Here is a 72,089-nt window from a genome sequence, read left to right as displayed (position 1 = left end):
CTCGCCTGAGCACTTGACGCACCGCGCCACGTTGCGACAATACTTCGCCACATGGCCCTTGCCCTGGCACCTGAAGCACTAGGGCTGGGGGTCCATGGCGGTCGGGAGAGCTTCTGTCGTAACCGGGAAGCCCAGCAACTTCTGCAAGTCGAAGATGTCGCTCCCGCCGTCGACCGTTTGCACGGTCACGGCATAGAGCGGCGCCCTCTTCCTGTTGATCCGGTTGTGCAACCTTGCGGTTGCATTACCAAACCCGACTCGCATTACCAAACCCGGACCGCTGCCTCATCACAGCACCAAGATCCCTGAGGAGTGCCTCGGTCGTCTTCATCCTTCCTACGGAAGGTGCCTTCTCACGCGCCGGCGGCGCGTCGACGATGTGGTCGGCCACTGCGACCTCGATCGCCCTGTGGTCGGCAACGTTTGCAGCTCGAACGCAGATCAACGAGTCTGTATCGACAGATTCGTAGACCACCTCGTTTCTAGCGCAATTCGTCATGGTGTCGAACAGCGCTGTCCACCCGCCTTTGCACTTGACGTACAAAGGGGGGACAGGCCGCGACTCATCTTCTCGGGAATTCCTTGCATGGCCGGCAGACTCAGTGAGTTGCACAACCGAAGGACCCTTCGTAGCGGCAGGTTTCCTCTGCGCGCCCTTCTTTCCCATGCTGCGAGGCGCGGAACACGACAATCTGCAGGCGTTGTAAAAACTACACACGACAATTTGCTTTCCGCGGCGCCCACAGCACAGAAACCTCTTCACGAGCTCCCAACGGCCGAGTAAGCGTAGCGCGCAACGGCAGCGATGCGCTCGCCTCGCTAGCTCAGGCCGCTTCTGTGCCGAGATTCACTCAATCACTCACTCACTACATTGACGGGCCTGCCTTGGTCCGAGGTAACGGAGTTTAAGCTGTCTGAGCTGTTCCTCCTGAAATCCTCTCTGTTGGGAATGTTTTTCTTCGCGTGTTGGATTGGCCTATGGTTTCTGTGGATGCAGAAATTTATCTGCCAGCTGATTCCGGTGGCTTCTTGTTCTTCTTCTTCTTACTGCTCCCTGGTTGCCCGAATTCTATTTTCTTCAGGCGGGAGAAGTCCACTGGCGACGTCTGTGCCTGGATGTACATGACTGCTTGGTCAGCCGTGTCGTCCGCGTAGAGGGCCAGCTCTACTCTGTCCACTCGCGGTGCGTCAGCCGTAAAAAGAGAGTAAAGCAGGGGGCCAAGTACGGACCTGTGCGGTACTCCGGCACGGATAGGCCTGTCTGTGGACGTTCCCTGGTCCGCCCGGACGTGGAAGGTCCTGCCAGAGAGGTAAGAACTCATAAGGACTCCGTGCGACGTCGTACCCCGAGTACAAACAATTTGTAAACGAGGCCGTCATGCCACACGGAGTCGAAGACGCGGGAGACGTCCAGGGATACCGCCCCAAGGTATTCCCTCGTCTCCAGCGCCCTCATCGCGGGTTCTACGAGATGGAGCAGCTGGTGGGTGGTGGAATGACCTCCACAGAAACCAAACTGCTTGTCTGGCAGTACTTGTTCTTGGTCCACGTGCCAGAGAAGTCGCCTCACGTAAAGCCTTTCAAAGACCTTCGAGAGGCAAGGGCCTGTAGCTGGACGGGAGCCGGGGGTCCTTATCCTGCTTCGGGATGGCCACCACCTCGGCATGCTTCCACACTGAGGGGTAAACACCCGAAGCAAGTATCTTGTTAAAGATGGAGGCTAGGTATGGGTGGTAGTCCTGGAGGAGACGCTGTAGGAGTACGTTAAGAATGCAGTCGTTGCCGCTTGCCCTCTTGGCGTTTAGTGAACGGAGTTGCAGAGCGACTTCTTCGGCAATGGTGTTATCTATGACATCCTCCTCATCTCGCGCGGTGAGGAATGCAGGAAGATGTTGTTCCACAAGCTGGACGTGGGCCTCGTCGATGTCTGCTACAGGCCGGTAGTTAGCCTCGAAGGCATCAGCCAGAACGCTTGCTTTGGCGTCAGGTTCACATACGTGATCCTGGCCAATCTGCAGAGGGGGAATGCTCTGTCTGCAGCGCAGGAAACCTCTCACGACACGCCATGCACTGCCGTCGGCCGGGTCAAGGGACTGACGAGGTCAGCCCATACTTTATTGCGGTGTTCACGGACGGCAGCAGTGATGACACGACGCATGCTGCTCACGCGGCGTTTAGTCACTGGATGCCTTGTTAGTTGCCACTCGCGAAAAAGATTGTTTTTTGCCACGATGAGATCGCGTATTTCTTGCAGGAAGCGACGCGACCTGTCTTGTGGCTGTCGAGGGCGACCAGGAGTGGCCGCCTCTGCAGCACGCAGGAGCGCCTGATTTAGGGAGGTGATGGCGGCTTCCGCCCCCACCTCTTCTGGGTCAGGAGCATTTGTGAGGTACGCCCGTGCCTCGTCTTAGAAGTGCTCGACATTGACCTTCCTGAAGGACGGACGGCCGGCAAGCGATCTGATGACAAAGCCGTCCTAGTCTCGGCGGTCGTAAACCGATCGACCCCCCTCAGTATGGCGATGTCGAGCACGTCAGGTTGTCCTCGCGCTGGGTGGAAGGTAGGGTCGTAGGGTCCTAGGATGATGGCGCCGTGTCTTAGGGTAGCGCGTTCGACTCGACGCCCACTGACATTGGTGAGGTGGGAGTTCCAGCGGGCAGACTTAGCATTGAAGTCCCCACCGATGAACAGCCACCCCCCCTCCCCCCATGGCCAGTAGGGAGTCTAAGTCGGCCTCCTGCAAAACATCCCGCGGCGGCCGGTAGGCCGCCACGAAAGTGATTTTGCCGATAGACGTGTGGACGACCACACCAGTGGCTTCGAGGGTGTCGAGCTGCGGTAATTGCACAGGATAGTGCCCCAGGGACGACCTGATGTAAGCCGCCGTACCACCACCGTGGGTCAGGTGGTCGGTGCAGTAGCTGTTCTAATTCGCGACCCTGACGTGCACTCCGGGTTTTAGGAATGTTTCACAGACGAGACAGATCCACTGCCTCGCTGTGGAGAAATTCCCTAAACTCACCCTGCTGTGGAGCTAGGCTGTTTGCTTTGAAGACTCAAACAGTCAGGGCATGTGTGTGGTTGTTATCCATGCCTGGAGGGCTGGGCGATGGCCTGGAGGGCCGTCGCAGCTGCGGAGACTAGCGTGGAAATCTGTGACATGATTGTGTTTAGCGTCTGTAGAAGAGTATGCAGATCGCCGGCGATAGCGCCCGCGGCCGCGGGAGCGGGGGGCGCAGGGGTACGACCAGGCTGGCCCTATTCTCCGATGAGACTCTGAGCAATGGGGGCTGGCTGTTCGTCTTCGGTGCGAGCTGAAGGAGGAGGTGGTGGTGGCCCAGCGGCAGTGATTTCCGGTTTTGTGGTGGCTGTGGGTTGTGGGTGGGTTGGCGGCGGACGCCACGAAGTGGGGGTCGCTGTTCGGTAGTTTGCCTCCCGGCAACAGAGGCAAAACTAACGCCAGGCTGCATTTTCTTTGCAGCCTTGCGCCGGTTGCGCGCCTTGAACGCGTTGCAGCCCCTGTAGCTGGCAACATGCGGTTCACTGCAGTTGCAGCATTTGGGCTGCTCTTCGCGCTTTATGGCGCAGTCGCGGCTTTTTTGCGGGACTGCGCACTTAACACATCGTGCTGGCATTGTACAGTTGTACACCACGTGATCGAGGCCCTGACTAGAGTAGCATTGTGCTCTCTTGCCCTTGACCCGGAGCGGTTCGACTGTGACGTCGACGTCCGTGATGTTTTCCAACTGGAAAATCTTTTGGTTGGCCTCGTTGTCCACCAGGACAACGAGGAACAGCAGCATCTTCTTATGGGTCCGGGGGGGACGTCATAAGTTCTACAGTGCGGGCGGCGTAGCCCTGTTCGGAGAGTTCCTGTTTTAGGTGGTTAGGATCCATCTTAAGAGGAAGATGGCGTATAACCACTTTCAGGAGTTTTAGGGACTCTGTGTTATGCTTATAACAGTGGAGTCCCTGCGCCCTAACAAACTCCATAAGCTTTTTGTGTTCGTCTAGGGTCGCTGGGAAGAACTTGTACAGGTCGTTCCCTGTGACCTTGAACGACTTGACCTCTATGACGTCTTTAATTTTGTTGCGGAAGTTCATGTAGTAGTCCTCTCACTTCATGACTACCGGTGGAGGGCGCGTCTGTTTACGGATCAGGGGGGGGGGGGGTGGCTGGTTCTGCTTCCATGACCTCTTCCATTGCCACTGCGAATCGGTTTGAAGTGGTTGGAGGTGGGGGAAGCACATGCTCAAGCCTCTTGGGCTTGGTGGTGTGCCGCCGATTCGGTGCAGTGAAACCGTCTTCATCGGCTGCTGGGGGCGCCATGGGGGCGTCTGTTGTTGCAGCCTTCTTCTTCGTTTGTCGCCTATCAGGCGCAGTTGTTGCGGACTGTTCGTCTGAGTCGGAGGTGGCCGGTCGTTTTCTCAATGCCTGTTGCACTTCCATTGGCATTTCTGCCGATAGAAGTGTCTCCAGGTTGGCCTATGGTATTTCCAGAGAATCTGGAGTAGTTGTAGGTCGTGTGGGGACGGGGTGATCGCAGTCAGTCTGTCCTTGCGCGACGATAACTGGCGCACTAGCGGCTTCTTGACTGGGATCGTCCGTTTGGGCGACCAGCGGCGCACTGGATTCTTGGGTAGCCAGGTCCGGTGGCGCAACACCAATCGGGGCCGCCTCCGCCGGGGCAGCAACATCTTGAGTTGCTGCGCCCGGCAGGGCTCCCGGCGGAGCAATCTCCTCTTCTGTGGCCGAGCGCGGCAGTTCACTCGGCAACATGGACGTCTCGCTTTGCAGCTGTTGCGCCTTTACGGCGACAAGTTCGTAGCGCACGAACATTTCGTACGCTTTTTCTGCTGCCTCTCTTTCTGGAGCTGTGGTGGCTTTTGCCATGCGATTCATAATCGCGAACAGTTCGATCCCAGAGAGGGGGCGATAGCCTGGGGGGGGGGGGGGGGAGGCGGCAGTAGAAGCGCCGACCATGGACATGGTGACGCTAGAATCGGGTGGAGCGGAAGTTGCCGCCGCCAGAGCGTGCTCTGTCGGGGCAGAATCCTCCATGGCGGTTAGGTCGCAACTCGGGTCCATGGGCAGCTTATGGATCTTGGGGAGTCCATAGAGGCGTGGTATCGCTGGAGCTGTGGGGTACAGACGCTTCTTCATTTGCTCTGGTAAGTCCGATTTCTTCAGCAGAGCATTGTTTGTTCTTTATCAAAATCTATGCCTATCAGTAGTTAGTGCCTTCAGTAGTTAGAATCTTTTACTTAGCTGGCAGTATTGGCGCTCGCTGTATTGCAGTAGTTCGAGTAACGAAGATTTTTGTGAGGTAAGTGATTCATAAAAGCTACAGGTTATTGCTAGTCAGGGCCTATCTTTTTTGGGAATTATTGAAAGTCAGATTGCGTTGCGCTAAAAATATTGAGTGTCAGTTTAGTGATGATCTGAATAAGTAAAGAGAGAAATGTCTCAATACGTTCAGTTTCACTCAACAGTTTGAAAAACAAATAACGTAAGAGGTTTACCAACACAGTAATATATAATTTTCTAAGGGGACGTTTCATAACATCAATGTAGGCCTGTACTGTAATAGTGCCACTCAAAACAACAAGGGGTGCAAGCTCCCTCCATGAAGAACATGATCACATCATAACACCATCGCCTCTGAATTTCACTGTTGGCACTACGCACGCTGGCAGATGACGTTCATTGGGCATTTACCATATCCACATTGTGTACCGTGATTCGTCACTCCACACAACGTTTTTCCACCGTTCAATCGTCCAATGTATATTCTCCTTGCACCAACCGAGGCATCGTTTGTCATTTACTGGCATGATGTGTGGCTTATGAGCAGCCGCTCGACCATGAAATCCAAATTTTCTCATCTCCCACCTAACTATCATAGTACTTGCAATAGGTCCTGATGCAGTTTGGAGTTCTTGATTTTTTTATATGTCAAAAGATAAAGGTACTTACTTGATTGTCGATACAAACAGTAGGCTAAAGGATAGGGTATACTGAACTATTATGAGAATAAGAGTTTGCTCGAGAACAAGCGGCTCCTACTCTCTGTGACTGACGGTAATAACTGCCGCGCGGGATTAGCGGCTAGTCCCCGCGGAGGTTCGAGTCCTCCCTCGGGCATGGGTGTGTGTGTTTGTCCTTAGGATAATTTAGGTTAAGTAGTGTGTAAGCTTAGCGACTGATGACCTTAGCAGTTAAGTCCCATAAGATTTCACACACATTAGAACTTTTTTTTTTTTGGTAATAACTGGAGGTCCTAATGAATCAAATATTACTCCACCGACTATAATGTAGTTTCGCGATTAGTAGCTCAAATCGGAACACATGGAGAAACAAAAAAGTGGACTTGTAGCAATGTGAGCGCGAGTTAGTGCTTAAGACTTCAGTATAAAAATGATAGGTCCTATAATGCCAGAGCCGCAAAATACTTTACCAGTCCTGAAACCTGCAGCAAGTCATCGTGATGATGTAGGCGCCGACTCCTGCTGCGCAGCAACTCTATTTCAACCTGCGGCCTCGAATGCTATCCGAGAGTTCTAAGTTCTCCTCACGTGGCCGAACCAGAGAAACTCCTGGATGCACAAGAATTTAACTCCAGGAAGAGACACAGCAAAACTGCCTAAACTCGCCCTGTCGCTTCAGGCACGAAAACGCAGAGTAAGAATCTGGGTCTTAAGTAGCAGAATGAATCTGGAATATGACCGAAGTCATAGTTGGGGGCACTAAACTTGCTGTTTGACCGGTTAGATAACTGCATTCCAAGGCCACAGGCCATCTGGCGCCAGACAGTCGCACCAAGCAGGGCATCGTCCACAAGAATTCTCAGAATCATGAAGACAATACAGTCACTTGGTGCCAACAGTCTCCATTCCAGACGCACCGGAACGGTAAACACGTAAACAGTGGCGACACTCAGACGGCTCGTAGATCGTTTCGCCTCTCTTACAGTAGGCGAAACTCGACCGAGGTCACTCGACTCACCAGGCGCAGATGCGCATTGTGTACAACCCTCTCCGTGTTTGTGGAAATGCAGACCCCCCCCACGGAAACACAGTGTGTCGCGTTCTCCGATGCTCGCCTCACAAGCCATACAGGGAAGTAACAGAGAAAACTAAAAGCAAGACCACATACAACTCCCAACATGCATAGCAACCAAGTGAAAAGTAATTTGACTATGCAAAATGTTTAATTGAGAAATTAACAAACGACGGAGCTGATCCTCCTTGGTACACAAAACGGGTTAGAACACTGTTGCAGAAACAACTAAACAAACATGCCAAATTTAAACAGACGCAAAATCTCCAAGGTTGCGAGGCTATCCTTTACAGAAGCTCGAAATTTAGCGCGGACTTCAATGCTACATGCCTATAACAGTTTCCACAACGAAACTTTGTCTCGAAACCTGGCAGAAAATACGAAGAGATGCTGCTCGTATGTGAAGTATGTTAGCGGCAAGAAACAATAAATGCCTTCTCTGCGCGATAGCGATGGAGATACTATCGAAGACAGTGCTGCCAAAGCAGAGTTACTAAACACAGCCTTCCGAAGTGCCTTCACAAAAGAAGACGAAGTAAATATTCCAGAATTCGAATCGAGAACAGCTGCCAACACGAGTAATGTAGAAGAAAATATCCTCGCAGTAGTGAAGCAACTTAAATTGCTTAATAAAAGCAAGTCTTCTGGTCCAGACTGTATACCAATTAGGTTCCTTTCGGAGTATGCTGATGCATTAGCTCCAAACTTAACAATCATCCACAACCGTTCGCTCAACGAAAGATCCGTACCCAAAGACTGGAAAGTTGCACAGGTCACACCAATATTCAAGAAAGATAGTAGGAGTAATACACTAAATTACAGGCCCATATCGTTAATGACATTATGCAGCAGGATTTTAGAACATATATTGACACACAGTCGCCGGCCTGGGTGGCCGAGCGGTTCTAGGCGCTACAGTCTGGCACCGCGCGACCGCTACGGTCGCAGGTTCGAACCTTATCTCTGGCATGGATGTTAGTTAAGTTTAAGTAGTTCTAAGTTCTAGGGGACTGATGACCTCAGAAGTTAAGTCCCATAGTGCTCAGAGCCATTTGACACACAGTCAACATGGGTTTAGAAAACATTGTTCTTGTGAAACACAACTAGCTCTTTACTCACATGAAGTGCTGAGTGCTATTGACAAGGGATTTCATATCGGTTCCGTATTTCTGGATTTCCGGAAGGCTTTTTGACACTTACCACACAAACGGCTCGTAGTGAAATTGCGTGCTTATTGAATATCGTCTCAGTTATGTGACTGGACCTGTGATTTCCTGTCAGAGAGGTCACAGTTCGTAGTAATTGACGGAAAGTCATCGAGTAAAACAGAAGTGATTTCTGGCGCTCCCCAAGGTTGTGTTATAGGCCCTTTGCTGTTCCTTATCTATATAAACGATACGGGAGACAATCTGAGCAGCCGTCTTCGGTTGTTTGCAGATGATGCTGTCGTTTATCGACTAATAAAATCGTCAGAAGATCAAAACAGACTGCAAAACGATTTAGAAGAAATATCGGAATGGTGCGAAATGTGGCAGTTGGCCTTAAATAACGAAAATTGTGAGGTCATCCACATGAGTGCTAAAAGGAGCTCGTTAAATTTCGGTTACACGATAAATCAGTCCAATCTAAAAGCCGTAAATTCAACTAAATACCTAAGTATTACAATTACGAACAAATTAAATTGGAAGGAGCACATAAAAAATGTTGTGGGGAAGGCTAACCAAAGACTGCGTTTTATTGGCAGGACGCTTAGAATATGTAACAGACCTACTAAGGAGACTGCCTACACTACGTGCTTGTCCGTCCTCTTTTAGAATACTGCTGTGCGATGTGGGATCCTTACCAGGTAGGACTGATGGAGTACATCGAAAAACTTCAAAGAAAGGTAGCACGTTTTCTATTATCACGAAATATGGGAGAGAGTGTTACAGAAATCATACAGGATTTGGGATGGACATCATTAAAAGAAAGGCGTTTTTCGTTGCGACGGAATCTTCTCACGAAATTCCAATCACCAACTTTCTCCTCCGAATGCAAAAATATTTTGTTGACAGCGACTTACATAGGGAGCTCGATGAAATAAGGGAAATCAGAGCTCGTACGAAAAGATATAGGTGTTCATTCTTTCCGTGTGCTATAAGAGATTGGAATAATGGCACTTAAATGTGATTTGCAGAGTATCCATATAGATGTAGATGTAGATTGTCACCCGATATTCATGTGTACCGATTACGTCGCCATCTATCATCAAATGAAAGAAATGTTTCATTCAAAAGTTACACATTTTTGCACGGAGAATCCAAAACCACAATAAAAATAGAGTTTTTCAGTTAAGATTTCAAAATCATTCCCGCCCTCCCGCCACCACGGGTGGTGCATTTTGTTAATAGGTGTCCGTCTTCGAGGTGAACATTGTTTATTATCACTTTTTTTTTAATTCGATGTGTATTTCGCCGAATATTCCGGCAAGTAGTTTTAAACGCCTCACCCTGTATAATCAATCTGAAACCTTCCAGTGTCTCCAGGCCTCTCCCACATATACAACCTTCTTTCATGATTCTTAAACCAAGTGTTAGTTATGATTAAATTATGCTCTGTTCAAAATTCTACCAGGCGGCTTCCTCTTTCATTCCTTATCCCAGTCCGTATTCACCTACTACTTTTCCTTCTCTTCCTTTTCCTACAATCGAATCAACTTCCCCATGACTATTAAATTTTCGTCCCTCTTAACTATCTGAAGAACTTCTTTTATCACAACATACATTTCTTCAATCTCTTCATTATCTGCGGAATTAGATGGCATATAAAGTTGTACTACTGTGGTAGGTGTGGGCTTCGTGTCTATCTAGCCTACAATAATGCATACGCTATGCTGTTTTTAGTAGCTTCCTATTTTTTTTATTCATGATTAAATCTTCTCCTGCAATACCATTACTTGATTTTGTATTTATAACCTTGTATTCACCTAACTATAAGTCTTTTTCCCCCTGCCATCGAACTACACTAATTCCCAATGCATCTAACTTTAACCTATGCATTTCCCTTTTAAATTTTCTAACCTACATGCACAGTTAAAGGCTCTGTTAGTCCACGATCCGATCTGTAGAACGCCAGTTTTGTTTCTCCTGACGATGATGTTCTCCTGAGTATTTCCCACCTGTAGATTCAAACGGGGGAACTATTTTAGCTCTAGAATATTTTACCCAAGAGGACGCTATTATCGTTTAACCATATAGTAAAGCAGCATGCCATCAGAAAAAATTCTAGCTGTAGTTTCCCCTCGCTTTCAGCTGTTTGAAGTACCAGCACAGCAAGGTCGTTTTGGTTAATATTACAAGGCCAGATCAGTCAGTCATCCAGACTGTTGCCCCTGCAACTACTGAAAACTCTGCTGCTCCTCTTCAGGAACCACATATTTGTCTTTCCCCTCAATAGATCCCATCCATTGCGGTTGCACCTCTTGTATGGCTATCTATTTCTGAGGCATGCAAGCCTGCCCATCAATGACAAGGTCCATGGTTCATGGGGGTGTTTGAGTTATTAATGCTTAAAACCTCCAAAATTATGCTAATTTTGTTACTTTTAAAACCTTAAAATCACTATTCTCAACAACTATTTGACTTACAGTCCTAAAATTTGTACCATTTCAGTCAGTTTCTTATAAGCTTTCAAAGGATATGCTAATTGGCAAGATTCATAATGGTGCTAAATTTTACCAGATCAAATAATTTTTAATTTTGGAAATTCCAAAGTGGTTTTTTTTGTTTCGAAATAATGTATATAAGTCCTACATTATTTGTTAATGTGTGTGCTAAATTTCATGATGATGTTTCAGAGGAAACATATTAACATTAATTTTATTTTACTGGTAAGTGCTTTGGGCTTGTGCTAGATTTGTTACTGGCAGGTTTGAAAAGCACACACTTCTTACAGCCACACATCAGGAACTCAAACGGGAATCGCTGGATGGAAGGCGGCATTCTTTTCAAGGAACAATATTGAGAAAATTTAGAGAATCATCATTTGAAGCTGACAGCAGATTAATTATTTTGCCTCCAACATACATTGAACTTAAGGACCATGATACGAGAAATTAGGGCCCATATGGAGGCATATAGACAGTCGTTTTTCCCTCTCTCTATTTGTGAGGGGAACAGGAAAGGAAATGACTATTAGTGGTGTAATGGTAAGGGGTACCCTCTGCCACATGCTGTACAATGGATTGCAGAGTATCGTGTAGATGTAGATGTAATATCTAAAAAAAAAAAAATGAGGCTGTCAAATCATTATTTGTTATTTAGTGACAATTTATTACATTATTAGAATTATACACTTAAATTTAAATTCACATTAGGTTTTTCCACATCAGCTGCAAAGATCCTTTAACAAACACCATGGCAACACATTCCCAAAAAGGAATATGAAAAATTTATTTATACCTTTAGTTCAAAAATACGTTAATATTAATCATTATTATCATTTAAACAATGATGTACCTCTGTATACCATAGTATTTCAACCATTCAAGTTTTTTTGCAATAGTTTTATTATCATGGGTGGCAACAAATAAGCATCTGCCTGCTAACAGAAGCGATACAGGTGGCAGACGACATCTTAAAGTAAGCATATGCCATATAGTTGCAATAGCAAAAAACCAACTTAGTGTAGGTAGCAGCTCCTCAAACAGGCCCTGAAGAGTGCTATCACCAAGTGAGTAACCGTACAGTGTAAACTGATATGCATATTTGTGAATGATACTGTTTAAGTAATTGTTTTGTATCGTTTTATAGATTTCCTTAGGGAGATTATGTTATCTGAAATGTTAGTTGGGTTGGGTTGGGGTTGTTTGGGGGAAGACACCAAACAGTGAGGTCATTAGTCTCATCAGATTAGGGAAGGATGGGAAAGGAAGTCGGCCATGCCCTTTCAAAGGAACCATCCCAGCATTTGCCTGGAGCAATTTAGGGAAAACACGGAAAATCTAAATCAAGATGGCTGGACGTGGGATTGAACTGTCGTCCTCCCAAATGAGAGTCCAGTGTGCTAACCACTGTGCCACCTCACTCAGTGAAATGTTAGTGTACATGGTCATGGCTTTAGTATTAAGTCAGAATCATTAGGCAGATCCCCCCAAGATGGGTTTAGGTGGCGAAGTTACCACGCTTTTCATATCATGTGGAGGTTCTAGAAGAAGTCTCTTACTCAGTCTTCTGAGGGGGGGGGGGGGGGGGGGGAGTTGGGTTGTTTGGAGAAGAAGACCAGACAGCAAGGTCATCGGTCTCATTGGATTAGGGAAGGACGGGGAAGGAAGCCGGCCATGCCCTTTCAAAGGAACCATCCTGGCGTTTGCCTGGAGCGATTTAGGGAAATCACGGAAAACCTAAATCAGGATGGCCGGACGCGGGATTGAACCGTCGTCCTCCCAAATACGAGTCCAGTGTGCTAGCCACCGCGCCACTCATCCTTCTGAACTTAGTGTAGTAGCGTGTGGTGGAATTCGGAGCTTATTGGCAAGAATAGCATCAGATGGACGAGACATAAATGCTACTTGTATATCCACAGACTATTTATGCAGAGATAATCCAAAGAAGAAGATATAATTAATTGCCAGTTCCAAGCTAGTGTGTCTGGGTAACCTTACGCACTACACTAAATCAAGGTACATTATATAAGCTACGAAATACTACTGAAGTAACGATGTTACTTCAAGCCACAAAAGTAGGCTGCTGATTCTTCATCTTTTGGCATTTCTCGCTAGAGGCTTGAAGATAGGTCACCATCAGTGCAAAAGACGGAAGTATATTATTTATTTGTGCAGTCAGTATAATGTGAACTTTACAACAGGAAGACTTATTCTTCTGTAAAAGGCATGTTCTAACTGCTGTGTAAAAGTTAAGTAATATATGTGTGACTATTGGTTAAAACAAAAATTTTATTTCATTGAGTTTATTTGCGTATTTAGTAGTAATTCGTTTTTCGTGCTAAACGTATATTACAAACCTTGTAATTTTCAGTGGTTATAAAGCTGGTATAGTATTTTGTAATATAAAGCATTGCAATTATGTACATGAAGACAAGTTTGTGCAACCAACCATAAATATTTACTGTCTAAATTCTTTAAAAAAATGTAATGTGTAACAGATACTGGACGCCAGGAGATGACGACGAAAGGTATTGTGACTTTATATTTTTCCTAGTAGAAAATACCTCGCTGGATTACAGTCTACACAGTTTCGTGAATTATGTGACAAACGTAATTTTCTGTTCACTTAAAGTAAAGGATAAAGTGATATTTTACTTTGAAAGTGTAACTTTTCAAAAAGTGGCTTGTCATTCAGAAAGTCCAACATCTGCTTTAATATTCACATGTGCTGTAAATGCAACTAGTCTTTTACTTGAAAGAAACACAAATTTAATGTTTACAGATACACATTCAGGAAGCGACCATGACAGTAGCTAAGCATCCTGAATCTCTGCAGGTGCTATTACTTTAATATTTCACTATACATTTTTGTAGATGTTTAAGCTCCTGAGAGATATTTTGCGTGGATATAAATACCAATATCCCCACAAGGCAACCTTGTGTCTATATATTGTCCATGTTAGTCCATAAAGTTACATAATTGTCACCTCATAGTACCAACTACAACACCTTCCTAAGTAACGATATGCCAACGCTATTGACTGGCTTAAATATTTCTCAGAATATGACAGAATATGTGCAGCGGGTTAACAAGTGCTAGTGATTCTATTACTCATAATAATACGTACAATGTGCATGTAATAATCAGCATAGTACATTCGGAATGGACCATTCTTTTGTTGAAAGCAGAAACGAATGCAACAAAATGACAAATAAAGATAAACTTAACGATTATGATTTTACATAAATGTAAAGGTCTAATCATAAGTTTCCAAAGTTTACAGCATCTAGTAATGTACTATCATGCTCAAAAGTATCCAAACGACCTGAATTGCGTTCTTCCTGATTTGCATGTGGCCTGCAGATCCGCTAATCTCGTTTTGGTACAGTTGCTTGACTATGCAAAATGTTTACTACAAGTAACCACTAGAAAGAAATGCTCTGTATGGCAATAACTCCAGACGTAAAGTAATACCACGATGCTACAAATATCAGGGAACACCCGAGACAGTCCTTAGCACTTATAAACTCAAATTTATTAGAAAAAACGTCATTTCTAACGTGTTTGCGGTCTTATTAGTAACGGACACAAATAATGACCAAACTCTAACACATCAATCATACTTGCATTCTCACTATCTAAAGGATTTTCCAACCATCTGTTAATCATTGTTCGCTTGGCGAATGCATTTTCATAAACTGATTAATGAACTAACTAATTGGGAATACCATGATTAACAGCATGAAATGATCTATTGAGACATCACCATCAACAATGTATCACAAATAATTTCAGAGTATTCATGATAGCAAATTCATCTATGTGCTGTTCGAAAACCACCCACTGTACTTGTTATCTAACACAAAATGACATTAAAAATGAAAGTTAATGATGAGCAGCCAGTTGTGCACATGTCTGTGACATGATGTGACATGATCGATTCTTTTGTTCCAGATATGGATCGAAACCGAATAGTAACTAAGCAAACAATTCGTACCTGACGACACTCGATCACATCTCTGACTGTCACTCCTGACTAACCATAAGGAGATGTGGTACTAACCTCGATATATCTAATCTCGATGTATCGGAGACGTGTCGATATTGAATTTTCGCTTCATTCCCTTCCTCTGAAAGCCCAAAACCTTAACATTTCGAAGAAAACCCGCCGTTATATCGAAGTTTTTGGAAGGCACAAGAAGGGTAGATTTTACGTATGTAAGCCGAAGTTCAGTGGACGAAAACTCTTCATATCGAAGTCACCTCTTTATATCGAAGTCTTTCATATGATACCTCTGTATATCGAAGTGGGCGTGAACAGAGAAATCCCAATCCTTTACCTTCCTGTATCGATGCGTCAGTGAGATCGGCACTGCTTTGCAGTTCCCACGCCCTCCGTGCAGGTGCAGTTTGAAGCAGTGTTTATTTTTATTGACTGTGAGCCGTAAGTGGCAGCCATGGGTTCTAAGCATGATTATTATACCATGATTACTACGTCTCCTGTAATAAAAATGACATGACTATAAAGTAACAGAGGAATTAGAAGTATGGCAACAGAGAGAGGTGAGTAAGATGGCGGATTCACCACCTTAGCCTCTGCATAATTCGCCATCTTAACTGCAGTCGACATTTTGGATACAGACTTAAACTGGCAAAGAACAATGTCATTAAACCGTTATGAGAACAACATTAAATCTAGAAGGAAGTACTACTTACATGATACTTATTTAAACAGTAGGCAAAACTACTACAAAACCAGTGTTCGCTTTGAAGCCTCTGTTCTCAACAAAACAAAACGACCAAGTGAGTCTAGTTCAACAGACACGTCAACAGGACATGCTAATGACATAATGCCATAGTACATGTATCATCATCTGTAGAGTTATCAGAGAAATTCAAAATTCGTCATCCTCATCAACTTACCCTACCTTCTCCTAATCTGCCTTTTATACAGTATCTCATTGAAGTTTCGTCTATATCGCCCCTCATTCAGTTTCTTCGTTTTATTAATAATCATAAATCCATACTGCGAGATATTCCATCAATCCTTGCATATGGTTACGAATTCATTGAATAACATGTCACTTTCTACATGAGTTTGGTAAATATGCTTTAAATTCGGACTTTCCAGCTTGAAATCTATAATAAGCTTGCATTTTCCTGGATCAACTGCTTTGGGATCCTTGAGTATGTCTGGTTCAAATAAAATACACTGTTCAGGAAGAACATTATGACCACCGACCTACTATGACATAAACCCATCCAGGCGATAGCAGTGTCACCTGTTGAAGAATGACTGCTAGTCAGACACACGCACAGTGTATGTAATACCAGTGAGTATACTGTCCATGTGTAGGATGCGGAAGGCACACGGTCTATCTGAGTTTGACCAAGGTCAGATTGTTATGGCCTGGAAATGGCACGATTTTGCAGGTGTTTGAGGAGGGCTGTGGTTAGTGTCTTCAACACATGGTGAAATCAAGGTGAAACCACGTTGTGGGGTTGGGCAGGCAACCCCTCAGTACAGGTGTCGGACATCATATGCTGGGCAGACTGGTAAAACATGACAGGTGGCAAAATTGTGTCGGAACTGACATCAGACTTTAATGTTGACCAAAGTACAAGCTTGTCTGAACACACAGTGCGCCAAACATAACTAACAATGGGCCCCCACAGCCAACAACCTTGTAAATGTAAATGTTAATACCATGACATCGGCAACTATGACTGAAATGAGCATGTAACCATCGGCATTGGTCATTGATGCAGTGACAGAACATTGTATCGTCTGATGAATCCTGATACTTTCTTCATCATGCCAACAGGAGGGCGCAAATCTGTCATCTTCCACGAGAACAGCTCCATGACACCTGTACTGTGGGATGGAGACAAGCTGGCAGCAGCTCCATTAGGCCTATGCTGTAGGGAACATTCATGTGGGCATCCATGGGTACAGTGGAGCGTGTGTAAGGCACACTGGTTGGAGACCATGTACAACCCTTCATGACGGTCATGTTTCCTGACAGCAGTGGCGTTTTTTTAACAAGATAATACGCCATGTCATAACGCAAGGAGTGTGATGAAGTGGTTTGAGGAACACAGTGATGAGTTATAATTGATGTGCTCACCCCCCCAGCTCTCCAGATCTGATCCCGATCGAACACATCTGGGATGTGATTGAACATAGAGTCAGAGCTCATCGCACCCCTATCCAGAATTATTGAAATTAGGTGACGTGTGTGCTGATGTGGTGCCAACTCCCTCCAGCGATCTACCAAGGCCATATTGCTTCCTTGCCATGAGGCAGCCCCACTGTCATCCATGCAAAAGGTGGACATAGCGACTATTAGGTTGGTGGTCAAATCATACTAGCTGATTAGTGTATATCGACTTGCATATGACGACCAAAGCAGAAATATTTTCTAATCTCATCCAGGTTTTCCATTGTGACATCGTCAAGTATGAACACACTGTTTGGCTTTGCTTTCTCGGATGGTGGAATATCTCTATTTTCGCTTAATGTCTGTTACATCACCCCTTCCATGGCGTGCAAAATCTCCTGCAATAGCTAATGTTTCGGCTGAAGTAGGGTTTCTGAAAAAATGTATATGTGATCGAAGCAGACACCTTCAGGATGTGTTAACAATGCTAGAACTAAATTAGTTTCTCCACAGCCTGAAGACTCCACAATTAAATCGCAAATGTAATCGCAAAGTAATGACCCTTTCTTCTTCTTCCTCCTCCAGTTTCCAGTGTCATCACTAACAGTCCAGTCGGTTACCACAAAACTGTTGTGAAGGGGCTACTTCGTCCACTCCGCCATAACAACAGCCATCCACTCCGCCATAACAACAGGTAGATGTTCACATTGACATACAGGGCGCTTTATAGGGGACCACACAGTAAACTTATAAACACTAACATTTTGCAGAGTATATGAACAGACTTAAGTAAGAGAGCAGTTTTTTGCCTACATGTGGGACTCTTGGCTCATACATTTGCCACCACCAGTCCAAAGCAACCTGTATCATACAATTGAGCGACGGTTTCTTCTGATGGATGCAGAGTTCAGCGAGCAGACTCCAAAAGCTTATTGCACATTGTCTCCCTAGAACTAGTGAACATGCAATTGTCACCTTAGTCAACAGTCTACACCATACTATGACTTGTGTACATTAGATTTTCAATCATCTTTTCCTGCAGATGGAAACACTATCTGCCGTTAAATACTGTAACGGTTCCAGGGAAGTCACCTACTGTGTCAATATGATCCCCCAGCATTATTGATGGCGAATGAACGTTGCTGTGCAACAGTGCTGAAGTTGCATGGATGTATCACGTAGTCAGTACCACTTATCAACAGATAATATACCTTTAATCTCATGAAATCGTGGATATGCAATAAGTCCAACGGATAAAACTCTCAGTCAGATATCATATCAACATTGGTGCATTTACAGCCTGCATTGTTTAAACTGTTGCTACTGTTAGGCAACATAATTATCACATCATGTGGTCTCTTCAACTCACCTGCTGCTGCTGCTATATGCCTTGACTTCTTAGTACTTTGCTGGTTCTCTCACAACTGAATGAGCTATTTATCGATCACTGTTTATACACATTTTTGCAACAGTGTGAGCAACTTTAAAAAAACTATAAATAATTGTTATTCTGGCCACTACGACCAGTTCATCCCCAGAATTAACAAGGTGATGATCATTTGTGAAGTGACTGTGCTTGTTGTTAACTTAAGTGAAGGCAGTGAGTGTATACTGGAAGACAGACTCACTGATGTGTCGACCATTACATCTCTATTTAGTGACTGCAGAACTTCAGTGTACTCATTATGACTGCTTAACCTACACATTCTGGACTTCCTGAATATGTTACATTGATTCAGCTGAAGGATTATGGGTTCTAAGAGGATGATAAGTGGCTTACTACAGTATATTCCACCTTTAAGTGGCTGAAATCACGAAATATTTGTGGAGCGCTTATGGACATTTATAGGAAACTTACTGAAACATGTAACAGATTAAAATAATTAAATGCAGTGGGTTGTTTCCTCTTTCTTACACAGCTTATAACTTAGCTGTGTGAAATTTCACATAGATTTAAGTTACTACCTCAAGTGTTTAAAAGGGATGAACTTCTTTCTCTGTACATTATGATGTAAATGCTTGATGCCAGTTCGATGGTCTCCAGCTATTAAACTGCATTATGTTGGTAGTAAAATGGAAAACAATAAATGATTTTTTCCTGTTCAGTGTGTGTATTTATTTTGTAGATGTTTACCAATGAGAGACGCTGGACGTTGCTCAGTCACTCTGACTATTGCAGGGTGCCTTATGAGATGCTCACAAAGTGTGGGCTGTTTATCAGGGAGCTGATAACCACCTGCCTGTGGCTGTCTCAATGTGCACTTCTTGTATAACATTCATTCAATTCTCATTGACTTGCTGACAGCATCCTGGTTGGCATTACTTACATCTCCAGGGAGGTGGTACTAACGTCTCCAGGGAGGTAGTACTAACACCCCAAGGATATGGGTAGCAGTGAGCCGGGGGCGGCGGCTATAGCAGCTGCAGTAGCCTAGCAGTGGCCTGGGGATGGCACACTGAGCCCTGGTATGGGGAAGCTATACATTCTTCCATTCAGTGGTCAGATAGGACATGTGTGTGCGGGAGTAGAAGGGGGGGGGACTGAAAGAACAACAACTCTTTATGCACAGAAATCGTTCTTTATTGACTTTTAGGTACAATGCATAGTGGCTGCACAGAATTTGAAAAATAACAGCCGTCTGTAGGACTTAAACTCAGCCTGAATGGCATACAAGCCGACAGGTGGCATTACCCACATAGGAATTCCATCTGTGAATTCACCCTCGACAGTCTTTACAGGTCTTAAAGATACACACTTTGGCACAGGGGGTATACAGCAATTTATTTGTTGCTCCACTTGGTTTATTGTAACATTATTTTTTATCAAATATTCTACTAACTCATACTGTAGGTATTAGATGCGGTTGCCAATGACACCATCTTTCTGTGGCATTCGTTATTGCACAGTACTTATCACCTAATTTCACAACTCTCTAATATTTTAAATATATTAATTCTAACATCACCTCACGTAAATATCAGCTATTGTGACTTCATGGCCTAGTACTTGAATGTCAGTAAAAATATGGGAAGCATCATACTCGTCCTACATCTTATTCTTTATATAACCGACCATACTGCTCATATTTTCCCACTCGAATCATGACTATTGAACTTTAGAACCAACACGTTGCGCGTTTTCAATTTTAATAACCACAGCACAGTCTTCATCAGGATCCAGACCCTCATTTAGACGTTTAGATCCACATGCAGTAATGTTGTTTGTGCTTGTGAGCTATAGTACTGTTTATGGAGATCATTCCTGCAGTTCTGTGAGCTGCAGTGGTGATGGTCGCTGCTGCTGCTGATGCAGCACAGGATACTTGAATGAAGATGGCTGCACAGTATTGCTGAAAGATACCAAGTCCAATATATCAGGAACACCATCTGCAGCTGTTGCTGCTGTGGCATTATGACCAATAGTATGTGGTTGTCCTAATCCAGTAGCTCTGCTACCACAGGTTCAGGTGTGCACTGTGTTGAAGAAACAATAACAAATCATAAGTATATATTCTAATTTATATTTGTTAGTAACGATAGTAATAATTAGTATTTGATACTTACTTGCAGTCTCATTCCTCATGGCAGAGGGTGCTGGCTGGCCACTGTTGCTGGCACTGGCAATTCACCATCTTCTCAAAATGGAGTTCAGACATGGGGCTTGGAATACTGGATTCATAATATAACAGAGGGAGGGGAGATGAGAGCTAATTTCCTATTGGTCCATTGGCATTTCCGACAGTTTATTATGCTTCCATTGGCTGAGAGGTGTTTTCCGTCATTTTTATGTCAGATGATGACTATCGAATTTTGTCATGCCCTTGGATGAAAATTACACAGTTGCTGGGTGATTCCCCTGGGTGACCTTGAACAATTCTCAGTGTTTCCACAAAGGGTGAGGGAGATGGGGTAGCCTTGGATGTAAGTCGGCCAAGTGTTTACTCTGACACCATACACACAGTGCTATCCTACTATTGTAAACCAAAATTTAACATATCAAGCAAATACACATAAACAAAGTAGAACTCCTCATAAAATAAATACTTGTGAATAACACAAAACACTTATTCCACTTGTGCCATCCACTCCCCAAATTCTCATTCCTGTGGTATTTCAGACAACATCTAAGAAACCCAAATTCTCTCTACACTATCGCTTTCATAGCCGTCAAGCATACGATAATGTGTATGTAGCTTTCATGGATGTGATCTGTCTTTACCTCCTCTTACTGTCCCCACATGCTGGTAACGGCAGCAGTGAATTTGGCATGCCCCGGAAAATATGTACATTTCTGATATGTATGCCTTTGTTTGTGTCATAAGCTGTACCTTAATGCTCACTGGAAAGACACTTCAATTACTTGGTATAGATCTTGATACCGAGTGACGAATTGCTTCATTTTTCCCCTTTGGAGTGTATGGACTCATTTACATCACCATTTGCCATACCTAATACTCCAGTAGTTTTCAGCTGCACAGTCCCATTTGCTCCTGACATTAGATAGTCTTTCCATTGGGTTTCCATGCATACTTCCACACTTTTCATAACGCCCTTGCAAAATTTCACACTGGTTATCCATTCTTTGCTACTCTATGTTTGATAATCACAAATAATAAACACCATTTTCCGACCATACACTACTGATATGGTGACAGGCCTGTACTTTCATGGATGTTAGAATTACAGGCAATGACAACATATGGCAACAGAATAGTCAAATCATTGTACTGGATATTTACATAGCGACTTAGTATTTTTCCTACTCCAATGCACCCTCTGTTGTGCCATTTGCCTGAGGATGTAATGGGTTTTCCTCGTGTTATGAATACACAATAGATGAAACAATTACTTCGTCAGTTCCGATATGAAAATTGTGTGCTGATCTATGGTTAACGTTTATAGAACACCAAACTTCAGTAACCCATTATTATCCATTTCCTGTGCTAGGATAAAACGTAAATGTCGTGTGACTGGAGCCTCCCATTGGGTAGACGGTTCGCTGGGTGCAAATCTTTCGATTTGACGCCACTTCGGCGACTTGTGCTTCGATGGGAATGAAATGATGATTATTAGGATAACACAACACCAAGTCCCTGAGCGGAGAAAATCTCCGACCCAGCCAGGAATCGAACCTGGGCCCTTAGGATTGACATTATGTTACGCTGACCACTCAGCTACTGGGGGCAGACTGTGATAGTATGATGGCTTGTTGATCAGGATAGCTACCATTACTATTTTTCGTGAAAAGTGATCTATTATAGCCAGAATACAATAGTACTCCAATGGCATTTGTCCAGAAGGTCATAAAATGTCCATACCAATCATTTCAGAAATCTTACTAGCTTCTGGTAACCTTCACAGTGGAATATGCTGATAACTCAGCCTGCTATGCACATAGTTCACAGATCTTAACGTACTGTTCCACGCTTTGTATATGCCTATGTCACTAGGAATATTCAGCTCTTCTGTGGTTCTACAGCCCCCATGACCAGATAATATGTGATCATGTCCCTGCTTTAACACTTCTTCCTGCAATGTGAGTGGAACCACAACATGTGGTCGAACCTTTGTCATCTTACATGATACACCATATCCTCATCAGCAGTCTGTACTTATTGCCACTCTGCAAGGGAGTGACCTACTCTCCTTTTATTCATTTGTTTATTTTATTTTACATGTCTAGCTCCATAGGCCCTACTTGAGTAGCAAATCTCCATGGTCATGGAATTTGTCAGTACATGAAATTGCGACAGAAGTGTAATAATAAATAAAATTAAATAAAATGTTTATTAATCCTAAAAAGATGACAAGCCAAAAAGTTTAGATAAACACAATCAACAATATAATACAGGAATCAGCTTAACTCTTCAAGGATCTCCTCAGCGGAATAGATGGAGTGGCTCATGAGGAAACACTTCAGTTTCTATTTAAGAGCCTGCGGATCACTAATAAGATTTTAGAATTTTTGTGATAGCTTATTGAAAATGGATCCAGCAGAATACTGCACGCACTTTCTACACAAGTGTCAAGGAAGTGCAATCCAAATGCAGATTGAATTTCTGCCCAGTATTAACTGAAAGAAAGCTGCTAGTTCTTGAAAATAAGCTAATATTGTTAAACAACTTTAAAGAATATACGTATTCAGAGGTCAAAGTCAAAATACCCAGACTAATGAACAGGAGTCAACAAGAGGTTTGTAAACTTACACCACTCATTTTTTGTATGTTCATCCTTCTCACTAGAGGTTTGAGGGACTTTGGCCACTCACTCATGTAATAAAATGAAACACCTACAGCTGTTCTTTCGATGTTATTTGTTATATGGCTACCAGTTTCAGTGCTTCAGTGCACTGACGCTGAGGGGGTTAACTCCAATCGTATACATGATTCCATCTGTGGCCAACAGCTAAGAACTGGTTTCCACAGACTACCTGTAATAATGATGTCGTGTCACCAAACATCAACTACCAACTAGTACTGGAGCAGTATTTATACTGACTCCTCTAGGTTCTCTTATGACAATGTGCCACTTCTGAGCATGTAGAGGGATCAAAACAGCGCAGCATGAGGTAACCTAGGAATCCACTGTGCCAGGGTGGTGGTGTGCCTCATGTCGCCTCACTTCTCCAGCACGTACATAAGAATCATGCAGGCAGCAGGTTGGCCCATCTGCCTGTGGGTTGAGAAGTCCACTCTAGAAAGGCATTGCGGCAACAAGCATATTTCATTAACATATGCAAAGTACGTTGTTTAATATTATTCATAGGAACATGAATGACATTTTCTTAACCCAACAGTTTGAAATTACGTCCTTCTTAAAATAAAATGTAAATAATGGTATCCAATGAGTAGTTTACAAAAAAGGAAAGATTGTGTGTGTGTGTGTGTGTGTGTGTGTGTAAGTATAATCTAACTTCTGCACCATTTCAGTGCAGTAATGTGTTTATTGTAAATAAATATTACAGTAGTTGTAATACATGTTTATTACCTTATAAATAAATAAAAAACTTTTTTATTTTTAATTCAGTGCATTAGTATTTGTAAAATGACTCTTAATGTTCATTAAAAAAAATGACGATCATTCCACTTGGGACCTGTGGAATGGTACATTAGCTTATTTGTTTTAGTTGTAAATATTTGTCATGTATTGTTGTTCTTCTGACATGTTCCACATCCTGGAGGACCTCCTCACTACGGATCAATTGGAATGAAAGTAAATCTAATCTAATCTAATCTAATACCAATAAGATTGACACCTAAAGTTAAGAACCTGAAACAGAAAAAAGAAATACTAATGATTGGGGAAATCGTGTGGGATATAAACAAAAATAACCTTCAAAAATAATATATTAATACTTCTTGAAGGGGAGAAACAAGGAATGAAGTTTGGAAAATACATATTCACCTGTGCTTTGTTTCATAGATGTAGGCCTATAGAACTATAGTACATACAAGCAGTATGGCATGGTTCTGTTCTTCAGTATAGTACAGTAACTCTTCTGCATAAAACTATATGTAGACTCAGCAAATCTCCACTGATAATATGTCTCAACATGGAAAAGCGCTGTCATGATTAAGTTGTGCTGCAGGAGAAGGAAACTTCATTGTAAATATTAGTGCTGGATGTCAGGTGGGACTATTACAGTCAAGATTATGATCTACATCTACATATAAACTCCATAAGCCACCATATGGTGTGTGGTGGAAGGTAGCCTATAACACTACTAGCCACTTCCTTTCCTGTTTCACGTGCAAACATCACAAGAGAAAAAAGACTATATGCTCCATTATGAGCTCTGATTTCTCTTATCTTTGTGGTTCTTATTGTTATGTACATGCCAGCTCCCTAAATTTTCTCAATAGTGTTCCTCAAGAATGCGATCTTTACTCCAGGGATTCCTATTTGTGTTTGCAAAGCATCTCCATAACACTTGCATGTTGTTTCAAGGTTGAAACAGTAAAAAATTCAGCAGCCCACTTCCAAATTGCTTCAATGTCTTCCTTTAATCTGACCTGATACAGATCCTAAACACTCAAGTAATACTCAAGAACGATCGCAATAGTGTCCTATAAGTGAGCTTCTTAACAGATGAACCACATTTTCCTGAAATTCTCCCAATAATTCGAAGTCCATCATTCTCCTTCCTTAATACAATCTTTTCATGCTCATTCCATTTTATGCTGCTTTGAAATGTTACCACTAGATATTTAAACGATGTGACTCTGTCAAGCAGCACACTATTAATGCTGTATTTGAACATTATAGATTTGATTTTCCTACTCATCTGCATTAAATTACATGGTTCTACATTTAAAGCTAGCTGCCATTCATCACACAACTAGAAATTTTGTCTAAGTCATCTTGTAGCCTCCTAAAGTAACTCAGTGATGACACCCATCTCTACACCACAGCATCATCAGCAGTCAGCCACCGATTGCAGCTCACCCTGTTTGTTAGATCATTCATGTATATAAAAATTAACAGCAGTCCTGTCAGAGTTCCCTGGGGCATTCCTGACGATACTCTTGCCTCTGACGAACGCTCGCCATCGAGGACAACATACTGGATTCTGTTACTTAAGAAGTCTCCAAGCTTCTCACGAATTTGAGAACCTATTCCATATGCTCATACCTTCGTTAACATTCTACAATGGGGCACTGTGTCAAATGCTTTTCGAGAATCTAGAAATATGGACTCTTTCTGGTGGCTTTCATTTATAGTTCTGTGTGAGAAAATGGCACGAATTTGGCACGAGCGATGCTATCTATAGTCATGCCGATTCATGGACAGAAGCTTTACTATTTCAAGGAAATTTATTATATTCGAACCCAGCATATGTTCTAGAATTCTGCAGCAAAGAGATGTTGAGGATATTGGCTGTAATTTTGTGGGTCCGTTCTTTAACCCTTCATATATGCAGGAGTCAACTGCGCTTTTTTGCAGTCGCTTGGCAGTTTGCACTGGGTGACAGATTCGCGATAAATGCAAGTAATGGACCAGTGCCATAGAGTACTCTTTGTAAAACAGAATTGGGATTCCATCGAGATCTGGGGATTTATTTGTTTTCATTTCTTTCAGTTGTTTTTCTGTGCCAGGGATGCCTATTACTACGTCCTTTATATGTGAGTCTGTGTGTTGGTCAAATGATGATATGTTTGTATGATTCTCCTGCATGAATGATTTCTTAAACGCGAAATTTAAAACTTTGGCTTTTCTTTTGCTATCTTCTACTGCAACAGCAGACTGGTCAATGAGCGACTGGAGAGACGCCTTAGACTCACTTAGCGAATTTACGTAGGACCAGAATTTTCTCGGGTTGTAGGCAAGACCTTTTGCGAAGGTATGGCCATGGTAGTTGTAGGCTCTGCGCATCAGTCATTTTACTGATCTCTAGTAACTTTCGTCTGTCGTCATTTTCATGTTCTCTTTTAAAAAGAGTGTGCAGCGGCCTTTGATTCTTCAGCATTTTGCGAATTCCGTTGTTAAGTCACGGTGGCTCTTTTCCGCCCTTAATCCCCTTACTCAGGACATACTTCTCCAGAGTACGATATACAATCCGTTTAAACTTTGCCCATAATTCTTCTGTGTTCATCATACTGGAACTGAACGATGTCGTTTCATTGTTTAATTGGCATGCTTCATCCTCTTTCTAGCAGAAATACTCTCCCAGTCTTCATCACTGATTTATCAAATTCAGTAACCATAGTCACTATGACGACGTTATTATCACTACCACTGTCTCTATCCGTACTGATGCTGTCGGTAAAGTCAGTTCTGTTTGTAGCTAGAAGATCTAAAATATATCCACTGCATGTGGGCCATCGAACTAGCTGCTCAAGGCAGTTTTCGGAAAATGTGTTCAAAAGTACTTCAAAAGACTGTCTGCCTGTACACCTTGCAGTGAATCCATAGACGTTCTAGTCTACACGCGGTAGGTTAAAGTTGCCTCCAACTAATATTGCATGATCTAGATATTTGTCCGTCACTGACCGTACACTTTCTTTGAATGACTTTAAAACTGTCATGGCGGAAACGGGTGGTCGGTAAAAACATCGTACAATTAACTTCACTGGGAATCGTCGCCGCAATGAGCACTCCAGGGCGATGGTACCGACCGGAGATATAATTTGTGTAATTCGTTTTCTGAAATGGCTACCGCCAGGGTGACTATTTCTGCTGGTGCTAGATGCCTGTGGCGGTCGCAGACAACGAACGCATGCTGTTTAGTCAGATGAATCTCTGACGAGCGTGTTTGTTAATTTTTTGTTGGCAGTTGAATGGTACAGCTGACAGGAGGTATGGCTACTGCACGAGTTAACCATAGAAAATATAAATGGGCCTTGGACACTGGTTCCAGGTAATTTTCACAGTTGTTTGTAATTTCTTATTGCAACTATTGTCTTAAGGTGTGATTTTGCTTGGCAACTCTTTTGTAAGGTTTATAGTGCAAGAAGTCATTTGTTTACGGAACATAGCCGTAAAAGTTATGTTAAATGGGGTTAATGGTGGAAAAAAAGTTTTAATGCAACCTATATAAGAAGGAAAAAGGAAAATTTATCTAGGCTCTGGACTGCAATATACTGAACACAATTGAGAAATTCGTTTTTATCGGTGATTTATTTTTATGACTAACAGTATAAGTACTGTTGCATAAATAGCAAATTCATGTGACACGTTTGAAAAATTAGCCCTGCAGGAATCTAAATACAGTAAGTAGATACACAAAAAAATCTGGGGAAGATAACTTATGCTTTGTAGAGACCGTGAAGAATTGTTAGGTCGCTGAGGTAATAAACAACACAGTTGACTTACCTGTAATAGTGCATGTGCTGCATTAATGAGAACAACGTTCGTTCCACAACATTTACAACGTCGTTAGCTGTCATATTTAGTCCTGTTGCTATTACAGCTCACGAAGCATCCTTGTATTGTAGTCTTTGTTTACAACACTACACCATGCCAATTCGTAATGGAATCTAGGGACTATGTCAGTTTTCTCTACCCAAAGCACTACTTTGGTTGGTTTTGTTACTTTGTCGCACAGGTAATTGTGTTTAGTTATAAACTTTCTTTAGAACGTTAAAGGTGTTATTGTTATTAAGAATTGTGTTAAACAGTTAACTTAAAGACCTTTTCTACTGTAGTACAGGGTGTTGCATATGTTAATGCTCACATTTTGAAGTACTACAAATCACTTTATTTGAAAAGTGATGAAGAATAAGATTCACACATTTGTTATGAATACAAATTATTGTTACGGCTTTCCTAACAGTAATATGGGTCAAGTGTTAGTCTGTTCTGGTATTCCAACGATTATGTGATATTTATATATGGTGACATAAGTTGCCACATAAGTTCATCTTATTCATTCTAAAGTTATTTTTCTTCCTCTTATAGAATTTAAAAATTAACTACACAATTTTGCAGTGAAGTTATTGGACATTTAAAGGAACTGATAATACAAGAATTTGTTACTGTTAATCTTGTTAAAATGTTTATAGTTAGATCATTTTGTTGATGGCTCCTCAAACATCTTGAAAATTGCTGTGACTTGGATGGTTATCTTTGAAAACAACTCCTGTTTGTAGTTTGCTCGCTCAGGAACAGAAAATTGTTTCTGCTGCACTCTCTAAAATAGCAAACCGGAAATTGTGAATTAAATTGAGGGAAAAAGTCAAGGGACTGAGATTTCACCTACTGTCGTAGAGATATTGCAGTGTCACTGTTTTCCATTCTATGAGTGCTGATTTGTGACATATATAATTGTATATGGAAGCTATACTTTTTAATTTCTGTGGGTGGCAACAATTAGGAATTAACAAACATTTTATGAAAATTTAAATCCATTTATTGAAATTTTCATAGTTTACTAATTATTTGAGGTTGCTCACAATTCTAAGAGGCCCTTCACAAGATACGAGGATTCAGCATTCAGCTTCATTATGTTAGTAATAGTTGTAGAAGTTGCAACACAGGAAAATTGTTTTTGATCAGTATAGATAAAGGTTTCTGTAATGTTTTCAGTTAGCCTGTGTGAGGAGGCGAGTCTGAAGGTGGATAAAGTAATGTAGTTTTAATTTTATACCCATCCCTGAGAGTATTGACCAAGCAGTCTCACATGCAGCTTCAATTTCCATCTTGTCTACTTCAACATTTCTCATGAGCCTATAATTTTGGTACTTGCTTAAATTTTCCCCAAAAATGTAACTTATCAGCTTCAGGTTTTAACCAGCTTCCATGTACCTAGTATTGTCAGCTTCACTTCTTTTTAGGAGCACCTGAAACTCCAACACTATGTTTCGAATGCTTCGCAGATAACTACTAAAAGTTTAATACTTTTAACTTGGGGGGAGGAGGAGGAGGCATTTCTTTTTAACTTACACTGATACTTCTGGGCCTCACCCAGCTGTCATCTGGACTGGATGGAGAGTTATCTAGTCTTACCAATAGCATAGTCAATCATTCTTTGAAGCTCAAGTCACTTAATATACTATTCTCATGTTTGTTTCAAACTCGTTTGAAAGTTGCTGGGTCTGCTGCAGTAGAAGATTGCATTAAGGATTACTTTGGTGAGGAATGACTTTGCATTGTCCTATTGCTCTCTGCAAAGATAAATGCAGTTGTAGTTACTCTGCACATGACACCTTGGTTTGAAGGGGCCATTAGAAAAATGTTGTAACCCTCAATTTAACATAGATTAGTCTTCTCTTATTACCTGTTGTGTTTCTGAGTGCATCACATCCTAGCACCTAGTAATTTTCTATGTGCCATTAGAAAGCATTGTCGTCATCATCATCAGGATTTCCTCCCAGCGAGCCGGGTAGTAACTTTGTGAAAGATATGCCTCCATTGGTTTCTGTCCTGATATAGCTTTTTCCTCTCCACTACATCCCATTTTACTCCTCTCCTCTTGAGATTTTCCTTAACCTGGTCTGTCCATCTCTTTCTAGGCTGTCCAATTGGTCTTCTTCCTGGCACATCCATCTCCAGGTACTGGCATGGAGTTAGTTGGGTGCATTTGCTTCACATGACCGAACCACTTGAATCTCAAAGCACTCGCCCTCTCCTCTGCAGTCAATGTCACTTAAGTCTCTCGTTACATAATCATTCCTGACTCTCTCTCTGTCTTCTAGTTTTTGTGTGGAGCTGACGCAATGAACTCCATTTCAAGTGCTTGTATTTGACTCTCTTCTATCTTATTTATGACACAGGCCTGTAGACAATAGGCTTACATCATGATTGGCAGGAGAGAAATTGTATACATGGTCTCTTTGGCTCTGTGAGGGACTTCCTTGTCCCAGATTAGATTTCATATTTGGTGGAAGACGCTAGATCCTTTTGTTATTCTGTTTAAGACTTCTAGTTTGGAACTTTTGTCCCATTATGTGATGCTACTCGGATAATTGAAGCTTTTCACACATTCAACTTTCTCCCCCTCCAGCATGATGTGACAAGGTGTGGGTGTCCTGCTTATCTTCATTGCCACTGTCTTGTTCCTACTCATAGTTAACTTGAATTTTTTAAATTTTGTGTTCCATTAAGCTAGTCTCCTCTGAACCTCCATTTCTGTCTCTCCCCAAGTGGTGATGTCATCAGCAAAAACAAAAGCGTTAAGATCTTAAGTTTCTTCTTCCTTGATTTCTTTGACGATGGTGTCCATAAGTGTAATGAATAGTAAAGGGAGAGCGAACTGCCTTGCTGAACACCCCTCTTTGTCTTAAACCATTTTGATCTTCCACCATTTTGATCTTCCCTCTCACAACCATCATACAGCATCTGGACTTTTTAAATTAATGAATCAGGATCATTGTTTTCTCAAGCATTCCCATATGTTATCCCTTGGTACACTGTAATATGCTTTTTCCAAATCCACGAATACTACTATCAAGTCCTTTCTTTTTCCCCAATATTTCTCCATTAACTGATGGAGGGAGAAAATGAGATCTATTGTTCCCCTATTACTTCTGAACCCATGCTGTTGTTCGTCTAATTGGTGTTCTAGAATTTTCCACAATCTTTTTTTCTGTGACCTTTTCCATTATCTTGTGGCAGTGTGATAAGTGTGACTCCTCGGTACTTGGTGCATTTCTTTCTATTACCTTTCTTTAACAATGGTATTATAATTTCTTTTTTTCTATTTGTCTGGCACTTTTTCTTTCCATATCACTCCCAGCACCCAGTGTAACCATTGTATTCCATGGATTCCTGCAATTTTAACCATATCCACTGTGAGCTCATCTACATTTACCCCAGCTGCCTTCCCACTTTCTATCTGTTTCAGGGAATTCTCAGTTTCTAACCGAGAGATTGGATCCTGCTCTTCCTCTAATTCAATGACTTCGGTGTCACTTTCTTGTGCACTTCCCCATTCAGTAAGATTCAAAATAATTCATCTCTTTTCTGATACCGTCCATGTCTCTGATTGTATCCACATCCTCTGTTTCAATGGCTTTTATGTCTTCTCTATCAGATCTTTTACTTTTCAATAACCCATATAGCAGTTTTTGGGACCCTTTGCTATCCTGCTCCAGCTTCTGGCTGAATATTTCCCAGCTCTTCTCCTTTTCTTCTTTCACAATTCTCTTTGCTTGGAGTTTCTTCTGTCGGTATTCCTTCCGCAGTGTTGTCACTTTTTCATCTTCTGGTACCAGTCCCTGGTTCTGATTTCTTTTTTCAAAGTCCATGTTTTTCTTTATCATATTAAGTTTTTTAATTGCATCTTTTACTCTATCATTCCACCTGCTGGTTTCTTTGTCTTTCACTTTACCCTTTATTTTGCCACATATATGCACAGCACAGTTAAATACTGGTATTTTAAATAGGCTCCACTCCTCTACACTACCCCTTTCAGTTTTTGGCAATTTTTGTGCTACTAGATTTTGGAAACTTGTCTTGTTTTCTTTTTCTTTCTACTTCCACTTCTTAATTTTTGGCATTCTTTGTACAGCGTTCAAACTTTACATATAATTTAGATCAGCTACTAGTAACCTGTGGTCGCTATCAAAGTGCTCACTTGGTATGACTTTAGTGTCCCTTACTTTTCCTCCAATTAATTTGTTCATTAATATATTGTCTATAACAACCAAAATCTTATGGCTATCGTGTTTCTTGAAAAATGATTCTTCACTAAAAGATGGTTCCTTATGCACCTTCTTCACCCTCAACATTTCGTCTTCCGTATTCAAAAGGGCCCAGTACCTCCTCATATCCATTTCTAGCCATGCCGATCTGAACATTCAGATTGGCAATTATCATAATGTTATCTTCTCTTACTTAGTCTTCCAGTTATTCAAGGAATTTCATTTTTCCTTCCTCACTGCACCCTTGCTGAGGTGCATACACTTGGGAGTATAGTAAAACTGTTCTTTCCCAAGTTCACTCTTGCTCTAATTATCCTTTCATTTACAAAGCTCACATCTGTAACTGGGTCAATGTCTTTGTGAAACACAAATCTCACTCCATTTTTTTGCCACTTTATTGTGACCCTGCCAGTATAATTCGTACCCACCTCTCAGCAATTTAGAGTTTTTTTTCGCTTCCACTTGGTCTCACTCAATCCAAGGATATGAATCTTTCTCCTCTCCATGTCTACAATTTCTTCAGTCTTTCCTGTCAAAGTGATTACATATAATGTTCCCACTTTCAACTGGTTTTCGTCTTTTTGTTGGGTTCTAGTTCTCTGTTCTTGTTTAGTGTATCTTCTTGCATTCCTTGATTTTTCTTAAGGCTGTGAAGAGCTGTCATTTGTTCCAGGGGAACAAGAAGGGCTGTCTACATTAGGTATTTTTAACCCGAGGCTCGTTCTTTGATTGAGAGCAATGACAACTTTTTCTCATCTGATGGCCTGCTAAGCCTAATTTTCTTTCAGGGTTTATTCCCTCGGCCTTTGAAGATCCCTGTTCGCCACGGCAGTGGTTCCACTCCTCATTTGCCCTTAGGAGGGATAGGGTGCCTCCTCCGCCAGCTGCGTCGTACAAACAAAATTCTTCTCTGCCATGGCTGCCGTTAAGGACTTCGCCATATCCCTGGCAAGGGTTTGATAATGGTAAGGAAAAAGGAGAGGTTTAGGATAGGTCATTGTGGGACACACTTCGTCTGGCTCCTCCCCTTTGGTCTGTCCGGCATGGATAACCCTGCTGTGAGCTAAGCTACCGCTGGCATAGTCCTCCGGATCCAGAGCACGCAAACCACCTCACCCACCTTAAGGCGGTGTCCCCTGAGGAGGAGAAATCATTGTCTACTATATAAATTATTTTGTCTTATTGTATTTATGTTCTTGCCTTTGAATTTAACCAAACATATAAAAAGCAATAACTCAAAATAAATTTTTGTGGGTTAGCATTACTTGTCCATTGTGCCTTGCATCTTACTGATTACTAAATAGAGAAACTTTTAGTAATATCTCATTATCCAATATAGGTCTATAAACCTTGTAAAATATTAAATACAATCAACATGTTGTGGACCTCACTTTTTAATGTTTGCAAGTCTTTGTCTATTTCTGAGCCTCAGGTGTTAAAAAAAATTGTTGAAATTCATAAGAAGCATTCTTCCACCATTAATCCATTGTCCTCTTGTTGAATTATGAGTGCTGATCAATGGAAAGCCTTTGGTTTGACACTCAAGCTGACTTCCCTGTCTCTTGTGTTTTGGACTCCAAGAATGTTGCTCTGCAATCAAGAGTTGAATTTACTTTGAAAGGAACTCTGGAACTTTTGGGTTTGTGATAGCTATTTGTCATATTATTTAAAAGATCAAAAAGACAGTTTTAATTTAATAGTAAAAATTTCTATAATACTTGCTATAAATGTTCTTGTAAAATTAACTACACAATGTAAATACATAGTAATGTTAATTTATTTTCACCTAACACAAAAAATGTGTACAGCTTTGGGACATTGATATAATAGCTTTTTATATGCTATTTTAGGTTGTCAGTGAGGTGATTTGTTTTTCTCTATACACTCCCAGCATTTTGAAGAGCGTTCATAGTTTTCTTTAGAATTTCCCTTGAATTTGAATCATTGTTTGTATAGCTTATTTTTTTCCTTCAGTTGCATGAGGGCGGTTGCTGTTGGCCCTGCACTTAAATACTCTGTAAGAAGTAATTGAAAGATACTAAATTTGATGAGCTGGGAGGCCATACCACCTCACAGTTACTTGATGTTACATTCCCTGAGAACATTTCTCATACTAACACAATGAAAGGTTTCAAGGCCAGTGTCTAAATCCTTTTGGTATTACGGATGTTAACGCCCTGGCCTCGGGTAGGTTTCATTGATGTTCATACCATGTGGCGTGTCACATTGTCTTTTTGAAATCTTACTAAGTGAATGTAATTACAACATGAATGGAATTCTGGGAGATGATTGAGCATTTTCAATTATTGCTCAAAATTTGCTGTAATTGCATGCCAATTATTGTCTTCAAACAAAATTAATCTCCCAAAAGGCCAAAGGAACCAGATGTGCTCCATATTGTAAACCTCGCTATGTAACTGGTGCAGTAAATGAGTTTTCTTCTACAAAGAATTTTGTTTGTGACATAAGCTGTGAGATGAAGCTGATTTCAGGTTTGGAAAAAATTGCAGTAGTTAATAATTTCCAGTAATATGTTCCTCTTACTTTGCAGTAATTTGTTATTCGATTTTTGTGCCGAAGGAATGAGAGTAAATGCACGGGTAACATTCTTGTAACATTCTGCTTGAAATTCATAATGTGAGGAATTGCTGTCTGCAAGAGCATTCGTAATTACTGTAGGGCTGTTCTTTACCTTTTCACATTTTTGTGGGGATGCGGCAATCGTAGATTAGCAGGATTCTTCTTCGACAAGGCTGTAGCTGTCAACCTTGTTGTAATGTATTCTAAATTTATGCTGCATCTTGGCAGTCAAATGATAATTTTAAAAGAAACACACTATAGCAAGCACATTAGGTTCACTTAATTGATGGTCTGCCATGATCATTTGACTTTGAACTGCACTACATAAAGCTGGCAATTTGAAATCGTGGGGTCAATTGTGCTATGCCGTTTATTACAGGAAATCGTCCGGGTCCATCCCCATCCCTAATCTACTGAAAATTGGTTTCTTTGGAAAACACAAGACATTCGAGGCAGTGGCAGAACAATTAGCAGAAATTGCCTTCACTGCCAGTTGAATTGAACTGTTCAGTATCACTGTAAGGTAATGGAAGACAGACCTTCTGCTAGGCAACCATACATGGTGCTCTGTATATGAGAACTGGCTATTGCTTATTACGCAGCTAGTGGACCATCCTATCATAACAAACAAACATGCCAACATCTTGCAAGGAAACACGGGAAATTCATTTAGAAATCTTAGTTACTTGTGTATTTTGTGTGTCTAGGACATGAATTTATTACATTACTCTTAGAGCATTAATAACATGAAGAGATTAATTACATACAAAGTATCCATTTCAGAGATAATTCAGTAAAGTTAGAAAGTAATGACAATATATAAAATTATAATGATTGATATATACAAAACGAATTTACGAAATACAGACAGGAAGATAAAGAAACCCAGTATTTAGTGGCTTTGACTGCTGGTTTGTTAACTGCAGCAAGATCACCAGTAGTGTAGATGTCTGGCAGGTTCCTGGAGACTAGTTGATGTTGTTGGTCCTGCAGGTCACCACACTGGCAAATTTCATCATGACTACAGAACTCCCATTTCCTGAGGTTGACTTTGTACTGTTACACCCCAGTTCTCAGTCCGTTCAGCATCTTCTATCTGCCATAAGGCAGGTCTGAGCCTCTGGCTGGTCCACTCTGACACTGACTCAGTGTGCTTCAGGCAAAGAATCTCGCCAGAGTTCCGGGAGATGAAGGAATTGCTGTAGTTTCCTGCATGAAGCTCTCTTGATTGGAGTCGTGGTCATTGGGGCTTGTGTCCAAACAGGATATGTCTGGGATCAGTTTCTTGTTTCTTTTCCACTTGTGCATCTGCTTTCATGCGAATTCCTTGGGGGGGGGGGGGGGGTTGCTATACCCATAATTTGGTACAGTTTACTGACAGGACTTGTTAGTAGACAGCCTGTCAAAATGTGCCCAGTCTTGCTCAGACGTGTATCAGCCGGTTTGGCGTGTGTAGAATTTTGCCAGACTTGTGCAGCACATTCTGCTGTGGTGAAACATAGTGCCAGGGAAGATCTTTGAACCAATTTCGGTTGAGTGGGCAAGGTGGTGTCTGTAAGTTTATGTATGATATTGTTCCATGCAGGTACTCTGAGGTTTACTTCTTTGCAGTAGACTTTGAATGTAAGGGAATGGTCCATCTATACTCCAGGGTATTTAGGAATGTCGTAGTGGAATAGCTGTTCTCCCCACCAAGTGATGTTCAGTTTTCTTTCAGTTTGCCTGTTTCCTAGATTGAATACAGAAACTTGTTTCTCCAGGATTTGCCTTCAAATGGCTAGCATTGTAGTACGTGGCCAGCTCTTTGAGAGCTATTGTCAGCTCTGTCTTCAACTCCTCAAAGATTTGGCCTTGGGTAGCAATTGCCGTAACGTCAGCAGAAATAAATGCTCTAGCTTTATGGCTAATTGGGTGGTCATTAGTGTAGATGTTATACAAGACTAGGGGCAAGACACTTCCCTGAGGGACTCAATTTTTCTGAATCCTCCACTGACTTTTCTTATATTGCCGTGTTACAAAGTAGTCTCCAATTTTGCAACAGACATTGGATAAACTGTCTGCAGCGTGACAAAGTAATCTCCTGTTTTGCAAGAGACATTGGATAAAATATGTTAAGCGGTAATCCTTTGTAACTGAATACTCTTCTCCAACCAGCTTTTTGTGGCTGACATAGCATAGGCTGCTATGGTGTCAGTGAAAGCCACAAGTATGACCTGACCTCTTTCACAACTGTCTTCAATGTATTGGACCAAATTAAGGATATGTCAACAGCAAGAACTTCGTGCAAAAGCCTCACTGCCCTTTTATGAGGCTTTTCTCAACATATCTTAATATTATTATCAAAAGGAAAGTTGCTACTCACTATATAGTGGCAATGCTGAGTCGCAGATAGGCACAACAAAAAGACTGTCACAAATAAAGTTTTTGGCTATTAAGGCCTTCGTCAAAACACACACACACACACACACACACACACACACACACACACACACACACACTCGCGCAAATGCAACTTACACACACAAAACTGCAATCACACAGCGAGCAGCAGCACCAGTGCTTGGTGGGAACGGCAACTGAGTCAGAGTAAGGAGGAGGAGGCAGGGAGGGGGACGGATACTATGGTGGGGGAGGCAGACAGTGAATTGCTGCAGGTTAGATGGAGGGCTAGGGGAGAGGTGGGGAGGGAAGTAGTGGAATAGAAGAGAAATAAAAAGACTGTGTGTGGTGGAGGAATGATGGCTGTGTAGTGCTGGAATGGGAACAGGGAAGGGGCTGAATGGGTGAGGACAATGGCTATAAAAGTTTGAGGCCAGGGGGGTTATGGGAACGTAGGATGTATTGCAGGGAAAGTTTCCACCAGCACATTTCAGAAAAGCTGGTGGTGGCGGGAAGGATCCATATGGCACAGGGTGTGAAGCAGTCATTAAAATGAAGGATGTCATGTTTGGCAGTGTGTTCAGCAACAGTGTGGTCCACTTGTTTCTTGCCCACAGTCTGTTGGTGGCCATTCATGCAGACAGACAGCTTGTGGGTTGTCGTGCCCCATAGAATGCAGCACAGTGGTTGCAGCTTAGGTTGTAGGTCACGTGGCTGGTTTCACAGTTATCCCTTCCTTTTATAGGATAGGTGATGTTTGTGACCGGACTGGAGTAGGTGGTGGTGGTGGTGGTGGTGGTGGTATGAGGATGTATGGGACAGGTCTTACATCTAGGTTTAGAAAGGGATATGAGCAATGAGGTAAAGGGTTGGGAGCAGGCATTGTGCAGGGATGGATTAGTATATTGTGTAGGTTTGGTGGATGGCAGAATACCACTGGGAGGGGTGGGAAGGACAGTGGGCAGGACATTTCTCATTTCAGGGTACAACAATAGGTAGTCAAAACCAGTTGCTCCAGTACAGAGTCACAGAGGGGAATGCTCTTCTGTGGCCAGACAGTGGGACTTTGGGGGGTTGGTGGTGGTGGTGGTGGTGGTGGTGGTGGGAGACTGGAAAGATAAGGCAAAGGAGATTTGTTTTGTACAATGTTGGGAGGACAATTACCGTCTCTGAACGCTTCAGTGAGACCCACAGTATATTTCGAGAGGGACCACTCATCAATGCAGATGCAATGACCATGGGTGACTAGGCTGTACGGAAGGGACTTCTTGGTATGGAATGGGTGGCAGCTGTCAAAGTGTAGGTATTGCTGGTGGTTAATAGGTTTGATATGGATGGAGGTACTGATGCAGGCCATCTCAGGTGGAGGTCAACATCTAGGAAGGCGGCTTGTTGGGTTGAGTAGGACCAGGTGAAGTAAATGGGGGAGAAGTTGTTGAGGTTCTGGAGGAATGTGGGTAGGGTGTCCTCACTCTCAATCCTGATGGCAAAGATGTCATCAGTGAATCTGAACAAGGTTAGGGGTTTAGGATTCTGGTTTTTTAGGAAGGATTCCTCTAGGTGGCCCATGAATAGGATGGTGCCATCTGGATGCCCGTAGCTGTACCTTGGGTCTGTTTGTTTCCTTTTCATAATATTGTTACATTCCATTCGGGATTTTCCATTGTTTTGATCATATCATAATATTCAATTTAGAATCTGTCTTTCCTGTACCTCTTACAAATGGCAGAGATGTACAACTGGACAAAAGTTTCTTGCTTCTTTTGGCTCTTTCTCAGGCTTTAGAAGTGCTAATACTTTGTCTTTGCTCCAGATCTTAGGAACTCACAGTTTTGAAACACAAGTGTTCATAAGATGTAATGCCCACTGTATTGTAGCAGGTCCATGCATTTTAATTTGCTCTGTTCATAGTTCATCTAGGCCTGCAACGTTATTGTTTTTCATAGACTTGAATAATGTATCCAGTTTTTTGAAAGTGAAAGGAGTGCAGAGGGAGTCTCGCATCACGCTTCCTAATAAATATGGAGTTTTTACATCTTCCTTTTGTCTTACCATTCAGAAGTAACTGATGGACAATTAGGTCAGGAGTTACCTTAGAGACATCAGGAGGAGCAGTGGTTGAATCATTGTTGAGGGTATTCAATAATTTCCATGCTTTTTGGCTGTTCTGTTTCTATTTAGATTTGATACTAGGTCATAGCATTTTTACTTGTGGAAGCTGATACAGTTTGCAGAAGGTCTTCACCTGTTTGGATTGTTTCCTCACAGGATAGGTCATCATCAAACATCTGTTCGAATCTCTCCAAGAGTGTGTTGGAATCTTATGTCCTGGGATATAGTTCTTTCTGCATCCTCTTGAGATATATTTGTGAGAGATGACTTGATCTGATTTAACAAATTCATCATACATCTCCTGACATGGGCCGAGTTTTAGAACTTGTGTGAAATTCTCTCATTGCACTTAAATTGCAGTTACATTGTCTGGCTTCACAATTGCTTCAACAGAACAAATAATAGGTCAATGCTGCATGCACGGTATTGGCTTATCAACATGGTTGAAGGATAGTGGCATCTTTGGGTTATAGATTAACATGAAACCCATCCGTTCAATCCAGTCTTCTAGTTATTCTCTATTTGTATCAGTTTCCTTGTAGCCTCATGATGTACTGTGGCAGTGAGTCACTAATTATGTGGTTAGTTGATTCTGAGAGGAAGTTAGGTGGTCCCTTGAAGCTGAAGATAGTATTAGGTGGTTTTTGTATGGATGTCACCCTACATGACTCTATCTCAATGGTCTGAATTTCTATATCAAGCATTTTATTTGATCTTTCAGTTATGTTATTCATTCCTTTTATATTTGTTCTTCAGTCATTTGTATCTCTGTGAGTCTCTTGGATTAACAGAAAATCAAAGGCTGCTTGTTTGCAAAAATTAGACAATAAAACTTCATCAGATGAAATGCTTTCAATATTAACTGATGCTATTCTAAGAGCTGGCTTTGAAAAATGTCCTTTTTGGTCTTGGTGGTGGAAGAATCTGTTGCTATGATTCCTCCTAACATTTCTCATTGTACACCTGATCATCTGAAATCTCATTTTGCTCATTCAGAATAATGTTCCTTGTACGATCTTCATGGAGGCTCCTTCCTTGTATCCTGTAAATCTTACACGACCTAAAGTTTGAGGAAAGTAATAACTTTTTTTTCATCACAAAGAAATGTCATACACTCTGTATACACACATTATACAATACAGAATGTGATATTTCTCGATACACAAAAAATATATATATATATAAAAAAATTGGGTAGTATCTGTTTGCCCCAGCTGTGATCCTAATGTTGCTGAGAAATAATTTGCAGCTGATAAATTAACACCTTTTACTTTACTTGGAATTTCAGACTCTAGTATGTGCCAGAAACTGAAGTATTTGAACATGTAAGAAAAGTACATATTCCTGTCCCCTTTCCTTGACTATCCTCATAATTCCTGCCAACCCCCCCCCCCCCCCCCTCTTCACTTAATCCTCATGCGATCATCTTGGCACAATGCCTCACTCACTGCCAATACATTTGACCAAAAGCAAACATTGAACTTTACTTCTTTCAGGTCATACTGCCATCCAAGTCAGTTATTTCTTGACAGAATGTCTACCAGCTGCCAGACATTTCCTCTTAAAAGTCTTGTTATAGTGAATCCATCCTAGAAGTCCATCACAAGCTCCAATCTCTGTTAAAGTTCCTAAGCCCATCCCTGATCCTATGCCGCACATCCATCTCCTTCATCACACAAACCACCTACAGCACACCCACCTTCTGTATGTTTCCTAAAACCAAAAATGTATTCACCCTGAACACCACATTGTATCTACACTCCTGGAAATTGAAATAAGAACACCGTGAATTCATTGTCCCAGGAAGGGGAAACTTTATTGACACATTCCTGGGGTCAGATACATCACATGATCACACTGACAGAACCACAGGCACATAGACACAGGCAACAGAGCATGCACAATGTCGGCACTAGTACAGTGTATATCCACCTTTCGCAGCAATGCAGGCTGCTATTCTCCCATGGAGACGATCGTAGAGATGCTGGATGTAGTCCTGTGGAACGGCTTGCCATGCCATTTCCACCTGCCGCCTCAATTGGACCATCGTTCGTGCTGGACGTGCAGACCGCGTGAGACGACGCTTCATCCAGTCCCAAACATGCTCAATGGATGCTCAATGGGGGACAGAGCCGGAGATCTTGCTGGCCAGGGTACACCTTCTAGAGCACGTTGGGTGGCACGGGATACATGCGGACGTGCATTGTCCTGTTGGAACAGCAAGTTCCCTTGCCGGTCTAGGAATGGTAGAACGATGGGTTCGATGACGGTTTGGATGTACCGTGCACTATTCAGTGTCCCCTCGACGATCACCAGTGGTGTACGGCCGGTGTAGGAGATCGCTCTCCACACCATGATGCCGGGTGTTGGCCCTGTGTGCCTCGGTCGTATGCAGTCCTGATTGTGGCGCTCACCTGCACGGCGCCAAACACGCATACGACCATCATTGGCACCAAGGCAGAAGCGACTCTCATCGCTGAAGACGACACGTCTCCATTCGTCCCTCCATCCACGCCTGTCGCGACACCACTGGAGGCGGGCTGCACGATGTTGGGGCGTGAGCGGAAGACGGCCTAACGTTGTGCGGGACCGTAGCCCAGCTTCATGGAGACGGTTGCGAATGGTCCTCGCCGGTACCCCAGGAGCAACAGTGTCCCTAATTTGCTGGGAAGTGGCGGTGCGGTCCCCTACGGCACTGCGTAGGATCCTACGGTCTTGGCGTGCATCCGTGCGTCGCTGCGGTCCGGTCCCAGGTCGACGGGCACGTGCACCTTCCGCCGACCACTGGCGACAACATCGATGTACTGTGGAGACCTCACGCCCCACGTGTTGAGCAATTCGGCGGTACGTCCACCCGGCCTCCCGCATGCCCACTATACGCCCTCGCTCAAAGTCCGTCAACTGCACATACGGTTCACGTCCACGCTGTCGCGGCATGCTACCAGTGTTAAAGACTGCGATGGAGCTCCGTATGCCACGGCAAACTGGCTGACACTGACGGCGGCGGTGCACAAATGCTGCCTTCCTGGGTGTGTATTGCACTATGCAGTGTCGCTTTCTACGCCAACGATGACCCTGGACTTCTTTGCACTAAATATCTAGCACAGTAGCCAGTCTGTTGTGGTGTGGCCACCATGTACCCTGTTGGTTGTAGCCCCCTGACAACACAGGGATTGCTTTGCTGATCCTGTGTCGTTAACTCCCCATGTATGCCAATGAGTAGATGCCATCCCTGTTGCTCCCACACCACATACCTCAGGAGCACTGCCCCCCCAACCATCGGGGACACCAGTCCCCACCTCCCAGCCAGAGAAGTGTAAGTCTTCTTCAGCTCCTCTTGCCAGGAAGGGATCCCTTGGCTCGCTTTCTTCCCAAGTTTCTGCTAGTGGGAAAGATGATGCCCGCCAGCGGCTGAAGTGCCCAAAAGCAGCTGGTCGTAGGGCTTCAGGATCTTCCTCAGTCCCGGAGACTGAATCAGTGAAGCCCTCCCAGCCAGAGAAACCCAAGGAGCAGCGAGAAGACCCCCAAGACCAAGGAAATTGTGGTGGCACACACACCATTGCTACCTACAAGCTCTGCATATGGGGATGAGGAGGAGATTCCGGCGTCCGCTGAGGACCTAGATCTCACCGGACTCTCGGATGTAGACTGCACAAGCAATAATTCGGTGACAGCAGGTGACCCTGAGGCCTAAGCTGTGTCATTGAATGTTCCATGCCTTCCTTGTCTCAGGATATCATCCTCCAGTGGAATTGAGGTGGCTTTTTCCATCGCCTGGCTGAGCTACGGCAACTGTTAAGCTTTACACCTGCTTTCTGCGTTGCCCTCCAGGAAATCTGGTCCCCGGTAATGTGGACCCCTGCCCTCTGCAACTATAAGGGATATTACAGGAACATTAGCGACTATAATAGTGTGTCAGGTGGAGTTTGCGTTTATGTCCTAAACTCAGTCTGTACTGCAACTGTGCCACTTCAAACCCCTCTCGAAGCTGTGGCTGTCAGAATATGTATGGCACAGGAAATAACTGTCTGCAATGTATATCTTCCTCCAGATGGTGCAGAATCCCTGAACGTATTTGCTGCACTGATTGTTCAACTCCCTAAACCTTCCCTACTTTTGGGTGATTCTAACACCCGTAACCCTTTGTGGGGTGACACCGTCCTTACTGGCCGAGGTAGAGATGTCGAAAATTTACTGTCTCAGTTAGACCTGCCTCTTAAACATTGGGGCCACCACACATTTCAGTGTGGCTTGTGGTAGTTACTTGGTCATTGATTTATCCATTTGCAGCCCAGGACTTCTCCCATCTATCCACTGGAAAGCACATGACGACCTGTGTGGTAGTGACAACTTTCCCCATCTTCCTGTCATTGCCCCAGCGTCACACATGGATGCTTGCCCAGATGGCCTTTAAAACAAGCAGACTGGGAAACTTTTACCACTGATGTCACCGTTGACTCTCCCCCACACGGTAACATCGATGTGATGGTTGAGCAGGTGACTACAACAATCATTAATGCAGCAGAAAACGTGATCCCTCGCTCTTTCTGGTGCCCCCCGGCGAAAGGCAGTCCCTTGGTGGTCGCCAGAAGTCGCTGAGGCAATTACAGAGGGTCGGCAAGCTCTACAGCGGCATAAGTGGCGCCCTTCCCTGGAGCACCTCATAGGCTCCATGCCTGCATTCACCAGCTCCTTAAAAGACGGAAGCAGGAGTGTTGGGAGAGGTACGTCTCGACCATTGGATGACTTTCCCAAGTCTAGACGAAGATTAGACATCTTTTTGGGTACCAGAACCTAACAGGTGTCCCTGCCATTAACATCAATGGTGTGTTGTCTGCCGGCGCAAACATGATTCTGAGCACTATGCTCAAGCCCCTGCATCGGAGAACTACCTCCCAGCCTTTCACACCCTCAAACAGCGGATGGAAAGGAAATCCTCTCATTTGCTACATGCCACAGTGAACCCTATAACACGGCATTTACAGAGTGGGAGCTCCTCAGTGCCCTTGCACATTGCCCCGACACAGCTCCTGGGCCAGATCGGATCCACAGTCAGTTGATTAAACATCTTTTATTTGACTACAAGCGACATCTCATCTTCAACTGGATCTGATGCAATGGCATCTTTCCATTGCAATGGCAGGAGAGCACCATCATTCCGGTGCTTAAACCCGGTAAAAACCTGCTTGATGTGGATAGCTATCGGCCCATCAGCCTCACCAACATTCTTTGTAAGCTGCTGGAACGTATGTTATGTTGGCAGTTGGGTTGGGTCCTGGAGCCACGTGGCCTACTGGCTCCATCTCAGGGTGGTTTCTGCCATGGCCGCTGTACCACTGATAATATCGTGTCTCTAGAGTGTGTCATCTGAACAGCCTTTTCCAGACACCAACATCTTGTTGCTGTCTTTTTTTTTTTATTTACGAAAAGCGTATGACATGACCTGGCGACATCATATCCTTGCCACATTTATGAGTGGGGTCTCAGAGGCCTGCTCTCGATTTTTATCCAAAATTTCCTCTTGCTTCGTACTTCCCGTGTCCAAGTAGGTGCCTCCCATAGTTCACCCCATATCCAGGAGAGTGGGGTCCTGCAGCGCTCCGTATTGAGTGTATCTCTATTTTTAGTGGCCATTAATGGTCTAGCAGCAGCTGTCGGGCTGTCACTCACCTTTGTATGCAGACGACGTCTGCGTTTCGTACTGCTCCACCAGTATTGGTGTTGCTGAGCGGTGCCTACAGGGAGCCATCCACAAAGCGCAGTCATGGGCCTCTAGCCCACGGTTTCCAGTTTTCGGCCGCAAATTCATGTGTTATGCACTTCTGTCAGCATAGTACCATTCATCCGGAACCAGAACTTTAACTTAATGAAGATCCACTCACTGTAGTGGAGACATATTGATTCTTAGGACTGGCTTTTGACGCCAGATTGACTTGACTACCTCACCTTCGTCAGCTTAAGTGGAAGTGCTGGCAGCACCTCAGTGCCCCCCGCTGCCTGAGCAACACCATCTGGGGTGCAGATTGCTCTATGCTGCTGCAGCTCTACAGAGCCCTTATTCAATCCCGCCTTGACTACGGGAGTCTGTCAGCATAGTACCATTCATCCGGAACCAGAACTTTAACTTAATGAAGATCCACTCACTGTAGTGGAGACATATTGATTCTTAGGACTGGCTTTTGACGCCAGATTGACTTGACTACCTCACCTTCGTCAGCTTAAGTGGAAGTGCTGGCAGCACCTCAGTGCCCCCCGCTGCCTGAGCAACACCATCTGGGGTGCAGATTGCTCTATGCTGCTGCAGCTCTACAGAGCCCTTATTCAATCCCGCCTTGACTACGGGAGTCTGGTTTATGGTTCAGCGACGCCCTCAGCATTATGTTTACTCGACCCAATGCACCTCTGTGGTGTTCGCCTAGCGGCAGGAGCTTTTAGGACTAGTCCAGTGACCATCATCCTGGTGGAGGCCGGAGTCCCTCCATTGTGGGTTAGGCATGCGCAGTTGCTCTCCAGTTACGTTGCACATGTTCGTAGTTCTCTTGCGCATCTGAATTACCGTCTCCTTTTGCTACCCACGGCATTTCATCTCCCACATCAGTGGCCCAGCTCAGGGCTTCCAATTGCAGTTCGTGTGCAATCCCTTCTCTCCAAACCGGAGTCCTTGCCTTTACCACCTATACTTGAGGTTCATTCACGAACAGCTTCATGGTGTGCAACTAAGCTGCGGCTTCGCCTGGACCTTTCACGTGGTTCTAAGGTCTCAGTTAACCCTGCGACTCTCCGCTGTCACTTTCTCTCGATTCTTGACATGTACTGGGGCCATGAAGTGGTTTACACCTACAGCTCAATGGCTGATGGTCATGTAGGCTTTGCATATGTTCATGGACAACATATTGAACAGCACTCCTTGCCAGATGGCTGCAGTGCTTTCACAGCAGAGCTGGCGGCCATATCTCATGCTCTTGAGCACATCCGCTCGTGCCCAGGTGAGTCATTTCTCCTGTGTACTGACTCCTGAGCAGCCTACAAGCTATCGACCAGTGCTAGCCTCATCATCCTTTGGTAGCAACCATCCAGGAGTCCATCTATGCCCTGGAACGGTCCAGTCATTCAGTGGTGTTTGTCTGGACCCCAGATCACATCGGAATCCCATGCAACGAACTTGCCAACAGGTTGGCCAAACAGGCTACGCAGAAACTGCTTATGGAGGTCGGCTTCTCTGAAACTGACCTGTGTTCAGAATTACGTCGCAAGGTTTTGAGGCTTTGGGAGACAGAATGGCATAATCTTGGTACGTACCACAAGCTGTGTGCCATTAAGGAAACGACAAATGTGTGGAAGACCTCTGTGTGCGCCTCTTGGTGGTTCTCTTTCGGCTCCGCATTGGCCATACGTGGCTGACGGATGGTTACCTCCTCCATCACGAGGACCCACCTCGGTGTCGCTGTGGCTCATTTATGATGGTTGTCCATCTCTTGCTTGACTCCCCACTTTTAACCAATCCGCGATGACTTTTAACCTTCCCAGCACCCTACCTTTGGTGTTGGGTGACAATGCCTCAACACCAGCTTTAGTTTTAAGTTTTATTCATGAGGGTGAGGTTTATCATTTGCTCTAAGTTTTAGCACATGTCCTTTGTCCCTGTGTGTCCTCCTCCCTAGTACTTTCAGGGTTGGGATTTTAATGTGTTGCAGAGTGACTGGCTTTTCCTTCTTCCTCATGGTCAGCCAGCTATGGTAACCTGCTTTCTTGTTTTAACCTCTTCTACCTGTTTCTTGCGTCTTTATGGTTTTCTTGTCTGCTTTAGTGCTTGTTGCCCTTCAGTCGTTGCTGTGGATTTTTCTTTCATTCTGTTTTGTGTTGTCTCATTGTCTTATTCTCACCCTTGTGGAATTGTTTCCTCCAGAACAAGGGACCGATGGCCTCATAGTTTGATCCCTTCCCCCCCTCTTTTAAACCAACCAACTAAAACTTCCATCCATGTGAAAGTTACCATTAAACAATAGTACTTCCACATCAATAGCTGCTATCCCTTCCACACAAAAAAGTATCTCGTACAGTTTTGCCAGTCATGGACAGCCCATCCACAGTGACAAGCAATCCATTGCCGAGAGTGCTGATAGTGTCTAAGGCCTTCAAAGATGGCTAGTAGCCTCTACTACTAAAGTGATATTCTGCTGCCCGGTCAGTGTGTGCAAAATCGTGGTTGATACTGGTTGAGGGCAATACCTACATCCATCCTTTGCGAAAGAGCTTTCCCACACACCCACCCAACACGTCCTGTTCCATTACCTTTAGCGGAATATCATACTCCACATGTAAACGGAGACATGCCAAATGACTTCTGCGCAGCCTTCTAACTAGCTGTTCACCAAAATGAATGGTCACCACCAAACTTTGACCAAGAACAAAGCTCACCACACAGTACTGGAGCATGCCATTGATCAGTGCTCAACTTCACTGGCTGAATGATAACACATGCCATCGAGGTACTTCCCAAAGATCGGCTTTATCTTAATTTTTTACATGGATATCATCTTTACAACACGTCTTTCAAATCTCTTGGGTTAAATCTCCCCTATATTCCTTGTCCTTTAGCACCCTCCATATTTTTATGCTTTCCTTCCATCTCAGACAGCTGCTTACCACTAGACTTCAGTTTAGTTTGTCTAGTGAAATACACAAACACTGTTTCTTCCTTTGTCCCCCTTTCCATTTTTTTCTATCCTGCTAGCACCCCTGCACCATTTTAACCCCATCTTCATGTTTCATTATATACTACACACAAACTTCCATTGCCTACAGCAGAGTGAATCCTTTGGTTGCCATATTTTTATCCTCTCCTGTTACTGCGCTCCTCCTTCTCCTCACGGCACCTCTCACCGTTCCTCTTCTTGTTGCTTATCCCAATCTACTCCAATTGACACATCCTGTCATCCATGTCAGGACACAGCACTGGGACAACATAGCCTCTCATATGCCCCACCTGGCATGTCCATTGCCCCAATTCGGCTACACTGCCAGGACATTGTAGCACTGTGTTGTGCGTTTCTTTCTTTGTTACCTCTAAATAAAGACATTATTTGGGTCATGCAAACATATTTGTGTATCCATGGGATGTTACTAAATGTATTGGATGGAACAGAATGTTTGTTAGTTGTGTGTGTTCCATTGTACCCAGATGTTCCTTTGTCAGGGTGGAAAAGGGAAAATAGTTGAATGTTTAAGAGGTAGGGAGACAGAACAAGCATTACCCGTTTTAATAAGGAAGGAGGCAAATATAATTTTTCAGTTGGCTGTATTGTAAGTGACACAACTTGACAAGTATTGACGCACTTTATAAATTTAATAAATTCATAAACAGAATTGTCTTCATTATACAAATAATGTAATTCTGCAATCTTGTAACAATATGTTGATTACAGGAGCAAACAGGAGAGAAGTTCTGATCTTGCTTCACCACCTGGATATAATCCTTCAGCTGGACAAGTTTATACTGAAGCCACTAGGGAGTCTGATCCGAACCATCTCATAATTAAAAAATCATGGGAACTTGCATTGGGACCACTGAAACAGGTAAAAGCCATTACATATTGAATTGAAATTAATTTTTGTATGCTTGGTTCAATGCATCTGATCCCATTTATTGGTGAATGAAACTGGGAATATCAGTAGGAAGGGGAAGTCATTCATTTCATCAAAGAACAGATGATCACAATCAGTGAATAGGAAACAGAAGCATGTGTCAAATTCAATATTATGAAATGCTGAGAGCAATAGATAATATATTGTGACTTCCATGCTGTAAATTAGCAAATCACTGAAACTGAATTGTACTTCGTTCTAATGTGGGGCAGTGAAATGAATGGGATAATTAGATATGTATTAGAGCACTTAATTTGTGGGTGTCATTGTTGGAAGTGAAAAATTGTGGGAGTGGGTTAGATAGATAAACGCAATAAAATTTCCCAATATTATGAAAAGGAAAGTTGCTATTCACCACATAGCAGAGATACTGAGCCACAGATTAGCACAACCAGAAAACTTCGTGTGCTCATGATTACCAATAACATTAGTCATTTCTTCCAGTTTAAATTCTGTGTGAAAATAGCTTATATAGTGCTGCCATCCTTAACTTGGTCACTTCCTCATAATAATAGTCAGTAGAAGTTGAGTCGTCATTTTTGTAACAACTGCGAAAATATTTGATCTAACAGTGTGGCAACACATTGCCTACCTGCACATTAACATTCAAAATGTCATCCCTTTTCTGCCTTGGAGTAATTGAGGTACAACAGCCTCCATTAACTCATTTCATAATCAAATCAGCAAGAATGTCTCTGTAATGCACTTTCAAGAAACAGTTGATCTGTAGGCCACAATTGTTTTGTCAGCATGGAAAGTCGTTTCATCGTACCACCAAGTCAGTCAACAATAGTATCTTTAGGCCTCCTTCTCTTGCCAGCATTCTGTGTGGCAAAGAACTAGTTATTGTAGCAACACAGTATTGTTGGCAGTATTGCAAATACTTTTTCTAATAAATCTTATTAAAGTACATCGGTAAAATACTTGTTAAGTGTTAGAGGTATCAACATCAAAATTCTGAATAAAACTAAACAGGAATAATACATAATTCATGAGTAAGTACATGCTGTTTCATCAGTTAAAATTAATCAAACCCCCTATTCACATTGCTAAGTTCAGCTTCGATGTCCTGCTTGTGATTGGTTCATGTGAAAGGGATGGACTGACACTCGTCTGAGCTAAAATAAATTAATGTTGAAGTGGCAATAATAATTTATCATTCATATTTTATTTCTTTTTTATATATGGAGTAAGAGATGTATGTTCACTATATACATTATTTCTTTAATTCATTTCATTAGATAACACTTTGTTCTTAACTGTCTGTTCCACCACCATCATGAGATGAGATGTTGGTTGGTCCAGAAAACTGCTTTGCTTAGTGTAAGTGGTAACCTGGAGAATTAAAATATGGCATTTCTGGTGACCATATTGCTGAATAAATGCAGTGAAATTAACCATAGATGGGTCCATCGGTGCAGAAAAAGGAAACAGAATATCTTATATTCCTCAGTATTAAATAATCCACATTTGCTTGTAATTGTATTGTAGAAATTGACAGAGTATGTGCTGATATGATATGTTAGAACAAAGTTCAGCAACGTGAATTATACTTGCCTACAGTCGCACACGGTACAATATTCAGGTGCTTTAAAATGGCTTTCTGACTTTTTTAAGTAACATAATTCAGACGAAAATTTACACCCATGGGTCTACGCATCGGAGCTTGGAATGTCAGATCCCATCATCAGCCAGGTAGGTTAGAAAATTTAAAAATGGAAATGGATAGGTTAAAGTTAGATATAGTGGGAATTCATGAAGTTTGGTGGCAGGAGAACAGGACTTCTAGTCAGTAAATACAGAGTTATAAATACAAAATCAGATAGGAGTAATGCAGAAGTAGGTTTAATAATGAGAGAGAGAGAGAGAGAGAGAGAGAGAGAGAGAGAGAGAGAGAAAAGGGAATGCGGATAAGCTACTACGAACGTCATAGTGAATGCATTATTGTAGCCAAGATAGACACAAAGCCCACATCCATCACAGCAGTACAAGTTTATATGCCAACAAGTTCTCCAGATGAGGAGGTAAGTGAGGAAATTTGAGAGGAGCTAAAAGAAATTACTCGAATGGTTAAGGGAGCCAAAAATTCGATAATGAGAAAAGGAAGAGAAGAAAAGTAGTAGCTGAATATGGACTGAGGGAAAGGCATGAAAGATGAAGTCACTTGGTAGAACTTTGCACATAACATAATTTAATCATAGCTAAAACTTGGTTTAAGAATCATGGGAGAAAGTTGTATATGTGGAAGAGACCTGGAGACACCTGAAGGTTTCAGGTAGATTATATAATGGTAAGGCAGATTTAGGAACCAGATTTTAAATTGTAAGGCATTTCCAGGGTCAGATGTGGACTCTGACAACAATTTATTCATTATGAACTGCAGTTTAAAACTGAAGAAACTGCAAAAAGGCAGGAATTTAAGGAGATGGGACCTGGATAAATGGAAAGAAGCAGAAGTTGTAGGTTTCAAAGCAAGCATTAGGGAACGATTGAGAAGAACAGGGGAAAGGAATTCAATAGAAGAAGAATGGGTTGCTTTGAGAGATGAAATAGTGAAGGCAGCAGAGGATCACATAGGTAAAAAGAAGAGGGCTACTACAAATCATTGGGTAACACAAGAGATATTGAATTTAATTGATGATGGGAGAAAATATAAAAATGCAATAAGCGAAGTGGGTGAGAGAGAATACAAACGTCTCAAAAATGAGATCAACAGGAAGTGCAAAATGGCTAAGCAGGAATGGCTAGAGGACAAATGTAAGGATGTAGAAGTGTGTATCACTAGGGGTAAGATAGATACTGCCTACGGAAAAATTAGAGAGATCATTGGAGAAAAGAGAACCACCTGTATGACTATCAAGAGTGCAGATGGAAATCCAGTCCCAAGCAAAGAAGGGAAAGCAGAAAGTTGGAAGGAGTCACTGCTACAAAACACTAATACAAATTCTTTACAGACAAATGGAAAAACTGGTAGAAGCTGACCTTGGGGAAGATCAGTTTGGATTCCGTAGAAAAAGTTGGAACACGCAAGGCAAGACTGACCCTATGACTTCTCATAGGAGATAAGTTAAGGAAAGACAAACCTACGTTTATAGCATTTGTAGACTTAGAGAAAGCTTTTGACAATGTTGACTGGATTACTCTTTCAAATTCTGAAGGTGACAGGGGTAAAATACAGGGAGCGAAAGGCTGTTTACAATTTGTACAGAAACCAGATGGTGGTTATGAGAGACAGGGGGCATGGAAGGGAATCAGTGTTTGAGAAGGGAGTGAGACAGGGCTATAGCTGTGCCCAATGCTATTCAATCTGTATATTGAGCAAGCAGTAAAAGGAAACAAAAGAAAAATTCAGAGTAGGAAGTAAAATCCATGGAGAAGAAATAAAAAAATGTGAGGTTTGCTGATGACGTTGTAATTCTGTCAGAGACAGCAAAGGACTTGGAACAGCAACTGGAAATAATGAACGGTATCTGGAAAGGAGGATTTAAGATGAAAATGAACAAGAGCAAAACGAGGATAATGGAATGTAGTTGAATTAAATCAGGCGATGCTGAGGGAATCAGATTAGGAAATGAGACACTTGAAGTATTAGACGAGTTTTGCTATTTGGGAAGCAAAACAATGGATGATGGTCGAAGTAGGGAAGATGTAAAATGTAGACTGGCAATGGCAAGAAAAGTATCTCTGAAGAAGAGAAATTTGTTAACATTAGTATAGATTTAAATGTCAGGAAGTCCTCTCTGAAAGTATTTGTGTGCAGTGTAGCAATGTGTGGAAGAGGAAATGTGGATGATAAATGGTTTAGACAAGAAGAGGATAGAAGCTTTTGAAATGTGGCACTACAGAAGAATGCTGAAGATTAGATGGGTAGATCACATAACTAATGAGGAAGTACTGAATAGAATTGGGGAGAAGAGGAATTTGTGGCACAACCTGACTAAAAGAAGGGTTCAGTTGGTAGGACACATTCTGTGGCATCAAGGGATCGCCAATTTAACACTGTGGGGGGGGGGGGGGGGGCAGATTAAAAATGGTAGAGGGACCAAGAGATGAATACAGTAACCAGATGAGGACACTTGCACAAGATGAGTAGCATGGAGAGCTTTATCAGACCAGTCTTTGGACTGAAGATGAAGACAGATGACGACAATGGGTCCAAAGTAATGAATATGGAAAGCAAAAGTGAATTGTGGTTAATAAAAAGCCAGAAAAAAAGTAAAGGACAAAATGCTTTTTCTGAAATCTCATGTGCAACCTTAAGTAGCTGAATAATTTAAGATGAACCAGATAAGTGGAGACCATAAATGTGGATCAGGTGGTAAACACTCTGATTCTCCACTGACTTGATTCTCTAACTGAATAATAGACTGGATCCTATTTTCTTTTTTAAATTCAACTGTGTGTTCACCATAGTTAGATTTACTGATAAAATGGCAACAAAAATGATTACGATAAAATTTGATATCCTGCAATTAGGTTTTCACACTGACGTGCTTATGCAGATTATCATGTTAAGAAAGTGTGACACGTTTCTAATTATAACATAGCACATGTTGGTACACTTTACATCCACTGTATTATGTTTCCAACTACTGCCAACCTAACGTAATGGGATTGTTTGAAAATCAACTTCTCTGTGATGGGCTTTCGCAATATTTGTAATTTATGCCTCACTTGATGAGGCGGGTGCACACTTGAATGGTCACCACTGAAAACAAGCAGTGTTTATCTCATGTTCAAAAGCATGCAGTGCCCATGTATGTCCTCAGTTTCCTGCACTTCCTTGAGGTTGAGCTTCAACTTAGCATTTCTGGCATCTTAATCGTCACGTTCGTAAGTCTATTGCATTCACTCTTGTGTTCTAGTTCACAACACATATACATAATCTTCATAATTATACACAGCAGTTCTTTCCTCTTTCTGTAGGACTCCTGGAATACCATACTACAGTTCTTCCTTATGAAGTGTCATAAATATTCAACCAGGATTCTGCGTGTTCCCTCGAGCACCACCATTTGTCTGGGGGGGGGGGGGGGGGGGGAGGAGGAATGGTGTGGTTTGGATATTCTGGATCTTCAATAATTTACGTATCCTCGTGAACATTGGAGTCTTGGCTGTTGATTGGCACCATTACCGAAAACTAGGAATATCAAGCTGGATCAATTGCCAGTTGTAGTATCTAATGGACCTACAATGTCCATGTTACATTACTCTACTACATTCATCACTGTGTCTATAATTAATAGAGGCATATTTGTTGTGCTTCGTATGAACTATTACATTTGACATTTGTCACACTTTGTAATGTATTCTTCTGGGTCTTTTTCATCCCTTTCCACTGCTTATAAATTATGCTTTATTAGGTCTAAGGTTCTACACATTCCATGATATCCACCTAACAGATTATTGTTTATTTCCCTCATAATTTCAGCCTTTTCCTCTGTGCTAATTTCCTAGTTTTCTTTCTTCTGTTTTTGGTTTCCCTTAATCACATTTTTGTGTCCTGTATTTTCACCTACATCCTCTACATCGTCAGACCACATTCGACATAATGCATCAGCTTTTGCATTGGGCTCTCTAGATTTATGCACAATGTCATGGGAATACTCGTAGTTTGAACATCCAGTTTAGTAACCTTGACAATGTCTCTTTGACACTTAAAATCCGTGTCAGTGGCTTGTAATGTGTTACTATGGTAAAATGTTTGACAGACACATGGTTTGAACTGCTTTGTGTTCCATACAATCACTGAGTACTCTGGTTGCAGGGCAGTTCCTGTCAGCCTTGTTCAATGACTGTGAAATATAGGCAATTGTCAAATCTGTACTTACCTTCCTTTGTGACAGAACTGCTCCCAATGCATCGTCAGTGGCGTTAATCTATATAAATGGTTTCTCTAAATCTGAATAGCTCAGTATGGGAGGATTTACTAATCTTTCTCTTTTCTTCAAATGCTGCTTTTTATGGATCTTCTCACTTACATGGCACTGTCTCCCATAACTTATGAAATGGATTCACAATTTTAGTGAACTTGAGAATGAACAGGCGATAATATCCAGCAAGCCTAAAAACCCTTTTAATTCCTTCATGGATTTTATAACTATAAAGTTTTTCACTTTTTCTACTTTATGGTCATCTGGCTCTACAACTTTATCTGTTACTTTGTGTCCTAAAACTATTTCTTGCTTTCTCAGGAATTCACCCTTATCTGGTTGTAACTTTAACGTATGTACCCTTAATCTATCCAAGGATTCTCATTATGTTCCTTTAATGACCCCTCTGTGGCAGATTATGGCATCCAAATACTGTGGATCCCTTGCAATCCTGCCGAAGCAACATTCTTTAATGTCTGAAATGTTCTTGGTGCATTATTTAGCCCCGTTGGAAGCATTTTTGTATGCATAGTGCTGGTATTTTGCACTAAATGCTATATTTTCTCTATCTGATGGTTCAGCTAACATCTGACATTATCCATTGGCCAAATCTAAAGTGGAGAAATACTCGGCTTTCCCCATTTGGACCAGTATCTCATTTATGTTGGAGATGGAAAAGACTTCACCCACTGAAATTTCAATCAACTTTTATAGTCTGTTAAAAATCTATATTTCACTATTCCACTGGTATCTCGTTTTTTTGCTACTAATGACACAGTTGCATTCCATAGACTGACATTCAACTATTGTAGCCTTGTTAATGATTTTCCCAATTTGCTCCTGTAATACTATCTTTTGCATTTCTGGTATACCATATGAATGTACATTCACAACCCTTCCTTTGTGTTCCAGCAGGGCTTCTGTACTGTTTCTGTATATTACAATTTATCACTGTTTAGGTACAATACACCACAGTATGTGCTACAGAGTCTTTCCAATTGCTGTCGCTCTTCTTTACTCAAATGGTTGGTTCGAATTGCTTCTTTAACCTGGACAGTGAGATTTCTGTACATGTCCATCCCATTCATTGCTTCCTGTACTGCTCACATTGATGTCACATTCTTTATCAGTTTGTATATCATTTTCACTGCCACTTTCTACCTCATGTGTATTCAATACAATGAGAATACATTCTTCTAGCTCTGTTTGTACCATAGATTTGGCTGTATGCACTCCTGTCCTTACTTTTTGTTTGAGAGTAATAATTCCTTTATTGTTACTGGAATTTGGCTCTGTTTCCACACATATCTTTAAGATTTTTTCCTTCCCTAGAACCTATTGTCATGTCATTTTCTGGTGCCACACTATTTTGCCTGATAGGTAGTTAATCAATATTTGTCTCACGACTTGTCTTTGATTCAGCCTGACTCCCAGACTGCCTCAAAACATGCCTCCTTTTGTGTCTGTTAATGCATTTTCCATTAGCCATGGTTCCCACTTGACCCATGGGTTTCCTGCAGACTTGTGGTTCTCCTTCTGTCTCAGGTATTGGCAGCAGCAGCAGAGTATCTTAACCCTGTATTCTGATCATCCTCTCATAATAGTTAATCAGTGTTTTGCTTCCTTAAGAAGCCCCTTCTTATTAGACCGTCATAAGGCATATACGATCCTCTTCCTATGATATGGACTTAGTGTTTCACTGGAACTTTCCCTGTTATTAGAAATTACAGATCTGTGGTTCAAAATGTATCCACTGTACCTTGCATCACACCCTTCAGTCTACTGATATCTTCCAGGTAATTATTGCTTCTTCTATGAGCCTATCTTTATAAGGCTTAAACATGCTCCAGTATCTAATAATAACTGTAAATGCCTTCCTGATGCATAACAATATGCCTTCGTAATTTCATTGCATGCTTCTCAGTCCGTGACTCTTAACTTTTGGCCATTTCATCGTGCTTTGTGTTGTGCACTCTTAGTTTACATTTTTAATTGCAGATACAGTCCTTGTGGATACTGTACTTAATTTCTCATTGTACTGGTGTGTAATGTGTCCATATTGGTTGCACATGGAACAAGTAGGAGTTTTACATATCAGTGCTTGATACCTTTGCCTTTTGCACTTTTCACAAATGATCATATTTTTACTTTTGTCATCCATGTGACCTGGCTTTTCTCAGTGATAACAAAAAATTCCGGAGGCTCTTAGCTGTTTCTGCATTCATAGGTGCTCCTCTTTGGCTTCCCATAGTCTCTAGCCACGTGACCTTTCTGCCCACAATTACATCATCTTCCTCCTATGTTACTTCAGTATTAAAGTTCCTTATGAAACACTCTTGGGAACTGACCCTTTTCTTTCATAGACTAGGACACTTTCGTCTTGCAATGTTAATTCCACTGTGTCACTGAAGCTAATTTGTTCATCCTCACTTCAAATAATTGTCTAAATCCTGCCGTTTGCTAGACAGTGTATGAAATCCGACCCAGTGCAAATACCAGTTCTTTTGTGCCTTGTAGTTGAGCCATCTCTGTTACTCTGGTAACTCGATTTGTGTTGTTAGCTCTATCCCGGACAGTTGATTTTGTCTTAGCTTCGCCCAAAATTTTAGACATTATGTATTGAAATAGTGGTGTATCATTCATTCAGACTTCTTCGAGCACAACATACTCGACAAGCTCCCTAAGCTCGAACTTTGTCCCACTAAATGGTTTATTTGTTAACCTAAGATCTTGCTTCACACTGATGCCTCTAATGTCTGAATACTAGCTGAAGTCATCATTGATACAGTGTTATACAGTCTTACAACTATTCCTGTTGTCACTTCCTGAAGCTTTTTGTTTATAGTGTAGTAGTTCTTTCTCATTTCCCCTGCAGCTATTTCCACAAGTAGTTCTTCCTCTGCAGGGCTCTCCTGTAATTGGTCTGGTCTGGACTAGTTACCTAGTTTCTGCTGGGCTCTCGGGGATGGCTTCTACTTCTTTTGACCTGTTCCAAAGGCCTGTTTTTGAATCTTCTTGCTGTACACAATTTCAGGAACTGATTCCAGTAGTCTTGCTACTGCTCTCTGATATTCTATCATCTGATCCCCTGTTTTGGAATGCCTCAACACACTCCACCATGCACAACTGGCATAAAATTTTCATTTTGCCACGTTCTGGCCCAGTATGGATGTAGGTGTGGTCTACGTAGTGCAGTCAAGACGTGAACAACAGTGTGGGCTGAAATCCACTAAACCACTTTTAACAGAGTGAGAGGGAGAAAGTATGCTAGTGTGCTTAGCACAAGTGATTCTGGAACAGAGAGGAGAAATTGTGATTTGTAGTTCTATAAACTTATAGATTTAAAAAATGTTTTAATAGATGAGTGTTTCCTCTTTTAGCTCTCTTCTATGTTGCAGTATCCATGCACTTACACAAAAGGATATCAGCTGGCATTGCTTCCTCCTGCTCACTGACGCACTGCAACACTACCTTAATCGTCCTGAAAACTTCAGACTGTGGGACGAGATTTCTTCTGTCATCCAAGTTCGCCTCTTTCTCTGGTGTTGCTTTCCCATGCATTACCATTTCCACAATAGTATTGTCAGTTAGTTCATCAACTTCATCATTTGCCATCTATTTTGTGACATACTCTGCATCAACATCCTCTCAACCTAGTAAATATTTTAGCAACGAAATGATATAATCGTTTCCATCTTTGACTTTGGTTTCACACTTGGTTTCAAAGTTAAAATGTCCACTTTTATGGTGTAAAAGCATTTTCAAAGACCTTACAAATGGTATTCGCTAGAATACAGGTGAAAAATGTGTGCAAATATGCGTTAAATTAAATGTATTTGACGTGTGTGTATGTGAGCAAAGCCATGGGTAAAAAGCCATTCCTGAACCCCTGGAATGATTTCAAACAAACTTGGTACATACATTGCTTATAATCTGGAAAGAAATACTGTGGGCGTAAGACTGCCAGCCTCCTATTGGGGTGAGTTTGATAATGTGGAGAGAGGAGGAAAAGGAGAACAAGGACAGACAATGACAATGAGGAGGAGGAGGAGGAGGAGGAGGAGGAGGAGAAGAAGAAGGGCACCGATAGGTGGGAGGGGGATATGGACAGAGGAAGGAAAGAGGAGGAGATCCACAGACAGCAGGAGGGAGAAATAAGCAGAAAAGGGGGGGGAGGAGGAAAAAAAAGTGGGCAGAGGGAGAGGAAATGGATAGACAGAAGGGTGAAGAGGAGACCAATAGAGGAAAGGAGGGGGGAGAGGAAATGGATGGAGGAGAATGAAAGAAGAGATAAGAGGTGGACTAGCAGAAGACTGGAATAAATACATACACAGGCTGTGATGGGTACTTGGCTAGTAAAAAAAATATAGATATCATAAGTGCATATGGGATGCAAGAAGTCCACTGAACAAACTGCCAAACAAAAACAAATGTGAATAAAATCTATTTTGAACTTAAAGTAAATAAATTTTAAACCTTTAATCCTAAATGAGATCACTCACTGAGAAGTAGAAGTGTTGAGTCATCAATAGGCGCACACACAAGACGAAGAACTTACTAGCTTTTGGAGTTATCCTTTGAGCTGGAGAGCACACGCACACACATAACTATGCTCTTACATGGTGCCGATTAGGCTCTACAAGAACTTTCCTACTACATTAAAAATTAAAACTCATGTTTTAAACATCTTTGGCCACCCTGAAAAGGACTGCTGCGTACAACTGGTTAATGGGGATGGTCTTCCCTACATACCATTTGTGGGGGTACAGAAATTCTGGAGTTTTAGTTTGAGAAAATTCCCATGAATATCTGCTTTGTTCTAAATTTCAGTACTCTGGGCATGAGCAAACAGTCTACACGTGGCTGTGAAATAATACAAAATATCATTAAATAAGGTTTTTGTTTTTTGTCAGTGACTTAATTATGTATTAGAATAAGTTTCTGCCAAAAGTTTGTAATTACTTTTGACATATTCATTGGGCTTTGTGCAGTGTTGTAGATGCGGTGACAGATGCTCTGACACTGTGTAAAGCAGAGAGATCCAGACACCTTCCATTGTTAGATGGAATACTTCAAGCAGAAGCCTTCCTTGCAAAAATGAAGTGTTGTATAAAAAACTAATGTCAGTTGGGCCGGAGAGAGTCGATCATTTGAAATCATTTAAGTTGACAAGGCCTGTGTACTTATATGCTGCAATAAATCTGTTATACTCAAGACCTTAGCTACTGACTGAAGTAAGCATGAGTAACATAAGTATGTCTGCATTTTGCAGACTAAGCTGGATAAGAGTTCAGGAGGACTAGAAGACATAAAATTTTATCCTACTAAACTCTCACACATCCTAATTCAGTTGTTACGTGACAACCAGCATCACAACTGAATAGTAAGGGGTAGAAATTGGAAAGAAAATTATTAAAACTCACATTGCCACAGGCAAACTCAAGTCATGCCAAAGACAGAGGCTGTCGAGTAAGGATATGCATTCAGCAGATAGGAGATTGTAACAGAGAAACAAGGGGAGTGAAAAAAAAAAAAAAAAAAAAAAAAATTCATTAGCTCGTCAGACATGATGCGAGAAACTCACATTCACTGTCTCTCCTTCTTTCACAAGACCACATAGCAAGACCTGACACAGCAGTTAACAGACTATTAAGTGAACATTTGGAAGACATTCATTATGAACAGAGCCTTGAATCATAGCCTCACGTTAGCTCCCGTTAAAAACCCCAATCAGTCAGTCATTGGGATCAGTGCCATTCACAGTAATAGCACTCGAATTCCATTATCACTGTACTGTAGGGAAACTGTGATAGATGCTCCAGCACAGTCTATGAAGAGCTGGAGATCTAATCAAGATGATGGCCTCCACCTGATGAATTTCATGCTGCTGGCTGCCTACCATATGCTAATGGAGAAACTGACTGTCTTCCAACACCACGTCGCAGAGAGTTGCCAGTACTGAATTTAAACACAGAATCCAGCAACTTTATCTGTTGGAGGCCACATTCCTGTTCAACTCTCGGGCACCTCCATGTGTTGAAAACTATTGGGCATAGGGAGGAAATCAACCGACCACACAACTACTGACACTAGGTAAATCGTGGATAGGTCATCAAGAGTCATCGTAGAACTCGAAGTGGGACCGAGGACACTCCAGCAGCCAACATGAGGATCATTGTGTGCTGGGCAATGGCCACACCTGCCAGCTGGCAACCTTCTGTGGTGCAAGGGTTGCTGACATCATCTCATGGGCTTGCAGATGGAGCTGGATAAGAAAAAAAGCTGAGGCTGGTGTGGAAGAACTAGGTCTTGTAAACATTGTGAATAAATGACTGAATGTTAGTTATGTTTTACTAGTGTCGCACATGCTTCACAGGTTACCAACAGCCGTCCTGACTTCACACAGAGGGGTCTCTGCTTGGCTCTCTGCATTATACTGGAACATTATTGACCACTTCAGAATTAAGATGCCTACGGAGGTGTGGCTGTACAGAAAGCAATTGCCTTTCCTATTCTGGCAGGTGATTGACAGGCAACAGTGAATCAGCAGCTTATACCCAGGGATTGCATTTTTCTGTTGCATGTGGGCTTGCCAAGGGTGTTTAGACTATATTGCAAAAGTTTTGCTGGAAAGCCCTCGCACAGTCCCGATCACTTCCCATGCGATTTCAATATCCTTGGAGCCCTGAAAAAGATAAGTTTGTGGCTGTAGATTTGTTTTGGATGAAGAGGTGCATGTCTGGGTACAATCATGGTTCGGTGGGCAACCACAAGCATTATTCCATGAAGTTATTGCCGTCTTGTTTCATGATGGGATGAATATATTAACCATTATAGTGATTACTTTTGAAATAATAAACAATTTGTGTTTTCCATCTGTCTCGTTTTCATGTGACTGCCCCTTATGTTATCTTGTGAGGGCTGCATTTTGCCAGCAGCTACTTATTTAGAGCTTCCATTTCATCAGTAAATTGATAAATATCAGAGACTGGGGATGTAAAAGAGAGAGATAAGCACTAACTTAGGTTTAGTATACACTACTGCTACAATTTCAGAAAGTTGCCTCTTGCAAATCTTCCAACTATTCATGTTACATATTCAGTGTTGTAGGGATTTTTACAAAAATAGCAACTCCTTCATGTGTACGTAGTGTCCTGCTTTTGAATTTCTTCCTCAGCTGCAATGAGAAGCATATGTGCAAGGTTTTGAAACAATGCTAAAGCAGGCAATTCAGTGATAAGTACAGTGTCTCCAACCTTGTGTTAAAATTCAGACATCTATATTTTGCTTTTCCTACACCATTTTGCTTATTTTGTCTGAAACAGGGCACCCACCATGCAGGATAATCCCGTCTAAATGTCACATCATGGTTAAAACTAGCACAGTATTGACTAAAAGCATGGTGCCAATTACTATAGTCAGATTAAAAAATGGTGGCAGTTCACCCAGGTCCAGGAACAAACAGGGATTACAGCCTTGCCAGTTCTAAGCATCAGTTGCAGTATGCGCATGTGTGTGCTTTGTGTTTGAAGAAAGCTTGTATCCTGTAAATATGTCTCTCACTTGCTTATGTAGAATTTGTAGCTTACCACCACCATCAGCAATTACAGCTCGCAACAAATCAAATAAAAATTCCCTAACTCGCTATGAACATGTTTAATCCATATATTGGATAAGACATTCACAGCAGAGCTCTCGGAACCCTACAGAGCACTCTTTGGCTTTTGTAGAATGCGTGACGTAGGTGCAGTGACAAGCAAATCACTGTGAATGGTGATGAATTGTTGGTGAATGCTTGTATTAGTTTCCATGTTCTCTGATGTGAACCAGGCTTCGGGTGTTATATTTGGTAACACAAGAAATGTGGGCATAGGCATTGCAGTGCTGGTGGAACATCTTTCTAAACTTGTAGGAACAGCAACAGAATTGCCTGGATGATGATGCAAGTGTATTGTGTAATGTACAGTGTTCCTCAACACCCAATTTACAGTCTTCCTAAGCTGTTCTGTTTTCAGTATAAGAACATTAGCCCAATTTGTTATTCCCACTTAAAACTTATTGTAGGATGAATGTGTATTTACGCGAGCAATAGCCCTGTAGATCAAATTACCAGTTGCTAATGAAATAATGCTGCTTCCTATTTCTTAATCCAAAGTGGTTTTTTATGCATGAAGTAGACTTAAGAGTTGATATTTGTTGTATTATAATAGTCACTTTACGATTATAACTTGTAACAGGTGTTTGTATGATAAGGAAAAGCTCTGAGAAGTACTGTTGTTGAGAGAACAGAGCACAAGTCACTTTTAAAGCAAATTGCTATATGCCATATAAGGATGTATATGCACTTAATATTTCCCAAAGTGTGTGCATGAGATTTCAGAAGTTAAGATATCTTTACTCCTTTTCTTATTCCTATTAGTGATGTTTAAAGGAGGGTTGTAATTTGAATTTACTTTCCATTGTTCAACTTTGTTTCAGATGCCAATGAACCTGTTCATAATGTACATGGCAGGAAATTCCATTTCTATATTTCCAATTATGATGGTTGGCATGTTAATTGTTCGTCCAGTAAAAGCCCTTTTCACCATGCAAACAAGTAAGTCATGCAATTTAATAACATACAAACCTTAAAAATCACTTGAAGTAGCAGTAGTTTGTAGGTGCTAAATGTTTAAGTATGGGATCCAAAGGTCTCAAGGCTGGCAACCAGCAATCTCCCAGATGAGCTCAATAAATGACACACCAGGTAGATGTTGGTTGGTTGATTTGAGGGGGGGTTGGGGGGGGGGGGGGCGGGGCGGCAGCCAAGTGTTGTAAGAGACAAAAAGAGTTCATCAGTCTGTTGGTTAAGGGTTCAGTCATGTCCATCAGGAATGTGACTGGATAAGGGAGGTACATAGACGTGGTAAAGGAGAGACACTGAAGGTAGTGCTGATGCTAGGGATGAAAGACACACAAAGTAGATTCGGTGGGCATGGAAGCAGTGGCACCAGTCATTATTTGCCACATTTAGCATTATCCTGCAGATAAAAAGCTTGTTGTATTATCTGATGAAGATGCAGTTCTTTGGTCTGTAAAAACTCCTTGATAAAATGGTTGCTGCTTGGATTTCTCTCAGCACCTAAGAATCAAGACCAAATATTGCATCCATTAGTATTCAAAACGATTATCACGCGTAATTATGGAGTACTGTGTCATTTGTTTGACTGGATTCTTTATTTTTCCTGTCAGAAACAACACAATTCATAGTTATTGATGGAAAATCATTGAGTGAAACAGAAACGATATTTGGCATTCCAAAGGAAGTGCTATGGCCCCTCTGCTGTTCTTATCTCTCTAAATGATATGGGAGACAATGTGAACAGCCTTCTTAGATTGTTTGTAAGTGCTGCTGTCATTTATCATCTAGTAAAGTCTTCAGAAGAAGAAGAACACAAATTATAAAATGATCTAGACAAGATACCCGTATGGTGTGAAAAGTGGCAATTGTCCCTGAACAATAGAAAGTGTGAAGTCCCCTATGTAAGGACTAAAAATAATTCATTAAATTTTGGTTACATAATAAATAAGAAAAGTTTAAAAGTTGTCAATTCAACTAAACACCTAGGGACTAGAATTATGAAAAACTTGAATTGGAACCATTACATACATACATACATACATACATACATTTCTCTCTTTAAAGACAAATGTTTCATCCAGCATATCTCTATCTACAGCCGTATGATTTGTTTTACACATATTATGCAGTAGTCTCTGTTTCTTTACTCTTTACTGTGACTGTATAAATTGATGGTCTCTCCCATCATGAACTATTCTACTCGGTGCATATCTTGCAAGTGCAAGGTCAACTATTCCTGTACACCCAAGCCACATTTCTTCTACATGGTCCTCTCCAGAGTTGAACGTTTTGGGTTCCTTACTGAGATGACACAACTGCCTCTGTAGCTAGTTTGCTGAAAATATGAATCCTGCGTGGTTTAGTTACCCTTTATACTTTTTGTAATGTTTCACAGGATGTCTTCTGATACTCGCTGCTTACAGAATGTAATTTCTCAATTAATTGTTGGATGATAGTCTTCTCCAATTATTGCAGTATGATTGGGAAGTTTGCTGTTACATTGGGAAGTGAATCTGGTGGATGATTCTGAAGAACCAGAGCACAGTGGGGGACTTTGAATTGAGCAAAATTTGCCTCCTAATAATGGGTCGTAAATGTACCGTTGTGGAGCCACAACTGTGAAACTACAGCCAATCAGTGACAATGCAAAATTACGTCTTTTACCTGACCTGCCCTGCTAATACCTGCCATGTTAAAGGCACAATTATTGGTTAAATTAGGGCAAGATAATTCTTGAAGCTAGCAGAGTTCCTAGCTATATTCAGTAATGATACACCACTGTTTACATGTGATTGGTAATACCATAATGCCATTAATTTATCAAGATAATAAGCTGCAGTATCATGACAGTGCTTCAGCAAGTTAATCAACATGTGCTGTGATAATGTACAATGTTTTTAATAACGAATTATGAAAGCCCCACAATTTAATTTTTGCTGTCTGATAGAAGAAATAAACTAAAATTGGCGAACATTCTTTGTGTGTTGTAAAAGTTTGTCACCATTTCAAAAATGTCTAGAATGAAATTTTCACTCTACAGCGGAGTGTGCGCTGATATGAAACTTCCTGGCAGATTAAAACTGTGTGCCGGACCGAGACTTGAACTCGGGACCTTTGCCTTTCGCAGGCAACTGCCCTACCTGGTAGAGCAGTTGCCCACGAAAGGCAAAGGTCCCGAGTTCAAATCTTGGTCCGGCACACCATTTTAATCTGCCAGGAAGTTTCATTTCAAAAATTCTTGCAACCCGCTCTTCACACACAGATTTCTGCACCCTAATCTAATTATTAGCAGTATTGTGTACCACATATGCTAAGAGTTGGGAATCACGCTGGGACTGTTTTGAAAATTTTCAAGAAATTTACTCTGATTAATTAGATTGTTTGAGGGTAGACTGCTGAGTAATATGTACTTATGTTACACAATCAATTGAAAAATATTATCAGCAATAGGAAGAAGAGGTGGTTGCAGAAAGAGGGGCAGCGTGCAGTGCCTGTAAGCTGCTAAAAGTTAGAGGAAACTTCAGAGATCGTAAACTTGGCAAAGAAATTTGTAAATTTATTCCAACACAAGTATACAAAAGTGACATCTCTCTGTATTTAGATGGGGGGAAGGTAGAATAGTTCAGCCATGCTGGATGAATTTGATACATTTATTGTTACAAGTTATATCATTTATTTTGATCAGTTTGCAGCAGACAGCATCTTCACAACTACAACCAGTTTTATGCCAATGGTGAAACAGTTTTTACATTCATTAGTTATTCTGCCCATGAGTGATGTTCATCTGATTCTTCAACTGACTGTGTACACACATGGTTACAGACCTCTGACAGGACAAAGCAAAACATTCTGTATGTTGTTGAAGGCTACTAATGCGGTGGTCAAGATGTTCAGTTGCATATATTAAAATTACTCTTCTAGTGGGTATACTTTTAAAAATTAATTTTCTGAATTTAATAACAATAGTCGGAAACAGAAACATTCCATATTGACATAATGTTCTTACAAACACAACTAATGGTTGGTAGGGAAAAAATTTTAACTGCCTTCATTAGCATTTTCTTCTTCAGGCCTTGAATTAGGACTACACCCCATTTTGATTCTTGAAGATATTTTGATGGTGTCAGGTTCTCACTGCTTTCCATGCACAGTTCCCATATCCATACTTACTGGTATTTCATCAAGTGGAAAACATAAAATGAACTGGAGTGCAGCAAGACATTTTACAAAACTTCTAGAGGAGTACACATTGAGCTGCAAGGCTAACACACAGTCAAATTAGGGTTAGCACAAATGATAAACTAATAAGATTTGTGAAACAACTTTATTATATAGCATGACCAACTGAAGCTTTTGGCTGGAACACTGATGCAATGTAAACACACATTTTTGAAACAATAAAGGCCATGTTTCTCCCCTGGAGTAGTGAATAATAAAAGTAGTTACTAATTTTATATTTGTCACTCAGAAACAAGTGATGCATGCAACAGCTATTGAGTAATAAATAAATATATATTTAATGTTTACATTCATGTTTCCAATATTCATGTAAAAATTATAGTTTACTGTTTAAAACTTTGAAGTAATAAAATTAGTCATTGCAATATTTATGATATACAGTAAGATAATTTTGTTACACACTAAACAAGTTGATAACTAATTATTCGGTTAGTCTGCAGTGAAAGAGGCAGTTTTGTAAAATGAGGTATGTAAGAGCTCCAGCTTTCTCTGAAAACAAAATTCAGTAGATTGCAGCTGGACTGCATGTGATTAAATGATCATCCTTTACTTTAATGGTGCAGAGCATTACACAGTCAGACATTTGCCTTCATTTTAAAGTTGAGGTATCAAAATTTCATGTTCATCAAAGGACTAAACTTGTGTTTTCTTTTGCCAGCATTCAAAATGATTGAAGGTGATCATGCAGTGGTGCAAAAATTTGCATACCTACTTGGAAACATAGTAAGTGTTGCTCTGGCACTTTACAAGTGTCACTCAATGGGACTGCTACCATCTCATGCTTCTGACTGGCTAGCTTTTGTGGAACCTCAATTACGGATGGAATATTCAGGAGGAGGAATACATCTTGCATAAACACTCATGAATGTGTAAAAATTCTGTGTATATTTATCCTTAATTTGTATATAATATTAAAACACATAACTAAAAGATAACTGTTAATACATCTATGTATATAATCTCCTAAGTGTTCGGAGGACCTGGGCTGCAGGTGAACTTTCTGTTGGCAAGAAATGTTTGCTCTGCAATTCAGTCTTCTCCCCCTCTCCTTTCCTTTAAGGCATTACCTGCAACAAAACACAATTTAGTAGTCTTATAAGGCTGATTATTGCCCAATTTAAAGTGCAAGTTGTAGGGAAAATGTGACATTTGATTATTCAGGGCTTCAAAAAGAAACACACACTGAGACTGACTATAACGCTTTCTTCAGCTAAAATATATTCAGTTGGGTACAAGGGTTTCTTTATGAGGCAAAACTCAGCACACACATATTTAAAGAAACAGTCATACTTAGCATTCAGAACAGCTAATTCTTTCCTTACAGAGGAAAGAGGAATTCTTTAGGGAAGGAGTGTCCCACCTTTTGTAAGGACAAAGGTGAGGTGGGCAGGTGTCTACAGGTCAAAGATAATATACTGGTAAACACTTTGGACTGAAAAATGTCAAGGATGGAGGAAAGTGTCTGGAACAGTGCAGTAAACAAAGTTGAAAAGGAGATACAGCAAATATGAAGTTTAGAAAAGTCACAAGCTGCAAGGGTGTGAGATCTTACCTCTGTAGTCAAGGAAACTTAAATTTGTATAACAGCAATACTGCAGTTTTGCCTTCTGAAAGTTAAGTATTGGCCAACCATTGTCTGTTTGCATTTTGTTCTCCCAAGCGTATTAACATAAAACAGCTGAAGTGACAAAATAGCCAGATGAAAGTTGCAAGATTCCCCCACACTCCCATTTCTGGAGAAATGAGAGGATGATGTCATGTCAAATGGTGGCATACACTTCTTGTAAATGCAAAAACACTATGTCTAAATTATGAGATAGTATGAAGTAATTGACTACAGCAGGCTGTTCCAGCCTGAGTGCCCACCTGCACAGGTGAATAGATATGGGCAAACAGATGACATGTGGGTGGGAAGCTGAGCCACAAAGTACACACAGAATAGTGTGCAATACAACTTACTAACATTCAATGGGCACAAGTTCGTTATAGAGGGGCACATGGAGATTGGTTTCATACTGGGACCTGAGGCCTTTAAATTAAATGAATAACAACTCTTGTCAATTCACAATCCTTTGAAAGAACTTGTGGAGGCCATGTGCCTGACAAACTGATTTACTACTATCCAATATCACTCTTGACACAGAAGGAAATTCTCCATAATAGGCTCAGGTCACCATCACAAGAACATGTATTTTTCTCTTACTGCTAAAATTTTTGAGCACCCTGATTCACTCAGATATTAAACAAATCCAGACATGCATGAGACGAAAAACTGTCCTTCATTAACAGGACTGAGTGGTTGTAGTCACATCTTATTATGGTGCCTCTCGAGTTACTGCTGTACTTACACAGGGTGTCTACGTGGATAAGAAAAAAAAATTACCGGATGAAATTACGTATAAAGCGGGTGAAAATACATCTGTGTTAAGTAACAGTATACTTTATCTTGGAGCTGTAAAACCTATCAGTCCTTTGAATCGTAAAGGTCTTATACCGGCGGAGGACGTCCCAGCACTTTAGGAAACGAAATCCAGGAGAAACAATGCGTTTGGAAAGTTGTTTGATGCGAGACAATATACACAGTTTATTTTTGTATTGCGAAAGTATATACACAAATTACAGCACAGTAGCTTCCGAAACTCTAAAATAGAGATTGCGTTGAGCGATGCACTTTTGTCAGCCAGTCATAGCTCATGTCACATGATCTCGCTAGCGAATGACGGCAGTTATTCAGAGCACGAGGCCTATGAGAAAGACAGGCCACGGCGCGTACGTTACGAAGGTAGGCCGAGCTCGCTCAACTCAGCAAAATGCGTTTCTACACCGCTTAACTCTTAAGTAGATGTGTATGTATGAACGAGAATTGCATCTATTGGCATCCACTGTTATTAGTCCTACAATGGTAGGAAGTCCGTAGGCCTACTAACAGGCTGTAATTTGGCAATTAAAATCGTGCCTTAAGGATTATCAGTTGAGTAGAAAAGTCGAAGTGTTCTGGCATGAAGAGACTTATGACATTGCTCAGTAACACATTATGCACATTTTTTTTTTTTTTTTTTTTTTTTTTTTTTTTTTTTTTTTTTACGGTCACTTACACTTTTTGCCATCGATTGCATAATTTATCTATGAAAGAACAACATTAAATATGAAAACTAACTTGAAGCTCGGTATTTTTTTACGTGTGTTACACATTGTCATATCAAATACAAATGTGCCGGTAAAATTTTAAATAGTGGCTTAAATGACTTATCTTCTGGATCCGACATTTTTCAAATGGCTGATCCTCAAAGTGTTAGGTTTTGAATGAGAGTTATAATGCCCTGTGATTTAAGAAATTCACTGCACATTCTCACACGTAACAAATCATCTTGCGTGGAAATTTACTTTGAAAGTAACTCATCTCAAGCCACTATTCGTAATATTTTTTTCTGGTGATCTGTTAGAAATGGAAACAATTGTGACGTCACGCACATCGAATGCACGTTAGTTGTTACGGATGTACTGCATAATCTTCGACTTAAAGCCTTTGACACTTTTCGGTGTCGGCAAACTGGTCTGTGCATTGCGTAAATTACCCATTTTCTATGCAACTAAACTTTTATTTTGGTGTTATTCTCTGATTTATGCTTCATTGCTGCAGTATTATTCAACAGTAGTGGACTAATGTTCTTTGTCAGCGTATCAGATCTTACACGTCAAACCTACAAAACTTTAACTGAAATCTAAAACAATGAAAAATCCCGGAATTCTAAAAAATTCCCAGGTTTTTCCCGGATGTCCCGGGCCGTATACACCCTGTTACAGTATGTTTAAAAATGAACATACAGCAAACTCTCCATTATCATGGTGAAGGGTATACCATTTGTGGATTATCCACGCATAGCCTGATGATTTTACCACTGGAAGGTGATGTGGGTTCCAATCCCACCGTCTGACATCTCTCAAATGTTTTTTCCATTGTTTCCCACATGAATAAATTCTAGCCCAAACTGAAGCCAATTTTTAGGAACAATCAGTAGCAATGTTTGCTTAGTGTAAGAACAGTTGAACAACAGGGCTCAATGTTATGGAGAAATAACACAGCCCTGTGCCACATAGTGAACATCAATGACAAAATTTCACATTTGATGAAAGATTTGCACTAGGCTCTTCTGGTATAGGAAGTCACAACAGAAGAATTGATTACATGGTGCTAGCAATTCATGACTCCCAAATGTTGTCCCTTCGGAAGTTGTGCAAGACCACCACCATGACCTCACTTCATACGCCACGTTTATGGCAGCCAGAAATGTTGAACTGAGTAAGCAAGAGGGGGCAGCCATGAATGAACGCTGACCCCATGGGTGGAGATGACCAAGAATGTTGAACAGGTGTACTGATTTTTAGTACCATCACACGACCACCCAGCAACCAACCAACAATGAAGGTACAAGCAACATCCCACAGAACAGACATTTGGAGGACTGGGACACCACACTGGTATGTTGTCACTGTGGAACCTTGGACTCATTATATGCTACCGTGTCACAACAGTTCTACTCAAGCCAGTCAACTGTAGACAACTGTCACCCTTTTGTTGGTTGCAGGAATAATCCTAAGGAGGGCACTAAAGGCAAATGCTGAGAAGCCTGACTGTAAACAAGATAGAATAACCCAGCAAAAAATCAAGGAGAAGTAGGACAGGAGTGAGAGGATAAGATGGGTGAGCCATTCTGCCCAGAATGCAGCTGGAGTCCCCAGAGCATGGTATGCAGTAGGATATGCACCCTCTGCATTCCGTCAACTCCAACTTGCCGTCGATTACCCCAAGAAGGGCAGCACACACGATGATAAAATTTTACGAAAGATAAAACATTTGAAATGGCTAGCATAAAAGAAAAATAAAAGGGTGGGAAAGGTAGGAGCAGGGCCAGGCTAGATTGCTGAGCAAGGGCTGCTTGGGCTTCCGGCCAGAGCAGGTGAGGGGAGCCCCTCCAACCCCTCAGGTGGTCAATGAGGTCGAAGTGCCCCACCTCACAGAGACGAGTAGAAGCCACATTTGCTAATGAAACTTAAAACCAGGTCAGGTGCTTTGGCATCGTCCACTAACATCATCAAAGGAAGCATGTCAGGGAAGTTAAGATATTGCCACAAAGTAGCTGTCAAGAGGACACCTCATTAACTTTGCCAAATGGTCGGCATGTTCATTCTGTGCGATCCCAAGATGTCCAGGGCTCAAAACAAAGGTGACAGCCATCCAGCTTGATGGAGGTCAGACAGATGATGGCTGCTCAGGAAGATGATGCATATTAAAGCATCTTGCCAGTGCAAGAACGAGTGAGGCTAAAGGCTCGTTTGATGGCCATGAATCTAGAAGTGAAGACACATCCATTTGGTAGAGAGTGTTGTTCACTGCACCTTGCGTGCGGGTGTATGTGCAAAACCGTTTTGTCCATTGACCATTGAGCCATCAGTTTATACCACTCACAAACCCAAAAATGCATCAAGGACAGCCAGAAACAAATGGTGAAACATAATGGGATCAACTGAATCTTTCAATCTCCAAAGGATAAATCAAGATAGGACCGAGGCCAAAGTACATGTCATGGAGATGTATGTGATTGCTTCCAGACAAAAGGTGACAGTGGGGAAAGTTGGAATTCAGAGCAAAGACACTGTAATCTAACTGCAATTGTGATCCCAGTTCACCTGATCC

The 72,089-nt window shown here is 41.8% G+C and overlaps 1 protein-coding gene across 1 annotated transcript; it reads left to right on the top strand.

Annotated features, from left to right (window-relative positions):
• The first annotated feature begins 27,048 nt into the window (after positions 1-27,048).
• On the top strand, positions 27,049-67,329 carry LOC126162497 (ER membrane protein complex subunit 4). Its single transcript, XM_049919046.1, has 4 exons — positions 27,049-27,222; positions 48,442-48,592; positions 63,013-63,130; positions 67,053-67,329. The coding sequence occupies exons 1-4, from the start codon at positions 27,143-27,145 to the stop codon at positions 67,247-67,249; spliced, it is 546 nt and encodes a 181-aa protein (XP_049775003.1). The 5' UTR covers positions 27,049-27,142; the 3' UTR covers positions 67,250-67,329.
• The last annotated feature ends 4,760 nt before the right edge of the window (positions 67,330-72,089 follow it).

The sequence above is a fragment of the Schistocerca cancellata genome, chromosome 2 (assembly GCF_023864275.1).
Source record: "Schistocerca cancellata isolate TAMUIC-IGC-003103 chromosome 2, iqSchCanc2.1, whole genome shotgun sequence".
Lineage (NCBI taxonomy): Eukaryota > Metazoa > Arthropoda > Insecta > Orthoptera > Acrididae > Schistocerca > Schistocerca cancellata.
The sequence above is the reverse complement of the archived record's forward strand: the minus strand, read 5'-3'. Positions and strand labels throughout refer to the sequence as shown.

Excerpts from the sequence above, each read along its gene's own strand:
- LOC126162497 (XM_049919046.1), top strand. The coding sequence starts at position 27,143 with ATGGTACAGCTGACAGGAGGTATGGCTACTGCACGAGTTAACCATAGA. Across the intron at positions 27,223-48,441 it reads GCCTTGGACACTGGTTCCAG|GAGCAAACAGGAGAGAAGTT; the intron begins GTAATTTTCACA and ends TGTTGATTACAG. Across the intron at positions 48,593-63,012 it reads CATTGGGACCACTGAAACAG|ATGCCAATGAACCTGTTCAT; the intron begins GTAAAAGCCATT and ends ACTTTGTTTCAG.